General features: G+C 39.1%; 4 protein-coding genes across 6 annotated transcripts; 2 read left to right on the top strand and 2 right to left on the bottom strand.

The window, feature by feature from the left end:
* Positions 1-703: 703 nt before the first annotated feature.
* LOC130745386 (AT-hook motif nuclear-localized protein 15-like) lies at positions 704-1,501 on the bottom strand. Its single transcript, XM_057597599.1, has 2 exons — positions 1,013-1,501; positions 704-958 (listed from the first exon to the last, which is right to left on the bottom strand). Exons 1-2 carry the CDS (start codon positions 1,499-1,501, stop codon positions 704-706), a joined length of 744 nt encoding a protein of 247 aa, XP_057453582.1.
* A 27,728-nt stretch (positions 1,502-29,229) lies between these two features.
* LOC130748448 (uncharacterized calcium-binding protein At1g02270-like) lies at positions 29,230-34,053 on the bottom strand. 3 transcript variants are annotated; one of them, XM_057601677.1, is made up of 11 exons: positions 33,869-34,053; positions 33,453-33,639; positions 33,235-33,339; positions 32,961-33,066; positions 32,183-32,403; positions 32,010-32,086; positions 31,806-31,914; positions 31,592-31,717; positions 30,934-31,041; positions 30,743-30,850; positions 29,230-29,930 (listed from the first exon to the last, which is right to left on the bottom strand). In XM_057601677.1, exons 2-11 carry the CDS (start codon positions 33,606-33,608, stop codon positions 29,703-29,705), a joined length of 1,344 nt encoding a protein of 447 aa, XP_057457660.1. In that variant the 5' UTR covers positions 33,609-33,639; positions 33,869-34,053; the 3' UTR covers positions 29,230-29,702. The 3 variants fall into 3 exon arrangements, with proteins under 3 accessions (XP_057457660.1, XP_057457668.1, XP_057457652.1); XM_057601685.1 differs by having other exon boundaries at positions 29,230-29,927; positions 33,453-33,762; XM_057601669.1 differs by having other exon boundaries at positions 33,453-33,762.
* Positions 34,054-44,819: 10,766 nt separating this feature from the next.
* Positions 44,820-51,359, top strand: LOC130745414 (uncharacterized). Its single transcript, XM_057597646.1, has 6 exons — positions 44,820-45,004; positions 45,122-45,643; positions 45,727-46,531; positions 50,445-50,648; positions 50,830-50,893; positions 51,211-51,359. Exons 1-6 carry the CDS (start codon positions 44,820-44,822, stop codon positions 51,357-51,359), a joined length of 1,929 nt encoding a protein of 642 aa, XP_057453629.1.
* An 11,851-nt stretch (positions 51,360-63,210) lies between these two features.
* On the top strand, positions 63,211-64,543 carry LOC130748499 (60S ribosomal protein L9). The gene is made up of 3 exons (XM_057601732.1): positions 63,211-63,660; positions 64,065-64,187; positions 64,299-64,543. The coding sequence occupies exons 1-3, from the start codon at positions 63,289-63,291 to the stop codon at positions 64,380-64,382; spliced, it is 579 nt and encodes a 192-aa protein (XP_057457715.1). The 5' UTR covers positions 63,211-63,288; the 3' UTR covers positions 64,383-64,543.
* Positions 64,544-72,089: the final 7,546 nt, after the last annotated feature.

The following is a 72,089-nucleotide window of genomic DNA, read 5'->3' on the forward strand; positions in this document are numbered from 1 at the left end:
ATAGGCTACTGACGCATCTTGTTACTCTCGCCTTATTTTTTTCTCTGAATCTCATTCAACAAAAGTGTCACTCGTTTCACATTTCAAGTAGTAATCTTAGTTCTATTCAAATGTTGCATCAGCAGTCTTGGACTGTTATTCGTCTACATATTATAAGGGGGAACGCAGATGCAACAATTGATTTCTTAGCTAAGCTTGGACCCTCTTATGTGGCAAAGTTTCATATTGATCAAGAGGCTCCATTAAGAATTTTGTATATTCTGTTTCTTCAATATTCAGGTGTTTTGACACTTACGAGTTAATTTTATTTTATTATCCATATTGTACCAAAAAAAGACCTGCTTGTCTAAAAAAACATTTGTTCATATGTTAGTATAGAAGAGCAGTTTAATGTCATCCATGATTAATTTTTTAAGCATCCACTTATACTCATTAGCATAGAATCAAACATAAAATCTCATTTGATTTATATTAAGTTCATCACTGTTTGACATAAGACACACACACGTGATAAAAGAAACAAAGACAACAAAAAAAATGATGAAGACATGCAAGCTTAGATCTTAATTTAATTCTATAACTCAGTTTGAAAATATCTTACATGAAAAATCACATCAATTATTCATAATCTACTAGAAAACATTAAAATACTCAAAAAAACCACAAGCTGGAAACATTAAAACAACAGTTGAAGAAATTGATCTTAACACCCATATCGATATCTCCTAGTAACATTAGGGTGAGTAGAGTCGTTCAACTTCAAGACATTCACATCACCATGTGTAGGAGGTTGAGGGGGAAGCTGAGACTTTAGCGGGTTTGAACAGCCACCGACAACAACGACATAAGCAGACATGCCGAAATTGACACGTGCATTATTGTTTCCAACCCCCATGCTAATTGAGCCATTTGAATGGTGGTTGATAACTGTAGAGGAATGCTTACTTATTTCATCAACCTGAATGTTTCCATCAATGTATGGCGCCCTATGTTATTCAAGAATCTTGAATACTCCAACCGTGACCACAACAACACTTGAAGCTATGAGCTTCCCTGCAACAAACCCACCATAGGAGACACCTTGAACTATAGAGAAGTAAATCATGAAGTTATTTCGATATGGAAGGTCACTAGCGATGGTGGATGAGGAAGGGAAATGGGAATATATGTAGGTGCCATTGAGAGAAATTATTTCATAGACTCCGCGATTGGGAAAAACAAGGCCATTGTGGGTTTGAGGATGGAGAATAAGAATATCAGACACGACGCCCGAAGCTTCGAGGATGTTGGTTTGGCGGCTGTTGGCAAAGTTGACAATTGTTGCAATAACATCATTTCCATAAGGTATTTCGATAGTGATGGGCTTAAGGTGGTTTTCAGACTCTTTCTTCGTCACCATTAGTGACTTGGGCTTGTTCTTATAACCAAAGGGTCTTCCCCTTGGTCTCTGAAAGGCTTCTTGGGTGGAAGAGTCTGACAAACACCTTAAGCCCATCACCATTTAAATCCCTTCTGGAAATGATGTTATTACAACAATCATCAACTATACGCGTAGCCGCCAAGTCAACATCATTGTTTGCGGTGCTTCTAGCACCGTTTCTGACATTGATATTCTTTATCCTCTAACCCTGAATGGCCTTGTTTTTCCTTATCTTGGAGTCTATACAATAATTTATCTCAATGGAACCTACATGTATTCCAATTTCCCTTACTCCTCCACAACCGATAGTAACCCTCCCTATTGGAATAACTTCAGGATTTACTTCTATGGGACTCAAGGTGTCTCCTATGGTGGGATTGTTGCAGGGAAACTCATGGCTTCATGTGTTGTTGTGGTCTAAGTCGCAGCTATTAAGAATCTTGAATACCACAGACACCATACATTGATGGACACATTCAGGTTGATGAAGTAGGTGAGCATTCCTCTACTATCATCAAATGTCTCCATTAGCATGGGGGGGCAGAAACAAAATGCGCTTGTCAATTTCGGCATGTCCACTTATGCTGTTGTTGATGACAATTCAAACCCGTTGAATTTTGAGCTCTCTCATAAGCCTCCTACATGTAGTGATGTGAATGTCATGAAGTGGAACACTCCAATTACCTTGATGGCTACTAAGATATATTAATGTGGGTGTTAAGATGAATATCTTCAACTGTTGTTTCAATGTTTCTGGCTTGTGGTTTTTTTCTTGAGTATATTAATGATTTCTAGTAGATTCTGAATAATTAATGCGATTTTCGTAAAAAGATTTTCAAAGTAGTTTGAGAATTAAATTTGGATCTTAGCTTGCATGTCTTCATCATTTTTTGTCTTTGTTTCTTTTATTGTGCGTATGTGTCTTGTGTCAAAAAATGATGAACTTAATAAAAATCAAATGAGATTTTATATTTGATTCTATGAGAGTCAGTATAAGTGGATGCTTAAATAAAAATGAAAGATGACATAAAACTGCACTTCTGTGCTAACCTATCAAGAAGTGATATTTCTTAGACGAGTAGGGATTTTTATTGTACAATAAGGAAAAGAAAACAAAATTAACTCGTAAGAGTCAAAACACCTGAATAATCAGCAAAAGAATTAGGTGAAATTCTTACAAGAGTATCCCAATGAATGTTAAAACCAACCGTAGAAGAGGTTCCAAGCTTAGCTAAGAAATCAACCATAGTTGTTGAGTTTCCTTCCCACAGATTATGTTGAAGAACAACAATCCAAGACCACTGAAGCTACACCTGAATAACACTAAAAATACTACCATAAATGTGAAAAGGGTTGCACTTTTGTTGAATGAGATTAAGAGTTAACGAAGAAGGAGAGAGTAACAAGATGTGACGATAGCCCATATCCCAACAATCACGAAAACCACGCAAGATAGCAAGAAGCTCAACCTGCATTACATTAGAGAAGCCAAAGAAAGATTAAAAACCACCATCTAGCTTCCACAATCATCTCACAAAGCCCACCTTGAGCACTTGGACCTAGATTCCAAAGAGATCTCCCATTAAAGTTAAGAGACGACAAACCTGCCAGAGGATGCTGCAAAGAAACCCATTTTTCCACATTAGTCTAAGAGGAGGATGGAAATGAATTTCGCAGGAAAAATAGACTGGATGCAGACATTTGCTATACAATTATAAAATTAAAAGGGTTGTTTATTCAATTTTTGGTAAACAAATAAGATAACCCATTAGGAAATCTGAGGATTGGATTTACATCCTCGAGTTCTTTTTAGTGAAAACGTTCGTGTTTTGCAAAGTGTGTAAGAATGAATAGAGCGTTCAATTGGTAAAGAAAAAAGAGTAAATCACAAGGAAAACAAAGATCAAAATTCAAATCAAATGAAAACAAAATAAAATGAAAATGAAAATTGCGTAGAATTGAAAAGGTGCTTCACTTAGTGCGTACTCTTAGGCATTCCCCTGATTTTTTTATGTCACTTGAATAGGATGGATGTGCACCTTTTTAGGGAGTTGTTTCGAGTAGTGATTTGCGGACCCTTATTACATTGTACTTACTACTATTTATAGAGGAAATACTCAACTAATTCAAAACCGCTATGTTACAAGATCTTCACACGTGTCCTTCAATGTGAAAACAACTCAACAGTCGTTTCCTTGGATTATGTAATTGCTCATTTGATGTGTCTACCGTTTCTCCCACTAGAAATTTGCTCTGTCTTCACTAGATGATTGTGATTTTCACTAAGTTCTGGAATAACAAGACTTCATTTTTTGACTTGAAGCTTCGACCTGATCTGAAAACTTAGAAAATTTGTTGCTTAGAATCCAAAAATCCCATTTCATGGCCTTAACCTATGAAGTTCATCCATGAATTTATACCTTTTACCTAATCTTAGGCCTTGGTAAAATTTCAGGCTAATATATGCCCCCAAAATACCGTGCTTCGAAAATTTTTACATAAGCATGAAATTTTCAATTGAGTCATTGACTGAACTTTCATTTGAAGGAAACCTAAGACAAACCTTACTCTAAAGACATGTCACATCACGTTTCATTTGGTTTCTCTTCATTGGTGTTGCGTTCCTCCCACTTTCCCACATAGGCAATTATGGCTTCCATATTATGTTTGGGATTATATGCTAGGTGACCATGCGGTTATTGTTGATGAAGTCTAGGAAGGGAAAGCGTAGAGTCCGCAATTAATAGCAATAAGGAGTACCAGAATTTTGAGAAGGAAAACAGATAAACAGATTAAAAATCACCATTTCTTGGGGTATTCAAATATGTCCAGCAACCTCCATCTTCTCTTCAAAATCCAAATTTCATTACAACCATTGTGGCTGCCGCTCTGGTCACCGCGGGCTGCCCTTAGACCATCCTCCTTCGTGCCGAATAGTTGTCGTCAAGTCCCCTATGTGCCCAGTGTATGTACTGTACCACCACAACCGCGATTGCATTGGCCCCTCCTCAAACTGAACCTCCATGCAATAAGCTACCTCTGTCAAGCCTTGGAGTCGCGCGTCGCTCTCTCCGCCACTGGATCCACCATCGCTATCTCTCTCTCTCTCTCACACTTTTTCTCCTTCTATTTTTCCTCTTTTTCTATGTGAAAGGTGTTCCTTCCATAATTTCCCCCTTATTTTTTTTTTCTTCCATTTAGAGTCACAAATGGAATAGTTGGGGTTTCAAAGCCCAAAAATTAATCAAAGTTCTTCTTTTTAGGTTTGGATGAAACAAAAGAAACTATTAGAAGGATTTTGGGCTGGACCAAAATTTTGGGCCATTAGTCTAGGTTTTGTCATCTACGGTTAAGTAATATATCCATAATATTTCTTCACTCCCAAAATTGAATACTTTGTGTGAAAGTATAATCATAAAAGTACATTTTTTTGCAAAGTTTAGCAAGAATGGCAATGGAGTAGTATTTCTATTCTTTACCTTGACCACCTACTTGGTAGAATAAACAACATTTAAATACAAAATCAGAAGTCATGTAAAAATCTCCAAATTCCCAAAATCCTTTTTTCGGCTTCCTCAAGCCTTACATTTCAATTCTGGCTTCTTCATGCCTTACATTTTTAATACGACTTTTTCATGTCTCTCATATCCAATTCCATCTTTTTCAAGCTTCTCAAGTTAAACTTTGACTTCTTCAAGTCTTCCATTTAAGTTCTGACTTCTACAAGCCCTCTAGTCTTAAGTTATGGCTTCTTCAAGCCTTCCATTAAAACTTCGGCATCTCTAAGCCCTATAATCTCAACTTCTTCTTCAAGCCTTCCAAACCAAGCTTTCTCAAGTGGATACTAGTTAGTACTACGCAGTCTTGATGTCTCCTAAAAAAGAATACATAGGTCGGGAATCACTTCCCCTCAGGCACCCCAAATAAAACCTTCCTTAAGGTTCCCTCCCAAAATCATACTTTTTCAAGTCTTCAAAATCCAAAAAAATAAAATAAAATAAAAAACACAAAAACATCAGTCTCTTTCTAGTAAGAACAACGTGACTTTGAATTCTCCATTGCACTTGGAGGATACTTAGGAGCGAACATCAACAACGGTCAAGCCAAAATTGTAAATAATATTTTTCTTGATAAAAAATATAAAAATCAAATAATCATAAATAATACACATTTTCTTTTGGGGCAAAACAAATATTTAGAAAACTAACTGAATTTGTTGAATTAATTCTAGGTAACCATTTTTTAATCGGGTGATGTGGGGTGCTAGTACCTTCACCTCTCAAAATAGACTCTCGGATCTATATCTTTGGCTCAAGACATTTTCTTAGGCCTCATCCCACCGCGATCCCGGTTGCGAAAGTAGCGTTATGGTGCCTCGGACTTGGATATGACACCTCTGCTTGCTTTAGAATGTGTGATTCTTTGCTTAGAAAGCTTGCTTGAATGCAATTTGTACGATGTTTGTTCTAAATAGCCGAGTATTCAGGTGGATATCATGTGTCTAATTTGTGAAGGCATGATGAAACTATTTTGAATTGTGTGCAACATTGCCCATTTTCCACTCAAATTTGGCATGTTCTTCACTTTTGTTCTGCTCATTTCTACCCCGCGAGTTTTGTTAATTTTGTTCATGTTGTTCCTCGATCATGGGTTGCCTAAGTCCTAGTGGTTTCCTAGAATATCTTAAAGTAAAGGTCTTTTAATTTGATAGTTGTGTAGCAATAGTCTACGTCCATGCTATTTTTTATCCAAAATTCCTTTCCATCCTCCTCACGAGCTGATGTGGAAATATGAGTTTCTTGGCAACATTCTCCAGCAAGATTGATATCCCTTAACTTTATTGGGATCTCTCTTGGAAATCCAGGTCTAAGTTCTCAAGGCGGGCTTTGCGAGATGATTGTGGAAGGTGGATTGTTTGAAATGTAAAAAAATAGAGCATAAGAAAGGGGGTTTGAATTGTGCAGTTCTAAAAATTTGGTTATTTTAAAAGAATATTAGTTCTAGAAAAAATTTGCAATCGTTTAGTGCAACGGATAAAAGAGTGAAATAGTAAACGATAGAAACACAGCGATATATCCTGGTTTGCCCACAAACAATGGGGCTACGCCTAGTCCTTCACTTAACCAAGATTTCACTAACCAAGTACCAAGGACTTCTCCCACAAGTATTATACAGGACTTCTCCTAACAAGTATTCTAAGGACTTCTCCTTACAAGTATTGGATATGACTTCTCCTAACAATCTTTCCCAATATCATTTTTTTCTACAGAGATCTCTTCTTACAAGAGTGATAGTAGAGGCTTTCTAGCTCAGGAACTATAAAGAATTTGATGTGAGATTTGACTCTAAGGATATGCTTTATGTTCTAATTCTAGAGATAGTTGGTTAAGAGGATTTGACTCTTGGGTATGGTTCTCTACTTCTTGAAGGAGACGATGTCAAAATATTTGACTCTTAAACTTGTATTGATTTCTTGCTTCTTGTAGACTCTGATCGCTATAATAAGTTCAAAGGAGATTGGATAATTAGATTGGAAAAATCTTCAAGTCATGCTTATATACTTCTTGATCTTCTGTGAGAGAGATTATATCTGTTATTGCTTGTTGTTGGTCAATCCGCAAGTGTACGGAATTCACCCGGTTTTAATTTATCGAACCACAGGGAATTGGAATGTGAATTCAGTTTAAGCCTCGAGTTCACGGTAAGAAAGCGAGTAAAATTCAGTTTTAAGGTTGATTGTTTAGGTGACTAATTAACAAGCAATTGAAATATAAGTGCGTGAGAACAATGGTGAGCATGCCTTGGGTTCTTGCTTGACTAATTCAGTTCTAATCAACCTATTCTATCCACAAAACTCTGAGTCTCTCCTTGATGTTCTAGCCTAATCAATCATCTATCGATGCCTCGCATAGACAATCCTCTCAAGCCAAAAGATAGGCACAATTCCTTGATAACCTAAACATTTGCTAAAGGCATTAAGCATGCAATTCAGGCCAACAAACCCCAACCCTTCCTCTATTCCTAGTAGCAAGTATAGAAGAGGTAATCCCACAACAAGTCCCTAATCTATAACAAACTTTCGTTCTATTATAGAAAAGCATAAAGCTAGCACATGTTCTAACTTGAAACATAAAGCATGGATATGGGATTCAAGGGTTTACTCAGAAGATTCATGAATAGAAATAGGAATTGAGATTAAAACATCATAAGTCTTACAAAGAACCCAAAGCAAAAGGGATTTAGCCAAACATGACTATGAAATCCATACAAGAAGATAAAGATGAAACCTGAAACATAGGGCTTAGAGAAAGCTCCTCAAGCTCCATAACTCAAACCCTCTCTTCTAACTTATGAAAATATGATAAAATGAAAAAAGGTTCCAAGAGAAATGTCTAAAAACCAATTTATAGGCAAAACAGTCGAGTCTGGGCGCTCAGGCGCCAATTCAAAGCGCATGAGCGCCAATTCCAGCTCAAAATATGGCCCCTGGAAGGCAATTGGCGCCTAGGCGCCAATTCCTCTCTAGCATGAACTATACAGCGACCCAATTGGCGCTCAGGCGCTCAACACGAGCGCCTGAGTGCTCTCTACGTGCTAGAAAGGTTCTTGAACTTCTTCTTAACTCCTCTTTATGTCTCCCTTCAATTCTCCAAGCCTCTTGACCTTCTTTCTTCAGTAGTTTCAGACCTGATTACTTAAGAACAAAGCAAGGAAAAATATCTAGGAACTCCAAGAGATTATTAGCACAAAAGACCCTCAATTCAAGTAGAAAATATATGCAAGTCTTAAATTTACTTAAAATGCATGAAAGGTCCCTATAAAACTATGAAATTACCAAAACAAAGTAGAAACACAAATAAAGATAAAAATGCATGAGAATGCATGAAACATTACATGAGACTCAACAAAAAGACTCAAAACAAACTAAGAAATGACCCTAAAAACACTACTAAACTAGGATCATCACTTGTTCTTCACGAAGTTTCTAGCCGTTGGATCAAACGGTGCTTTACTGTACTTGTTGTCAGATGCATTAAATGCATGACACTGTTTGATGAAGACATTTTACCCAAAAGATATATTCTGTCAGCTGGTAGGTAGCATCGGTCCTAGCTTCTATCCGTTGATAAGCAAATATGGCAACATTGCACTTCAAGTTTGGTCATTGTTCTTTGTCAGTTCATGTGCTCTTCTATCAAGACTTCTTCTCTAAGTTTGTCTGAGATCTTTTTCTGATTCAAAGATGGCGCTCATTCTTCAGACATTGCAACTTGCTTTGATTGTTAATCTTCAGATGTTCCTTTGCTTCATACGATCTTCTTTCCTCAAACGGTCTTCTTCGTTTTCCTTTCATTGGTCATTTTGAGTAAGACGATAGACTTTGACCAGTAGAATGTAGCTTCTTCACAGGGTTTGAACTATCTTTTTATGTAAGTTGTTTGGCTTGGACAGAACAAAGTAGGTGTAGACGATGAGTCAAAGTGTTCCTAAAAAGTGAAACTTTTAGTGTTCCACTTATGCTCTTAAAACATGGTAAAAGTTAAGAGTAAACGTTTGAATAACAATCTCCCCCTTTTTGAAGATGACAATTTTAAAGAGAAAACAAAGATTCATCAAAGTTTTGAAAAACGATAGAATACTCGCCCTGAGTTTTGCAATAAGTGAACATAAAAATTTCACAAATAGAGCTTTTCTACCTCTTTTGATTAAAACAATTTTCCTTTAAATTAATTATTTCAAACACTTAGTTTTATCTTCTTTCCCCATTTGGCATTTTCAAAAAGATCGCACAGACGATAAAGATATCAAACAATGAAAGTCAGTGCAGACAAAAGTATTATAGACAAAAGCAGACATTTACTAATGTATGTAACCTATAAAGCATATATAAATAGAGAGTGGGATAGAGAGTAGTTGCTTCAACCAAGTTTCTTCAATATAAGCTCCAGAGTGCTAGTATTGGAGGATGTTGTTGATCTACATATGCCTTGTGTTCTTCAAGGGCTTGAGCAATTTGAGGTCCAACATCAATAGCAACAGTGTTGAGAGTTGGCTCAGCATCATCTTCTTCAACAATTTCTTCAATTCTCTATCCAGATGTGGCAGTCTCATCATTAGGTAGCTCTTCAAAATACATCACCACAGAATCACTGATCTCGGCTAGCTCTACCTCATAATCTTCCTTCTCCACTGGTTGGACGCCATATAGGATCATCTGGAAATTGTCAGGCATAGTCTCCATACTTGCTTCAATTGGCAGTGAGAACCTTGGGAATATGGCCTCCATTTGGTTCACATAGGAGCGGGACATCCTGTTAGACTATGCGATCAATTTCTCTCTCTCTTAAACCTTAGAACTACGTAGTCTTGATGTCTCCTCGTAGAGAATACGAAGGATGAAATTTAATTCCTAATAGACACTCTAAAATAAAAACTTTTAAGGTTCTATAGTAAATAATCTTTTTTCTTTCCTTTGCAAATATTTAAATCATAAAATATAAAAATAAATCTTCCCTTTGTTTGGTAAAATGAATATTTTGTTAAGTTATTGAATTTTTCACAATTAATCAAAGATAGTTAATTTTATCGATGTCGTGATCATACATTCTTTTCTTTTGTAAAACAGAAATTTTATTGAAACGATAAAATATGATAACAACCTTCTCATAAATAGGAAAATACATAGTCTTACACATGACCTAAATTGTATCCATTCGTCCACATCCTTGATTTGCAAGATAATCAGCAGAAGTATTACTTTCCCTCAAAATATGATTAACCCTCAAATAATAAACCAAAGACAAAATAATACATTCTGCACACATAACTGACCCTGAAATTAAGACATTGCCGCAAACCAGTTTTCTATTTATTTTGAGAGTTCCAACTTCCCTTAAAAATTTGTGGAAAATCCATATATATACACATATACATATTCTCATACATATTTTTCACCATGACTAATTTTTCAGAAAACCCCCTAGGAATATGATCTAGAGCTTTGCAAATGAAATGTCTTGAAGCAGAGGTGAATCAACGTTTTTTTCTTCTTCAGGTGAACCTTTTAATTTGATGGTCGTGTAGCAATAGACTGCATCTATGCTCTTTTTGCTACAGAGTTCCTTTGCATCCTCCTCGCAGGCTGGTGTGGAAAGGTGGGTTACTTGGGAACGTCCTTCGACAAGATTGTTAACTCTTAACATTGATGGGAGGTCTCTAGAAAATCCTAGTCCAAGTGCTCAAGGTGGCTTTGCAGGATGATTGTGGAAGGTAGATTCCTGGTTTTTTCTCTTTCTTTGGCTTCTCAAATGTGTTTCAGGTTGAGCTTCTAGCTATCTTGAGTGGTCTTCGTGTTTGTTCGGATATGGACTACCATCATATCTTGTTAGTCTCGCCTTCTTCGTTAGCTCTTAATCTCATTCAAGAAAAGTGCAACCCTTTTCACAATTATGCTAGTATTCTTAGTGTTGTTCAAATGTTGCTTCAACGGTATTGCATTGTTGTTATTCTACAAACTATGTGGGAGGGAAACTCAGCGGCAACGATTGATTTCTTAACTAATCTTGGATCATCTTTTACGGTTGGGCTTAACATTCATTAGGAGGCTCATTTAAGCATTTATCCTAATTATTTTGTTGATTATTCAGGTGTTTTGACACTTACGAGTTAGTTTTGTTTTGTTTGTTTTCCTTATTGCACTAAAAATATCAGTGCTTGTATGAAAAAATCAAGTGTTGATATTTTAGTATAGAAGTGCAGTTTAATGTCATCCATGGTTAATTTTTTAAGCATCCACTATACTCATTCGCATAGAATCAAACACAAAATCTCATTTGATTTATATTAAGTTCATCACTGTTTGACACAAGACACACACATGATAAAAGAAACAAGGGCAACAAAAAAACATGATGAAGACATGCAATATGAGATATAAATTTAATTCTAAGACCCACTTTGAAAACATCATACATGAAAAATCACATCAACTCATAATCAACTAGAAAACATTAAAATATACAAAAACCATAAGAAGGAAGCATTGAAATAGCAGTTGAAGAAATTGATCTTAACACTCACATCGATATCTCCTAGTAACCATTAGGGTGGGTGGTGGACTGGGCGAGCCCCTAAGGGGCCTACACCTACGGGTTACCCACCAAGTGGCGAGCGCCCAGCCTGGGAGTTGGGCCTCCTATCGCGAGGCCCAACCGGCCCAACAGAGGTAGTTACATGCTTTAACCCAGCTCCCCTACTATAAATAGGGAGCGGTTACCATTTGTAAGGGACTTTTTGGCTCATTTGATCAATACACACTTGAGATTCAGTTATTTTCTCTCTCTAAGAAGTTACACACTCTCTTTCTCTAGATACCCTTTCTCTTAGTGCAATCTCTCTACTATAGGTACTACACCTTATCTCAATGTTCATGGTAGGAACATTTGGCGCCGTCTGTGGGGAACTGTAAATTTTCTACTCCCATATCACGTGGATTGATTGCACAATGAAAAGAAGTTCTGATTTATGTTCGAATCTTTGTTCTCCGTCAAGTTTTTAGAATTTCAGTGTTTTCTAGGCGATTTTGGATGGAGACACGTCATTGATGACGTCGCGATTCACTGGAGCAGAGGCGTGTATCGCCTCCGAGTCTCGCTCGGGTGCAAGAACGAGCGGTTCAAGCACGTCGTGCGGAGGTTCAGCAGGAGCAATTGGCTCCATCGCCACCTGCTTCTCCTCCTCCACCTCCTCCTCCTCCACCTTCTCCAACTCCACCTGTGCCGACTCTGCCATCTCCTCCCTCGCAGCAAGGATCTCCGGCACAGTCACCAACTCTATCGGAAAATTTGGCTCCTTCGCCTCAACAGACCATTACTTAGAAAGACTGGCGGCGTATGATGCGGAGCGTCGATAACATCAGGCAACAGAACGAGTATCTCCAAGAACAACTCGAGTTCTTTCGCCACGAGCAGCAGGATGAAGGCGCACGCGAGGCAGAAGCGGTTGCTGAGTTAGAACCTTTCTCGGCTGAGGTACGAGAAGTTGCCATTCTAGATAACATGAAGAACCTGGTGCTGGAATCCTAAAGCGGCAGAACCGATCCGAAGGAACACCTTCTTTACTTCAATACAAAAATGGTGATCAGTGTTGCGTCGGATGCAGTCAAGTGTAGGATGTTTCCTCCAACCTTCAAGAGGACGCAGATGGCGTGGTTTACAACCTTGCCATCAAAATTCTTGATCAAGTTCTCGGCAAGTAAATTAAGACAGGTTATGATTGACGATCTCTAAAACCTGTGCCAGTTTGAAGTAGAAACGCTGAAACAGTACATGGCGCGTTATAGCGACACATCCGTGAAAATCGAGGACTCTAAGCTGCGCGCCTGTGCTTTGGCATTCAAGAATGGACTGTTACCTGGTTCGTTAAACAGCAAGCTGAGTAGGAAGGCAGCCAGGTTGATGGCGGATATACGAGCCCGAGCAAACACGTACATCCTGGACGAGGAAGATGACGCGTTCAAGCGGAAGCGTGCGAAGAAGGAAGGGGGCGGTTCTCGGGAGAAACAAGCGAGAAAGGAGAGGTGCGGTGAAGAGAAGGGTGAAGGCAGCAAACATAGGGAGAAGAAGGGAAATTCAGTGGCAAAGTTGGTTAAGGAGCAATTGTACCCACGGCGAGAGGCTCTAGATCGCCGCCGGCTGTGGCAGTCAGATGGATCTCGCCGGCTGGAAGAGGACATGGAGCTCAACGCACATTTGACGGATATCCTTCGAAAGGTGAAGGTCGCACACATGGTTGGAGAGTCTAACCAAACAGAACCCCCGCCGCGTAGCGGAATCGACACAAGTAGTGTGAGTACCACCGGTCGGTAGGACAAGACACTGATGATTGCTTCACCTTAAAGAGGGAAATAGAGAAGTTGATCAAATTAGGGCGGTTGGAGCAGTATGATCGAGGAGGCCGCCAACAGGGAGATCGCTAACAGGGTGATCGCTGACATGGTGATCGCCAGTAGGGAGACCGCCAGCAAGGAGATCGCCAACAAGGGAACCGCCAGCCGGTAGCGAAGAAGGATCAAAAGGAAACGTTGGCAACCGGAAGGGGAGGAGCTGAAGAAACCTTCATTAAGGAGATGGAATCGATGGTATGCACCATAAACACGATTGCATGTGGTTTCAGAGGTGGTGGCGTGTTGGTAAATTCGCAAGTGTACGAATCCACCCGGTTTTAATTATCGAACCACAGGGATTGTGAGTGACTAAATTCAGTTTAAGCTTTGAGTTTGAAGGTTGGTTTTATTGAGGCAAACATATGACAAAGTAGTAATAAGGAAAAAGAAAATATAAATTCAGAAATGAAACAGAGAATGAAAAGAAAGAGTGATTTACTTTGGGTTCTTGCTCAACTAATCTATTCAAGCACATCATTCTAAGCACATGTTCTCATGAATCTCTCCTTGATGTTATAGCCTAAGCAACTACCTATCGATGCCTCGCATAGATAATTCTTTCAAACCAAAAGATAAGCCAAATTCCTTGTGTACTTAAACATTCGTTTGAAGCATAAAGATTATAAAGTTCAGGCCAACAAACCCCAACCCTTCCTCTATTCCTAGTAGCAAGTATAGAAGAGGTAATCCCATAACAAGTCCCTAATCTATAACAAACTTCCGTTCTATTATAGAAAAGCATAAAGCTAGCACATGTTCTAACTTGAAACATAAAGCATGGATATAGGATTCAAGAAAAGAAGAAGAATATGTGGGAAAGAACTTAAGATTATAACTCAAATATAAAAAGTCTTACAAAGAAATTCAAAGCAAAAGAAGAGAGATTAGCCAAGCATGGCAAGAGCCATGCTAGGCTAAGAACCTGAATTACAAGCTTGGAAGCCCTCTCTCACTCTCCTAGATGATCCTCTACCTCTGAATTTTACAAAGTATCAAAATATCAAAAATTACAAAAGAAAATGACTAAAATCCTATTTGTAGGCAAAAATCCCGAGTATGGGCTGTTCCGGGCGCTCAGGCGCCAATTCAGAGCGCCAATTCCATCCTGAAAATGAGCCCCTGGAAGGTAATTGGCGCCTAGGCGCCAATTCCAACTTCTGGAACAGGGCAATTGGCGCCTAGGCGCCAATGGAGCATGCCTAGGCGCTCAGACTCGCTGGAAAACCTTTTGATCTTCATTTTAACTCCTCTTTACTCCTCTTTAAGCCTCTTTAAGCCTCCCTTCAATTCTCCAAACCTCTAGGCACTCCATCTTCAGCTGTTACAACCTGAGAACTTGATGACAAAGCTAGGAAAATATCTAGAAATTCAGAGGTTAGTTTTGCACAAAGGCTCCAAAACAAGTGGAAATTGCCTAAGACTCCTAAACTCTAATAAAATGCAATTAAAGCCCTTATAAAACTACAAAATTACTAAACTAATGCAAATGCACAAATAAAAGTAAAAATGCATGAGAATGCATGAAACACTACATGAGACACAAGAAAAATACTCAAAACCTACAAGGAAAAATCCTAAAAACATCATATAAACCCGGGTCATCACACCACTATACTCAACGACAGCTCGCCCTCGAGCGTCACTAAGATTAGCTTGCCCTCAAGCACAAAGAATTGCTCCCAACACACATGCCAAAAGAGGGATACATTTTCAGAAAACCGGGGGATCAAGTAAATGTAGTTAGTTCCAAGATAAAGATTCAACAATCAACTTCATGCAACTCTTAGATAAAGAAGAATTAGAGTCCACTTTGAGAAGCATTTAGAACTAACATCCTAGCATGAGACAATTGTTTAGTGCACTGAGCACAAAAGCAAGTTCATAGGTTCTGAGAATCATTCACTCAAGAGAAACTAAAGTTGACAATGCATTATTCAATGAGACTTCAAAAGGGTTGTAATGTAGGCTAGGTAAAGCACAAGGTAGGTGGTCCCTAAGGAAGACTAAGGCTGCACAAAATTTGAGTGTGGCCCAATTTGGAATTCCGGAGCTTTCAAGCTATTGATACTTAGCACTCAAGTCTCTTAACCCCTTTTTGTTTCATTTTTTTTTCTTTTTTTTTGGAACTCCACCACACCATGAAGTTCATTTTCTCTTTTGACTTTTTCAATTTTTTTTCTTTGGGGCAAGAGACAATTGCACTTTTTATAAACTAGCTCCATCAAGAGTTAAGAACCACAACTCCCCATTGAATCCTCCAAACAACCAGCCCATTAAACATAGATACCAAGGAAATCTCCATAAGGCAACTAGGGACAAAGATGTTATAAAACAATTTCTGAAGTACAAGAAAACCTACCAGTCTCAAGAATGCAAGTCTCCTAAAGCTACACTCAAGGACGCATGAAATGAAACACAGAACCAAGAAGTGCAAGTGAGTCAGGATCCTCCAGGGAAATTATATAGTGAAGGGTCAAAGATGGACCCTTGTGGACTCACATCAACTCTATCCTCAAGACAACACTTAGAAGACCGAAGTCTCTCCCTCTCTTTCCCAAACATACAATCACTCCCCAAAAGAAAGCACAAAGTATCCACTAAAAATCATTTTCAAAACCAGCATCATGTGAGAGAGCAAGACTTGGGAACATGTCATTTGAGTATAAGGAATAAAGACCAAGGTATAAAAGACTCTATATAACAATGCATGATAAAATTGGATAAACAAAATCTATAAAAGAAAAATATGCAAAAATGCATGGACTAAAACTCAGGGTAAGAAAAGAACCTCCTTCAAAGTGATTGAGTGCCTCCAAGTGTGTATCCTTTTTATTTCCTGAAACACTAAACATAAAACGTAAAACAGCAAAAGAAGATCCTAAGTATCAACTTATCAACTCATGACCAATGAATCTAATTAAAATTAAATTCACTAGCTGATTCACTCTAGGTCAGGTTCATGGAATTCCAAACCTCAAATCATGTTATAATTGATCAAGTCACAACAAGCACTAAGAACAAGAACGAATCAGTTAAATTGATACATAGGAACAAAACAGAAAAAAAAACATGGGTTGTCTCCCATTCAGCCCTAAGTTATAGTCTTAGGTAGACTAAACTTCAAACTCGTAACTCAAACCAAAAATCACAAACAATCCCCGGCAACGGCGCCAAAAACTTGTTGGTAAATCCGCAAGTGTACGAATCCACCCGGTTTTAATTATCGAACCACAAAGACTGTGAGTGACTAAATTCAGTTTAAGCTTTAAGTTTGAAGGTTGGTTTTATTGAGGCAAACATATGACAAAGTAGTAATAAGGAAAAAGAAAATATAAATTCAGAAATGAAACAGAGAATGAAAAGAAAGAGTGATTTACTTTGGGTTCTTGCTCAACTAATCTATTCAAGCACATCATTCTAAGCACATGTTCTCATGAATCTCTCCTTGATGTTATAGCCTAAGCAACTACCTATCGATGCCTCGCATAGATAATTCTTTCAAACCAAAAGATAAGCCCAATTCCTTGTGTATTTAAACATTCGTTTGAAGCATAAAGATTATAAAGTTCAGGCTAACAAACCCCAACCCTTCCTCTATTCCTAGTAGCAAGTATAGAAGAGGTAATCCCATAACAAGTCCCTAATCTATAACAAACTTCCGTTCTATTATAGAAAAGCATAAAGCTAGCACATGTTCTAACTTGAAACATAAAGCATGGATATGGGATTCAAGGAAAGAAGAAGAACATGTGGGAAAGAACTTAAGATTATAACTCAAATATAAAAAGTCTTACAAAAAAATCCAAAGCAAAAGAAGAGAGATTAGCCAAGCTAAGAACCTGAATTACAAGCTTGGAAGCCCTCTCTCACTCTCCTAGATGATCCTCTACCTCTGAATTTTACAAAGTATCAAAATATCAAAAATTACAAAAGAAAATGACTAAAATCCTATTTATAGGCAAAAATCCCGAGTATGGGTTGTTCCGGGCGCTCAGGCGCCAATTCAGAGCGCCTGAGCGCCAATTCCATCCTGAAAATGAGCCCCTGGAAGGTAATTGGCGCCTAGGCGCCAATTCAGAGCGCCTAGGCGCCAATTCCAACTTCTGGAACAGGGCAATTGGCGCCTAGGCGCCAATGGAGCATGCCTAGGCGCTCAGACTCGCTGGAAAACCTTTTGATCTTCATTTTAACTCCTCTTTACTCCTCTTTAAGCCTCTTTAAGCCTCCCTTCAATTCTCCAAACCTCTAGACAGTCCATCTTCAGCTGTTACAACCTGAGAACTTGTTGACAAAGCTAGGAAAATATCTAGAAATTCAGAGGTTAGTTTTGCACAAAGGCTCCAAAACAAGTGGAAATTGCCTAAGACTCCTAAACTCTAATAAAATGCAACTAAAGCCCTTATAAAACTACAAAATTACTAAACTAATGCAAATGCACAAATAAAAGTAAAAATGCATGAGAATGCATGAAACACTACATGAGACACAAGAAAAATACTCAAAACCTACAAGGAAAAATCCTAAAAACATCATATAAACCCGGGTCATCATGGCGCCATCCAAGCGGCGAGGAAGCGGCACGTGAAAGCAGTAAGTTCAATTCAGGAAATCCCTTTTGGCTTCCACCACCCAGACATAGTGGTATCGACGTCAGATTTGAGAGCATCAAGACACACAAGGATGATCTGATTGTTGTCATGGTGAGGATCAACAGCTTTAACGTCAGGCGAGTTCTACTGGACCAGGGCAGCTCAGCGGACATCATCTACGGCGACACATTCGACAAGCTGGGGCTGACGGACCAAGACTTGACTCCTTACACAGGAACCTTGGTAGGCTTTTCAGGAGAGCAGGTTTGGGTAAGGGGTTACCTAGACCTTGATACGATCTTTGGCATTGATGAGAATGCGAAGGTGCTGCGAGTAAGGTACTTGGTATTGCAAGTAATGGCTTCTTATAATGTGATCATTGTACGAAACACATTGAACCGCCTGTGTGCGGTAATCTCCACGACACACTTGGCGGTCAAATATCCGCTAAACAGCGGAAAGGTCGGAAGGATCACGGTCGACCAAAGGCGAGGTAGAGAGTGTTACACCAATTGACTAAGCCTGTATGGGAAGAAGGGCGCTGCTGCTAGGCACAAGTATTATGAAATCGAGGTTCGCCAGCCATGGCAGGATCTCCCTAACTCAAGGAGAACGGGAAAAGACGGTCAGTTTACTGACTCAAACGTCGAGCACTAGTGGGCGAATATAATCTCTGATTTTGAGGAATGAAATTCAGCAGGGGAGTTTTGGCGATCGGAGCCAGGCTTACCGTTCAACAAGAAAAGCGTTTGGAAAGACTGTTGAGTGACAATTTAGACCTTTTTGACTGGAGTGAGTGCGACCCAACTAAGTGGGGATTACCCATGGTCAAACCACCAACACCGCAAGGAGCTCGCCCGAAGGACAAAGGAAAAGGGAAGGTGAAGCAGCAGGAATCAGAAAAAGCTGCAGCTAAGGTCATGAAGGCGAGAGGGAGATTCGGGCCTCAAAAGGCGAGCTTGCGGCAGACGGGAGGAGTCAAGAAGGTTCATAACAAGTGAGGCGGAGGATGGACAAAGGTGAGCAACGCGTCTAGGCGAGGTGAAGGATGGAAGACGAGCTCTTCGGGAACGAAGGATGTGGTTCTGGGAGAGTTGCTATAGTCGGAGCACTGGGAAGGCGATACCGGCATACGGCGAGCGGGAAGTCTAGGAAACAGGGACGAAAAATAAAGACACACTCTTTTTCTCCATCTCGGGAGTTTTTTACGAGGCGTCCAACAAAAATCTAAAATACAAAATTTGTATTTGCAAAAAATATATATGACAGGGTATTCTCGACAATATTCCTATGATTGACTCAACCAATCGATGAAACTGAATTACGGCGGTTACACGGTGGGAAAAATTCTCTGAAGGTGGCGATTCCATTTACGACCTTTGAAGTCCGGGAATCACTCCGGAAAAGCCGGCGCAATCGTCGTTATCCGTTGGGGATGTGTGGGATAAGCTTCTTATCCAAAAAGCCTCCTCGAAATAAGGGTGAGCATTTCTAACTAGGCAAAGCCTTGGGGACCCCAAATGGCCATTGGGACCTGAGCACCAAAGTCCTGGCGGGCAAAGCCCTTGACCAAACACGCTTGGCGAGGCAGCACCTTTTTTCTTTAGGAAGGAAGGTGTGATTTAAGCCTCAGTTGAAATATACTGAGCAAAAAGACCTAGTTAAACCCTCACACAATTCAATATCGTTAAACGTAATTCAGGAATTAAGTGGAAAAGCATATGAAATAGCGTAGGAATAACTTAACAGGCAATAAATAAAACGCATGTTCCATTATAGTAAAGGCCCTAAGGGGGCGGACAAAAAATAGAAATTATTACAAAAGGGGTAAGTAATATTGTAATTAAACATTAAACATCATTATTGACATCGTCTTCATTCCCAGCGTTCAGAAAATCAATGTCGCCAACTCCGGGAGGATCCTCGGGGCCAACCAAGCCAGTAGGGGTGATCACCTTGAACAACCCCATTGGACGCAGATCCAGGTCGCCAAAGAGATAGAGGACCTGGGCTTTGGCAAGGAAAAACCCATATTCATGCTGCATGGCGACGGTGAGGGCGGCATCGCTCCTTAGCTTCTCCTCGAGAGCAGCGGCGTCGACCTTTGCTTGAGCCTCCATCGCCACCAAGTCCGCTTTTGCCTGTTTCTTCATATCGGCGAGAACCTCATCCTTCTTAGACAATTCGTTGCGCAGGATTTCAAGCTCTGAGTTCTGGGCAGCAATGTTCTGATCCTTCGCAGCCAAAGCGTCATCCTTGGTAGCGATCTTCCGCAACACTTCTTGTTTCATCTCCTCCAGCGCCCGCTCAAGTTTGAGAATCTGTTTTTCCCTGAACTCCAAGCTGACTTTAGCCCGGTTGGACTCTTGTGCCAATTTTTCCTCATGAGCGGACTTACGTAATTGAGGAAGCAAAAACCTCGCTGACCCCTCAATATCTGGGTCGCCAGACTCCCCCCTGTCTTTCTATATGCCTTGTTACTTCTACTTTTTAGTCGCACTTTACTGATTTTCCTTTCTTCTTATTTCTGAACATAAAATATGAGATTCACCAGCGCTGATCTCCTGGCTGCTTTCGAGAAAAAGAAGGTCGCCCTCTTTCCCCCGCCATTCAACATGGAGGGTGATAAAAAAAAAAAAAGCACACACACCAAGATTCCGGCGATGATGTCCATCAACCGCCACTTAAGAAGAAGAACCCTCTAACCATCGTCGCTGACCAGGGCGGGCCTGGTCAACAAACTGCTCCAATGGCCAACGCCATCGCCTCGTCCTCCCAGCGAGTGGAGGTGGCGGCCCAAACTGCTCAAAGACCCACAACTGATGATTCCTCAAGCAAGACTGGGGCCTCGCCGCTCCCACTCCACCTGTTAGTCAAACTCCAGGGCCCTCAGCCAGCCAAACACCGCTCTCGCCTCCTGTCATGAACAAAATCCACCTCCCACAACCGAGAAAACGGGGATCCCGCTCACCCTTTCCCTTTCTCAGGCCAGCATCGAGAGGTTGGAGCAGGTGGTCTCGAGGCAAGGCTTGGACAGAGTCGCTGAGGGCGCCATGGCGACCTTACTCCATGCTTTTCACCGTTACGAATCTGCCGCCACGGGCGCAGATGTTTTGCGGCAAAAAGTAAGTCGACTCTAAGCCACAAACTCCAAGTGCACCAAGAAAAGCGAAATGTTGGAGGTCCAGTTGGCGACCCAGAAGACCGCGTTCGAGGAGAAACTGGCGCAGGAAACTAATCGGGCCAAGGTTAGCTTCGAGTTCCGAGAAAAGAAAATTTTGGAGTTGGAGAATGCCCTGGGGGAGCTCAAACAGGATATGCAATCAGAGGTCGACACGAAGGATGAGGCCCTAATCTCCAAAGATCAGATCATTTTTGCCAAGGACACAGAACTTAACACTCTGCATGACGAACTGGTGAGGAGAGACGAAGCCCTCGCCATGATGAAGGCCCAAACCAAAACTAACGCCGAGACCCTTGAGAAGAGGCTGAGGCGCGAGGCCGTCGTGGCTGCCGCCGAAGAACAGTAGTGGCTTCTTCCTTGCCAAGGCCCAAGTTAAGTTTCTCCATAAGCAGCTGGATCTTCGCCCGATGGGGGCGTTTAAAGCTGTCACCCACGCTGGCTTAGTCGGCCCCAACGACCCTCCGGGCTTTACTGCTGAGCGATTCCTGGACTCTGAAGAAGAAGACGAAGAAGAAGAAAGAAGAAGAAGAAGAAGAAGATGTTAATGATACCATCAACGAATGATTGTAATTATGTTTACCTTGGCTTGTACTTTTGACCGCCCTTTGGGGGTTGCTATTAATGAATATGGTCGTTGTTTGGACTTCATTTGTTTGACGTTTTTTCGCCATTTTGTATGTTTTCAATTTAAATCTGAATTACGTTAAACGACATTGAAAGTGTGTAGGGTTTAACTAGGACTTTTTGCTCGGTTTATTTGAACCAAGGCTTTGTTCACACACTTTTCCCGTAAGAGCAGGTGTGACCTCGCCAACTCTACTCGGCGAGGACTTACAGTGGCTCAGGTCCCAATGGCCATTTGGGTTGCCCAAGGCTTGGCATAGTTAAGTATGCTCACCCTTATACAGGGAGGTTTTTGGATAAGAAGCTTATCCCACACGTCACCAACAGGTAGAAGCGATTGCACCGGACGTTCCGAAGCGATCCCCAAACATCAAGGTTGTGTTGGGATCGCCACCTTCAGGGAAGTTTTCCCATCGTGCAACCGCTACAATTCAGTCATTTCGCAGGAGTATTGCTGAGAATATCCTTTTGTATTTGATTGTAGAAAGTATTTTTACATATTTTTTAGGGATGCCTCATTAAAAAAAACTCTCATGGTGGAGAAAAAGAATACATCTGTATTTTTCGTCCTAATTTTTGTTTCAAGCTCGCCCTGCTGAAGCCAAGTCTTCGCTCATCTCGCCACGCCAATGGCCGCCCTACTGATTCTTCAAACCTTTGTCGCCTGAAGTGCTCGCCACCTATCCTGCCTCCGCCGAAAACCAAACCTCTCGCCCAGACCTCCTGTGGTGAAATTGGTTTTCACCAAGCTTGATTTTGCCCTTAAGTTGTCGAACCGCCTTGGGGGGCTTGAAACTTGTCGCCCTTATCTTCACATATTTACTCTGGCAACCACCCTGCTGAACAGCTTTCCCATTCCTTTTGTTTCTGCCGCGATGATTCTGGGAGACCGCCGCCGGCTTCCCAAACTTTTCCTGGCCGCCATTGCTCTGAAAATACTTCGAAGGAACCGTCGTCGACTGCACTGTTTTCCCCTTTTCATTACCTCTGAGGCGACTCCTCCAGGGAATTGGCTCTTTAAACTTGGCTGGTTCTCACTTCGCGTCTTTTTCACTCCAATCGAAGAGGTCCAAATTATCTCCCAGCAAATTCTCCAAACGACCCTCTTGCTCTTCTGTTAGTCGAGGCCCAACCGACAGAACTCCCCTTGCAAACTTAAACATTTCAAGATCCCAAATCTTGCTCGCCCCACGCTCCTCAGTATAAGAGTCAGTGAATTGCCCATCCTTTCCTGTCCCTCTTTCAGCTTTTTCTTCATATCGGTTCGTTATGCGCCTGCTGTTCCTCGTGCTAGCCAACTGTCCCTGTCTACTTGTTCTGTCCTGGTCCTGCTCTTGTAAGCCTCTCTGCTCCTGATCGCCCTCTAAAAGCTCAATTTCATGGCACCTGTGACCTGCGACAGCTCCCTTCTTGTCGTACAGACTCAAACAGTTGTTGTAACATTCTCTTTCCGTCGCTGATCAACTGATATCTTTCCCACCTTGCCACTGTTTAGCGGGTACTTCAACGCCCGGTGAGCTGTTGAGATTACTGCACATAGGCGATTCAGTGTGTTCCGACCAATGATGACGTTGTACGACGCTACCACCTACAAAACCAAATACCTTACTCGCAGAACCTTTGCGTTCTCATCAATACCAAAAATTGTGTCCAGATCCAGGTAGCCACGCACCCACACTTGTTCCCCCGAGAATCCCACCAAGCTTCCTGTGTATGGCGTCAAGTCCTGATCTGTCAGCCCCAGTTTGTCAAACGCGTCGTCGTAGATTATATTCGCTGAACTACCCTGATCCAGGAGTACTCACCTTACGTTGAAACTATTGATTCTTACCATGACCACTATGGGATCCTCCTTGTGGGTCTTGATCCCTTCAAAATCAGCTGACGACACCACTATATCCGGATGCTGAAAACCAAACAGAATCTCTTATACTGAACTTACCGCTTTGATGTGCCTTCACCTCACCGCCTGAGAGTCACCTACGCCACCGAAGCCTCCGGCGATTGTATTGATGGTTCCAACTGGCGGCTCTAGCTCCTTTTTAAAGGTTTCCTCAGCCCCTTTCTTCCCAGTCGCCAATGTCTCCTTCTGATCTCTCGCCGGGGTCGAGCGACGGTTGTCCTGTCGGCACTCCTCTCACTGCGGTCCTCTTGCTGGCGGTCACCCTGCCATCGATCGCCTCGATCATATTGTTGTGAGCGTCCCACCTTGATCAGCCTTTCAATTTCTTTCTTCAAAGTGAAGTCGTCATCAGTGTCATGGCCCGCCGAGCGCTGGTACTCGCACCATTTAGTCTTGTCTACCGCCACTCGTGGCGGGCATTCCTCCTGCTCGACTTCCGCAATTGCATGTGTTACTTTCACCTCGCGAAGCAAGTCTGTCAAATGTGCACTCAGGTCCTTGTTTGCTTCCTATCGCTGACGTGATCCTTGTTGCAGCCAAGGCCGACGCCGCTCAAAACTCTCTTTCTTTGGATAAAGCTGCTCCTTAGCGTATTTCTCCGACAACTTACCTTTCTTCTCCCTTCTCCTTCTGCTTTCACCTTTTTCCCGGCCTTGCCCGTCCTTTTACAGTTGTTCCACTTGTCCGCCATCGTTCTCCTTCTTCGCGCGCTTTCTTTTGAACGCGTCATCCTCCTCGTCCAAAATGTAGGTGTTCGCCCGCGCACGAATCTCTGCCATTGAATGAGCTGGCTTCCTGCTTAGCTTGTTGTTCAACATTCCAAGCAACAATCCATTCTTGAAAGCTCTCGCACAAGCGTGAGGTTCCAACTCTTCGATCTTGTCAGACGCTGCACTATACCTCGCCACATACTGCTTCAGAATTTCTCTGTCCAACTGGCGAACGTTGTATAGGTCATCAATCATTATTTGCTTCGAGGAGAAATCACGGAAGTTTGTGATAGATCCACGAGGCGGAGTCGTGAACCACACCATCGATGTGCCTTTGAATGTCGATGGAAACATTCTGCACTTCACCGCATCTGAAGTCGCGCTTATCACCATCTTCGTGTTGAAATATAGAAGGTGATCCTTCGAATCCGTCTCTCCGCTGTAAGATTCCAGGACGAGATTCTTCATGTTGTCCGGAATTGCGACCTCCCTCACCGCCATTGAGAAAGGCTCGAATTCCGCTACGGCCTCCACCTCTCGCACTCCCTCGTCCTGCTGCTCATGGCGGAAGTAGTCAAGCTGCTATTGTAAATAATCATTCTGTTGCCTAATGTTGTCGACGTTGCGTATCAAACGCCGCCAATCTCTATGAGTAATTGACCTCTGAGGCTGCGGTGATCCGTTTTCTGCAAGGACCGGGGAGTTCTCCAGAGTTCCTCCCTGCGAAGGTGAGGATGGCGGAGTAGGCAAAAGAGGCGTTGGAGAAGGAGGAGGAGGAGGTGGTGGAGGTGGAGGAGGATTCAATTGCTCAGGTTGTTCACGATGAACCTCCTCACGACGCGGTCTCCCCCTCACACGATGCGGTGGTGAACCGCGCCTCTGCTCCTGCGTCTCACTGCGTCGACGACGAGTTTCCATCGGAAATCAACCGTAAACTAGAAAATCAATCCGAAAACAACTAAAAATCGAGGAATTTAACATAATTCCGAACTTCTCTCGATCATAAAAGTAATCCACGTAGTCTGGGAATCGAAATTCACCGATCCCCACAGACGGCGCCAAATGTTCCTGCCAAGAACATAGAGATAAGGTATAGTACCTAGAGTGAAGGTGATAAGCGCATAATTGATGCACTTTACGTGTGTCTTTCTAAGCTTCATTATATACATTTTTTGTGCTTAATTGTTATGACTTAGCCATGTTTTCACCATTAGTGCTTATTTGGATTATTCATGGAAAAGAGCTTAATTCTACACTTTTAGTTTCTATGACTGTTTTGCTAGAACAGATTGAATATGGAGCTAGAAATATTGAAATAAGGCCCATAATATGTCGTTGGAAAGCTAACTCGAAGCCCTACAACTTTTATGTTCAGCACAATTGAAGAACAAGCCTCTAACTTGGTCAGAATGTCCTTACAAAGTTGCTGTCGCTAATCCTGCGAGTCTGGAACAGTCTGCACTAAAATGATCATATCTTGGGCTACAGAACTCCGAATCAGGATCCGATTGAAGGCCCGCGAAGCTGACTTAAAGAGCTATAACTCTCGTGTTTACCTCAATTGAAGATTCAGACTTATTGTGGGACCCGCGAATGCTTGATTGTTCAGCAGCTTACTCCTTTATGTGGGGCCCGATTTTGTGAAGATTTAGAAAAGATTTAGATAACAAAGATTGTTACTTGATGAACAAGTTTATTTATTAGTATAAATAAGTGAGTTTAGGCTTTTGTTAGACCTCACCACCTCACCACCTCACCACCACCTCACCATTACACCCTCACCTCCTCCACCTTCTCCTAATATCTCTCTCCATCTTTTCTACTATGAGTTGCTAGACTCCATAGTTAGTCTTAGAATTTTTAATATTCTTGGGTTTGCAAACTTGAGGTTCTATTCTTAATGCAAATTTCTTCTTTATTAATTCTCTTCATCTCTATTTCTGATCTAGGGTTTGCTTAATTCTGTAGTTTTAGAAGTAAGAGTTGATGCATGTTCGCTTAATTCATGTTAGTTCGTAACTGTTTCTTAATCGCTTAGTTTAGGAAACTGTGAATTGATTTTCGCTTAGTTAATCAACTCTCACGAATTAGGGAAACAATAAGGAAGAATTAATCTTTTGTAATCAATGAAGGTTTGTTGCACTTGAATGTTATAATCCGAGGACTAACACTTTCTTTTATCTGATTAAATCTATTTTAATTTCTGTTTGCTTACTTTACAATCAAATCAACCAAACTCCCTTTTAGGTTTTTTGTTTTACTCTAATATCAATTAATAATTTATCAAGTCCTTGTGATAACGATCTTGGTGTTAACACCTTGTACTGCATTCAAAGCAGAATACTTTGGCACGCACCCGCGACAGTGCGTTCGTCAGAAGGGATTGCAACTAGAGAGTGAATCTAGAGAGGGAAATGTGTAACTGCCTAGAGAGAGTGTGTAACCGCTTAGAGAGAGAAAATAACTGAATTCAGAGTTTGTTATTGAGTAAATGAGCCAAGAGTCTCTTACATGTGGTAACCGTTCCCTATTTATAGACTAGGGGTTGGGCCTTGCGAGTTTAACTACTCCTATTGGGCCAGTTGGGCCTCGCGGGAGAGGCCCAACTCTGATGACGAGTGTGATCGCCACGAGGTAGGCTACCCTGGGCGAGGCCCTCTAGGGGCTCGCCCTGTCCAGTATGGAAAGTGATTCACGATATAATGAGAAATTTACCTCACATCTATCGAGTGAGAGAGTAATTGGGAAACCAAAAAAGGTTTATGCTATGTGAGGGCCTCGTCCTGTCCAGCATGGAAAGTGATTCACGATATAATGAGAAATTTACCTCACATCTATCGAGTGAGAGAGTAATTGGGAAACCAAAAAAGGTCTATCCTATGTGATAAAATCATAAAAACGGCAGGTCAAAAGTGAGTTAAGATGCAAGGAACGATATAAATTCATTAGTATTCAGGATTCATTTGTTTTAGATTGAACCCATAACCTACCTAAAAAATAAACAATAAGCATCAGGACTCATTTGTTTTAGATGGAAACAGCAGTCTTATTCAGAAAGAGATATGTTGTGTATTAAAGTGCATCAGAAATTGTTATTTTCCAGTTTGCATTCTTAAAATTATGAACCAAACGTGGAGTCTATCCTGGCAGGCAGGAAACAAGGAAGGACAGTGACACTGTAAGGCAATTTAACTCAAATTCTTTAGGATTTCTTTTCATTCAGAGTAATATTAAAGGAAATAACAGCTTTATTCTTTTTTCAGGATTGGAATAGAGCCTCAAAAATATGTAATGCTTCAGAGTCACTTCCTTTTCAAATCCTTTGCAATTTCCGAGGAAAAGGGGTGATGAGAGAAAAAGCTCTTGTGCTTGTCTTAGTAAAAGTTAAAGGGTATGAGAGAATTAAACTTTAATAATACTCTCAAATAAAGGTAACCAAAGCATGGAGAGTAGAATTGACACAAAGGCTGAAGCTTATCACAAATATGTGGCTGAAAGATAATGTCATAGTGGTTGAGTTCTTTTTGCTCAACAGAGTCAACAATCAACACTTGGCTTGATAACTTGATCGCTCCCTTCATATTCCATTTGAAACTTGTTTAGATGCTGGTTATGTAGGAGTTTTGTGTTTTTTGGTCAGAAAATCCATTCATTGATGAAGGAGGCCCGATCTATGTTACAAATAACTACAAGTGAAAGATAAAAAGGCGTTCTACATTAGTTCATCTTTGGGCTTTGTCCATTACCAAAATTTATCATCAAGTCATCAACACCTAAACAAGTAACAAGATGTTTTACTTCTATTCGCTCAGAAGCCAATTAGCTTCTCTGGTGTTTGGGGTTTTTAGAGATTTTTAATGACTTCTTAGAGTTTTACATCATGTTTAATTGCTGGTTTGTAGTGTGCATGTTTGTTCTTCATTTTCTTATGTATGTGTGCATTGTTATAGCACTCTTAGAAATTTATTCTCGCATGTTGTAAGTGTCGTTTGGCAACCCTTTGGGTTTTAATTCCATACATTTTGACCAAAAAAATAAAAATAAACAAACAAGGAAAGGCTCACTTGACAAAAAAAAAATAGAAGTAATAGGGAATGGCTGCAATACTTGCTCACCCTATAGAAAACACCTGAAAAATCTTAATAAGCTTCATAATACTTCCACAAACTTATACTTAACATATGCTCAGTTATTTGCACAATCTGAAAATGTTGAGGTTTAGTCATGGTTGTTAGTCCAAAACAGTCTAGAGATAGTTGTCAAAACGCAATATTGGATTAGAGGGGAAAACTATTGGGGCACCCTACATCTAAACTCATCATCCTGCAGCGTGTAACTTCCTAAAATACCCCTTCTAAGTTTCAAGAAAATAAATTTTGGAACTCGATTATTTGTACTCCGTTTAGAAGTTTTGATTCAGGTAGTATAATAAACATTTGGACCTTCTTGAATCTTATTTTCAGAACTTGACAAAAAGAATTCTTTCATCTTCATATGCTCATCGTTTCATTTTGTTCATGTACATGCATAGCTTACTGAATCTAATTTCAGGAACAATAAAATTTATGAAATTATATTCTAGTCTTAAGTGTTACTGAATCTAAACTCCCAAATCTTCATACTTTAGGGATTCAGAAGTATTATTGAAACAAAAAACCGGAAAGTTTTTAAAAATATACCTGGAATTAGTTGCAGGTAACATGTAGGGATAATAACTTAGTTTGTAATTCTTGTATGAATTTTTTTCTGGGTTTGATTTCAAAATTCAGAATACAGTATAATATTTTGTTGCAGCAATGGTGGATTATGCTTTGATCACATAACTATTTTCTGTGGAGTTCCAATCCAACACCCCTGAGTTCCAAAGAGAAACTAGTTTATCAAAGCTATGTACAATTTGAGTTAGTCACAACTCTATCAAGAGCAAAATATGTTACAAGTGTGTCTGAACTCTTCTCTACTTCAAGAATAGCTCTAGCTAGAGGGTGCATCTTACCAAGCTACAAAAAGGTTGATGCCTATGACCTATAAATAAAAAACAACTATACAGAGCAGAAAAAATGGGGAAAACAAATTACTTGATGATAGTGTTGCTCACTGCATAAATATTAACTTCATTTTGCTTGTGCTAGCTATGCCTTATCGAGAGTGTGAGGCCAATGATAACGCAGTGATCACAACACAGTTGGTTAAAACCTTATCCAGAAAAGAACTCCAAGTTCCTTTTCCTCACTCGGTTCCACTGCTTCACCCATTCCTAACTGTGTGGCATGTTATGTACAGAAATCTTAATTCTAAATCCTAAGCTAGAGTGCTCCACAAGCATTGTTAGCAAATCAACTGGGAGCATGGCATTCTTATTGGTGAGAACACTACAGTGAGTCGCGCGTGATCCGATAGGGAGTAGTCTTCAGGCCATCTACCTTTCTCCACCTCCGGAGGGAACAACACCGCATTTTTTACACTGAAACCAATTGTTTGTTCCTGAACATCATAATGTTCCGCGTTCTTGTTGTCATCTCTCTGATCTGAAACTGCTGAATTCCAGATTTGCTGCTGCAACGGCATGATATCAAAACCTTGATTTAGCCAATAAACTCGGAATAAAGCAGAAAATTAAAAAATTTGAATTTCATAGCCCACTATAAAACAGAAATAGGCAAGCTTATCTCACTAGGTGATGTTACCTACATGCATCTAACTAAGCTAATGTACAAACCAAAAATAAAAAAGGAACTTCAGCATCCACTCAACACAAAAGAGTTTTACTAATTTGCTGGACTTAATGACATTTTCTTCTTTAATATACCTATACGGGTTAATTGTACTTGTTGGATCTCTCACTACTGACAAAATGTTCTATGAACCTGACCTGATAGAACTCCTTAATTTGTATGTTTATGTACACAGAAACTAAGATACAGATTATCATATAGGCAAATTACATATAACATGCTGTCAGTGCATTACTATAAACCCCTTTGTTTGTGAGTTTTTACGAGGGGGCGGGGGAGAGCAAGAGAAAGGGAAGGGGGTAAGCTCTTCCCTTATTTGGAAGTTCCAAATTCCCCAAAACCCCCCAATTTGGGGGAACAACAAGATTGTTTTGGAGGGTTTTTAGAAATAGCCCCAAGGCCCAAACCCTTCCCCCCATTTTAAAATCTCCCAAACAAGGGGAGGGCTTCTCATAAGTCTCCCCCTTCCATTCCCTCCCCTCCCCTCCAAAAATCAACTCACAAACACACCCTTAGATTTCAGGCTCACACTCAACCTCTAGTCATTGGTTGCATAAATATGATTTTTTACTGGAAAAAGTCTTTTCTTGTATGATATTTCTATAAGATATCATGTCATGTGAAATACTTTACCAGAAATTCTTTGTAATCAAGAACACCATTTCCATCTATGTCTGCTTGGACCCACAAGTCTTTAATCTCTTGCTCACATAACCCATGGCAATGACCTGTTAAATTGAGCTGCACAGAATGAAAATAACTTATAACCACTTGGATTTCTCAGACAAGCACATGCATTAACTGAACTTTTAGAGTGTCCATACCTCTCGAAGTGCTTCACAGAAACCAGCATAAGTAATACAATCTTCATTATCGCCCTTTAGAAAAGCAAATGCATCACTCTCTGTCAGTGAAGCTCTCCGCAATAGATACTGAAAATGGAAAAAAATTTTGTTAAGGAAAATTCAGCTCCGCAAATGAATAGAATAATGCTGGTTTTCACTTGGTAAACTTTCACCTTTTCTGAATTCATATTAGTGGTAGGCTAAAATAAAACACTAGACAAATAGTAATAATGTCAATATACGAGAACAAGAAATATTAACAAAACCCATAAATAATCTCCTCCCTGACATAATAAGTGTAAGCAATACTGATTCCTCACTCGTAAACTATATCTAATTGCGGTCTTCCACAAGATTATACAAATACTGCACTTGAAACTATCTTCTAGTGATACGTTTATCGAATACATCAATCAGGTGTATCAAAGTTTTAGGAGACAACTTGAATCAGGATCCTTGTCCAACATTGAAGTGTTTGCCTTATTAACTTCAGAGTTATTTCCCTATTGCTATAAGGAAAGTAATGTTGAATATATATGAAACATATTTGGTTTGAAGGTATACATGACTCCCTGCAAAGATGGTAAAACTAATATGCTTAATAAACTGAGTCTGGGTCCAAATGTTACATGATTACCTTGAACATGCCAAACACTGCTTCACTCCAACTTGCTTTGAGCAGTTTTCGATACTTGTCCGGATTCAGAAGCCAAATAAAATCAACAGCACATATATTTCCCCGATGATTGCGGTGACTAACCCACTGCATTGAAATGATGTTAAATAAATCTGAGTGATTGGCATATTGTCAAGCATAATTTTTTTGAAGGCAATGGTAAATAACTAAATACCTTGTCAGCTTCTGCATCAGTGTACTGATGTGCAGTATCATAAGATGATACAAAACCCTGAGACCTCAGGAACTTGTAAACATGTCCACGTTTGCTTCCATTCCAGTCACTGAGAAATAAAAACTTGTAAATAAAACACAATTCAAGAGTTTTAGATAAAAACAAAAAACAAAAAAAGTGCGTGGAAGTACATTTGGAATTTACCCGCATAGCATGATTGGCATTGGCTTGAGTTGGAAATCATTCTGATACGACTCTACATATTGAAGAATCTTGTAGACCTAAAGAAAATAAAATTTTAAGGTGTGTCAGTCTAATGAGACACCAAATCTAATAATTGGCAAGTGTTTGGATGTGACATTTAAATGCTTAGATACCTGGTTCAGTCGTACAAGGGCTAGAGTAGAATCATGGGGAAATAGCAGGTGAGTGTTAACAATCAGAATTTCCTGCCTAATTTCACTGCTTCGCCACTGTGAAAATGGAAAAGCCAGTTCAACATGTAACAGCTGAGCTACACGATCACCACAGTCATTGAAATGCAGCTCCTTATAATTAAGAATATTGAAGTATTCCTTTTGCACAGCTATCAGAAGACCTGTAGAAACACTACATGTAAGAATTTGTATTTTGTGCATAAATCTTCAAGAAGAAATTTCAGAGCAAAACTATGCATATGTAGAACAGGGCTTCTCCTGCCAAAAGTGAGTACAAGTGCAGAGTTACTACAACTTACATCCAATGAGTAGATTTTAACAGCTGTATATGTTTATGTAATATGTATTTTATTAAAATTTCAACCATTACTATTTCACTATTTACCCTCTAAAGTGAATCTCTCACAAACCAAACCCTCTAAAGTGTCCGACTAGCATCTAACTGACTGAAACTTCCGTTCACAAGAGTTCTATTCGCAAGAAAATTTAAAACAGAAGATATTTTTCCTCAATGTTGTTCCCTTCCCGCAGTAAATATTTCCTAAACTTGCCATGTGGTGTTCCTGTTTGCCAATTTCAATAAATCAGTTCATCACATTGCAAATCCTCACAGTACCATGAAAAAAATTGGTAATTACCAATTGACATTTATTTGCAATACTAAAGTGATGAAAATCCAAAGGGATATTTTCCAATTGAGAGAGAATATTGTGCATACCATCCCCACGGTTGTTGGTCCTTCCAAGCTTGAAACTAACATAGCCAGCATCGCCAAGCCTCTTCTCATACAAATTAACAAGCTCTTCGTTTCCAACCCAAAACTCCTGCGCAAACCCAACACATATTAGCCTCTGGCCCATTATAGAATCTCACATGCCACTCCAATCAATTTCAATTTTCAAGCACAAACAAAATAGAGGGAACAAATGCAAAGAGTTATGACAAAATATGTCATGAAGCTGATAACCATGAAAAGAAACCAACACACAAACCTGAAGACAGATAATAGAAGATCTCTCATTCAACAACCAATCCAAAATCCTATGATTCCTGGCCATCCAATACGCTTTACAATCGCTCTCGCGGCAACTAGGGTCCTGTTTTAATCAACAAAACACAAAAAGCACAAAACTTGAGACTACCCTTTTGAAAAACACACCTCACTATGCAAAAATAGAAGGTTAAAAATGATTAAAACAAAAAAACAAACCTCATGGTCAATTCGCTTGTAAATAGGAGCAAGAATATTAAAAGTAGTGCAGGTAATGCAAGGTTGTTGCTGGTTATCATTAATGGAAGAAGCAATTGCAAAACTGCCAATCCTTGAAATCCTTCCCATCCTCTTAGCCCACCTTGCCGTTCCCATTCTACGTCCAAACCCACCAATGCTAATGCCTCTATAAATATCAATGATGGTGATGATGAAGACAACAATAAAAGAAGAATAATAATAATAATAATAATGGTATATTATTATTATTCGCGTGATCCCGCATAAAAGCAATGAATGAATGAATACCCTGTTGAAGAAAAAGCAAGTTTTATTTAAATCTTTCTATAGAAACAGTTGTAGTGGGTTCTTGATTCTATCATCACAATCACAATGTGTTTGAAAATTTAACTTACTTTGTGGAAAGTAACAGCAATTTTGATGAATTAGAATTGAAATGCAAAGTGGGTGAAAGAAAGGGTTTGAAGGAAGGAGGAAGAATGAAGAATGAACGTGTTGGAGGGAACGTTGTTGAATGATGATGAGATGAGACAGAGAGACACAACGAACGCCGATAATAGCAAACGTTGTTTCCCTTTGGGAATTGGGGTTTGAGTTTCAAACACGTCTTTTTGTTTCGTTTGGTTTTGTTTTTATCGTATAAATAAATTAAAAATGAAAATATAAAATTAGGTTTTTTAACTGCCCAACGGAATGGAATATACATGTCATGCGATTAATTCGGCATGAACCAATTTGATATTTTGACCACCTTCTTCTATGTTTATTATGGATTAATTAACAAACTTTCAGAGTTTTACACTTTGTTTGGTAGGATAGAGAGAGATAGAAAAGAGAGAGTAAAGAAGAGAAAAGTTGAGTAGAGAGAAAGAATGAGCCAATGAGGTGGATAATATAAAATAAAAAACTAAAAAATTTAATTTTTAGAAAAAGACTATGATGTCTAGCAAAAGAAAAAAAAATTACAACTTTCAATGGCCTTGGAGAGAGAGAGAAGACAAGGACATAATAGGAAACAAAAAAGTAAACATCATCCACATGTTATCTCTTCTCAAATTAGAGAGAGAAAAAAAAAAGAGTGGGCCCGCGTTTAAAAGCTCTCTCTTCACTAGAGATGTAGCTACCAAATAAGGGTGGTTTGAGCATCTCTTCTCTATCTCTCTCTCCTATCTCTCTCTTGTCAAACTCTCTTCAAACAAACATAGTGTTACAGAGTGCGTTAGTTTCGATTTTGTTATAAAAAAAAATTAATGTCATTATATTTTTAAAGATGTTTGTTTCACTTTCTAAAAAATATTATTTGAAAAAAATTTGAAGTTGGATTATTTGGTATAATTAACTATTTTAATTTTTGGTTACAAATGAGGGGAAAGGCCCCAACACAAGAATGAAAAACTAAGAGCGAGCCAGCGACGAGTTAGAGGAAACTTTCCCTTCCCTGTCATGCTCCAACAAACTATGGCATTCACCAACAGGGTGATCTAGAGTATGGGTATCATGTTAAATTATTTTAATAATTAATGTGGCCCATGTAACTTATAGAACTAATTTTATGAAAAGATCCTCAATGTGATGGTCATTAGGATATTAAAGCAATTAAAATTAGTTGGGGGTTTCAAAATTCAATTTTGAATTCCCTCTCCTCTTCCTTCAGAAAATTAAAAGATAGTGGGTGGTTACAATAACCAACCTACAATAAAGGGTTTACAGAGCAGTTCTCAAAGTAACGTATTCTGCTTCTCTTCTCATCCATCAGAGAAGGACTGAAAGTGGAAGGCAAAGAGGAGAGAAAAGGATTCAGAGAGCTTAAGGATTTCTTCATGGATTCTGGCATGAATCAAGGTTAGTTATCTCCTCCCTTTAAAGTTAGTGAGAATCATATGAATTAAAGATCCTGGCTTAGGTTTTCTGTAAGTTGAAAACCCTAGAGTAGATAAAATTTGCTTACATATCATTGTACCAAACGCAAGCTGACGCGCAGTTCGGGCTAAGTAGTCAGCTAGAGAATTGCCTTCCCTTAGGATGTGGCTGAAAACCATGTCTCCCTGAGCATCCATGAGATGTTTTATACTGAGAAAATTTATTATGCTAGAGATAAGATAAAAAAAAAATGATGTATTTAGTGTAACTAAATTTAAGTCAACTTATCTTTTTCTTTTTCTTTTTTTGAACGAACGAACATATATTTTTCTTTAAAATTCTAAAAATAATCTATGTTTTAGCTCGTTAAAACTTCTTATCCAACTAATATTTTCTAGTTACAAGAATACATCTTCTAATTAGAAAATACTATATTCGCTGTGATATTCCTTGCTTATATTAAACTAATCTCAATTGTTGTAAATACACTTTGCATAAGTTGCATTGAAAGTGTTGCTGCCTATGGTATTAGATTCTTTTTTTTTTATATACAAGTATTAGATTCTTTTAAGTGACCTAACAAAAAAATGTATATTTTTATTTTCGTTTAATAAATAAATAATATATAAATATACTTATCACTTTAAAATAAAAACGAAAATTGTAATTTAAAAAAATTAAAAACGAAAATTAATTTTTTTTAAATTTTATTTCATATATTTGTATCTATTAAATTTGAATTTGTATCTTCTCATGTGAAAATTCTCTCATATCAAGAATTTTGTGTTTATCTTTCCCATCATAAACTTTTAAACCTCTGCTGCTTTTACATTGATGCTTATCCTCTTTAATTTTACTAAGTGTTTAGTTCAAAATTAATAGAGTAAAATACATTCACCCCCTCAAGGTTTGTGAGAATAACACTTAACTCCATTCTTATCCAAAATATACACTTCACCCCAATAATAATCTCATAATTACACTTAGCTCAATTCTTCTCTGAAATCTTCACTCCACCCCACCCCTTTAACACCATCCAAAAGATGCTAACGAAATATTTTTTTAACTCAAATTAATTAATTAAAATATAAATGATAAATTAATTACATTATCCTCTAACCAAATAATAATTGTACTATAATTTTGTAAATATTCTAAATATTTATAAAATATTTTAAATACCTCCAAATAAAAAATAATAATTAAACTTGATGTTTATTATGGTCAAAATATTTCTCTCTCTAATATAACTTAAATTTAAATATGGAGTATTTCAGTCAAAATATTTATTAAATGATGAGTTCTTAATACCTGTGTATAACCTTAAACAACTTATATTTTAGAACTTAAAATGTCATGTGCTTAAGTGCTCATACAACCTAATAACTAAGGTAATCACATATCGTCATAACACAATTATATTTTGAAAGTTTAGTAAACTTATTGACAAAACTTTTTAGTAAACTTAGTGGTAAAGTTTTTGAGTTTTGATGGTTCTGACATTGAGTTAAGTTTTGCTAAATTTTTGATGGAAAATGTTGTTGCCTTGAAGAGGATGATTTCAAACTTAGCTGGAAGCTACGTAACTCAGATCCGGAAGAACCGGAAGAAGTAAAACAGAAGTTGTTCTTGTTTAAGAAATGTTCTAGTTCTATGAATTTGGAATTACACCAAGAAGGCCAGAACATGCTTTATTGTAAATCATTTGTGCTGCCCTCTAAATAACTAGGATTTGTTTACTTGAATGAGCAATGATTATCTCGTGCTACTTTTTTTTTTTTAAAAAGTATATTTATTATTTAGTTAGAAGATAATGTAATGTATTTATATTTAAATTAATTAATTTTGAGTTAAAAGAATATTCCGTTAGCATCTTTTGGATGGTGTTAAAGGAGGTGGGGTAGAGTGTAGAATTTAGAGAAGAATTGAGTTAAGTGTAATTGTGAGATTATTATTGGGGTGGAGTGCATATTTTGGATAAGAATGGAGCTAAGTGTTATTCTCACAAATCTTGAGGGGGGTGAGTGTATTTTACTCAAATTAATAAATTAAACTAATCACATTCTCGAGCCACAAAATTAGTACAAAGTGGAATTATACAATTTAGGGTATAAAGAAATTAATTGTTGAAAACTCTTAGATTTGGATTAGGTCTAACTCTACTTCAAAAGTTCGCAAAGTTATTTCAGTCTTACTTTAGTCGATATGGGAGTTGTCAACCTACTCTCTCACATTCATAGTTGGACATTTAAAGCGTGAGTTTTGTAGAAATAAATATATGTAGATGGACTATATATGAACGGTCTTCAATAAACAATTTAGGATAGATTGGGATACATCTTAAAATTTGAGTTAATTAAATCTAACTACACCAAAAACTAACTTAGATGTGGGGATTATTTTCCCATTATTCCCATTACATATATAATTATGGCTATCTTGACCATGACTTCTAAAAAAAATACATATATATAGATATTTATTATATTAAAGCTTATTTTTGTATTTAGTACTTTTCTTCTAAATTTGTTAACGAGATAGTTAAAAACAGTAATCAGTGATGCAGTAATGGCGCGCGATTGGTGAGGGGAGGCCAAATTGTGAATACAAGAGAACAAAGTATCTCGAGAATAGATAGTGGTGGTGTGGGCGCAATAAACTTGTGAGAACCTTTTCGCCGAAAGTTCATAAACATAACGGGGAAAAGCAATGAAATCAACGAATCAGCTTCTGTTTTCGTAAGGACCAACCATTGGTTAATGATGGCTATTGACCGTAGATTCGTCATTCATAGAATTGAAATTATGAAAGACTATTGAACAACTTGGGTTAAGGTTCAAAATACAACCAATGAATAATTAATAAGATGGAGGAGAACAGATAGATAGTTAAATTTTTTAAGATTTAATTTAAAGTTTGATTTTTAAGCGGTACGTACGTAGAAACATATGTTAAAATTAAAAAGATCTATTTATTTCTTATTTAATGTGATTTTAAAGTCTTATATATATAATAAGGTTCATAGTTACCAAATGTGGGGAGGAAAATATATTATAATCAAAGAATGGGTCATACGAGACTTGAGACTTGAGACTTCTTGTCAAAGTATTACCTTCTTCTTGTTGTCAAGGTCTTAATTTCATATTCTTGATCTTGTCCTAATCTAGAAGTATTCTTTAATTTTTCCTTTACACTATTTCGTGGGTAAAGGGGATTGGAGGGGAGGGGAGGGGAGGATAAGGAAGTGATTTTTTACAACTTATCCATGTTTGTTTTAAAATGTAGGAGGGGTGGAAAAATACTATAGGATAACATTTTCACTTCTATCATAGTACTCTTCTTTTAATTTTGAAAAATGAAATAAGGTTAAAAATGAAAGTTTTTACTAGTTATAAAACTCGGACCGGACCGGCCGGTTCGACCGGTTGAACCGGGAACCGGACCCCTTACCGGTCCGAGCCATTAATCAGATCGTTCAAGCAATCAAACCGGTATAAACCGGTTTGGACCGGCCGGTTCAGCAAATAAACCGGTGACTCGGCCGGTTTTTTGATGGACCGGTCAGACTTTTTTTCTTTCTTTCTGATTTTGCCTTTTTTTTGTCAAAATTGTTTTTAATGGTCAAACTGTAATTAATTTACATTTAATGTTAATTATTTGGTCAAATGATATTCAATTGAGAGTTATTTAAAAAAATTGCCATGACTAGGACTTGAACACAGGACCTAAAGGAGGAAAACTAATCCAAATTTTCACTACACCACCTTGCTTCTTGTTAGGAAGAATGCATATTATTTTATATATATGATATACTAAGGTTATATTTTAAATTATTATAATTTTTTAATATAAACCGAGTCAAACAATCAAACCAATGACCTAGTGGTTGAACCATTAACTCATTGACCCAGTGTCTCGACCGAGTCGATCACCGGTCCGAGTCTGATAACAATGATTTAATTAATGGTATAGATAACTAATCATGTAAGGGTAAGTGATATAATTTGAACGGAAGAAGGAAAGAGTAGTAAGTCTAATGGGAGGAGTCATGGTTGCCATTGTTGTTAGATGTGTGGTGTTAGAATTTGGGGTTGATGAAGAAGGAGAAATTAAAACTGATTTGAAAATTTTTGCAAAATTGACGTAAAAAATCCTCATGCACAACCTATCTCAAACTATAATTACCATATGGGTCGGTGAGTGGCCAAAATATAAGTCACATATGCGTTATGTGTCCTTATTTTAAAAAAAATAAAGGTTTAATTGCAACTTTGGTCCCTGACGTTTACCAATGCCACGATTTTAGTCCCCTACCTAATTTAATTACATGGATGGTCTCCGACGTTGTAAGCCGTGTGCAACGTTAGTCCTACCGTTTATTTCTTAATGGAGGAGGTTTACGTGGACGTCCAGTTGGAGAGAGAAAGGAGATATGAGGAGAGAGGGAAGCACGTGAGTATCACGTGACCCTTATCTGAACCCATTATACCCAAACCCCTGACCTCCCTGGAACGAAGAAGGTAACGCGATTTAGATCCCTAGGGTTTCAAATTTGGGTATAATGAGTTCATATAAGGTTCACGTGAGTTCATGTGACACTCACGTGCTTCCCTCTCTCCTCAGATCTCCTTTTTCTCTCCAACTAGACGTCCACGTAAGCCTCCTCCATTAAGAAATAAACGGTAGGACTAACGTTGCACATGGCCTACAACGTCGGGGACCATCCATGTAATTAAATTAGGTGGGGGACCAAAATCGTGGCATTGGTAAACGTCGGGGACCAAAGTTGTAATTAAGCCAAAAATAAAATAAAGGACCAATTTAGATTCACCTTTATATTTGAAGGACTGAAAGTATATTTAACCTTTTTTTATTGATTTTTTTTTTATAGGCAAGGAGAAATATATTGAATAGAAGTACAAGGGTTACTTCAACCCAATACAAAAATAGAGAGATGAGAAGAATAAGAAAAAGCTAAAAATTACAATATCACTTACCCAAAACAAAGCTAACCCACCTAGTACCACCACGGAAATAGGCAAAATAAAATAAGCCTCATTAAAACCTTGTAAGGATTAAACCCCCTTCGGAAAACCTTGCAAGGAAAAAGAGTGCAAATTTTATAAAGCCAAGAGAATTTCCAAGGAGATATACATAATGAACTAAATAGTCCCCCCCTTCACAACCAAATACCAATCCTCCAATAATGCCATTTACAGAATATGTATTACCATCCCACCCACTCTTTAATGAAGAGGCCAACCCAACGCAAGTAATGCAGGGAAACCACCAATAATTTAGATATCTGCTCCAACATCACAGTTGAGAAGTGCACTCCCACGGGTCGTGAACCCATTCAAACATCGAGTAAGAGAATTTGGCAATGGTAGATTTCAACCACAACCATGATTTAAAATGAATCAGATCAACAATTTCTTCCACCTCCCCCACTCCCCCTTGGAAAGCCACCTTATTCCTAATTTGCCAAATAGCAGTCACAGTTGCAATCCATATTACTGTCCTGACTTTCGCAGAACTGGAACAAGATACCCCTAGCATGCCAAATTGGATGAAAAGATCCTGCACGTTGTTTGGCAAAGCAGTGGAAATCCCCCACCAACCTAAGACCCTCATCCAAACCTTCCAAGAGAATTTACAGCCAAGGAACAAATGTTGGCAAGATTCCCCATGACCATCACATAAATAGCAATCTAGACCAACTCCCACAGGAAGAGCCCTCCGTTTTCCCAACTCATCCTTCGTTTGAATCCTCTGTAATACTAGGGTGTTCGCGAGTTTTTTTTTCTATTACAAAGGATTTTTCTGTTACAAAGGAAAGGAAAAAGAAAAACACAAAGCTTAAACTAAAATATCAGCACACAAGGCATAGCAAGAATGTTGGATGGTGGTAATCTCCAAGACACGGCGTGGAGATCCATCCCACAACGCTTGCCGAGCTAAGGCATCTGCAGCATTATTCCTATCCCTCGAGTTTAGAGTTACTGTCACATTCCAATCTCATGAGAGGAGCTCCTAAGTTATGTGAAATCGTGTCCCTTTCCCGGAAGCTAAAGATATCACCATTTTGTTGCATGATGTCTATAGCCGCTTTGCAGTCCGATTCATAGGAAACATGTCTATGTCCAAGCTCCCACGCATGGTGTAGACCTGCTTCCATTGCCAAAAGCTCTGCAAGAAACACATAACCCACACTAATGTCCGACGACATCCTAGAAACCCATCCACCATTCATGTCCTGGAGAATTACCCATAGCCCATGCAATGCCCAATGGGGTTCTAGCTTCCATCAACCTCTAGCTGTATCACTCTTGCGTCTGAAGCCACACTTGTTGCCGCGAAGGAGCTCACGTTGTATGTTGCTGGCTCGCGAGTTTGCGAGTTTAGTTGGGGTTTTATATTTATATTTTTAAAATGTATTATCTATAGCTTTTTTCTATTTTATCTTAAATCATTTTGATTTTAACATCTTAATCATCAACTGGCTTTAAGTTTATTTATCATCCAAACTTTATTATAATATTTTAGTTAAAAGACTTATAAGTTACACAAAGTTATAAATATAAAATATCAATATTATCAAAAGTGATATATTTTGGGTACGTCGGAAAATAAAAGTGATATATTTAACACTTAGAATTTAATTGATTTGATTATTGCATAAAATTATTAGGCATTGAACTACTACTATTTTTACCAGAGTTAACATGCATAAAATTAAGTTTGATGCATAAAAAAATTATGCTAATATACATGGGAAAAAATAACTTCTTTTTTTTTGTTGATTATTCAGAAATTATTTTTAACTTTTTTTATTAATATATATTTAACATTTTTCATCTCTGATATTTACGAGGTGATATATAGTTTTTCTTTTATAAGAATATATGTAGTTTTTTTTTAACTTAAGAATATATGTAGTTAGTCCAAATTGATATATGTTTTTTTCATAAGCATATTATTATACTTTTGTTCATATTTTTTGCACAAAAAGAAAAATATGATGATGTTTGTGATATAATACTTATCCAATCCGTGCCACCATTCGGAGTAGAACCTGCGACCTGTGCGTGAAAAAAGAATGTGTTTCCAAGTATTTACAAAAATGTCACCGCATACAAGCTGTTTTCATTTTCCATAATTTCAATAAGAAACGGTGAAAACAGTGAAAACGAGATTTTCATGTTTTCATATTTGGGCTCACTTTGGAAAAATTTTCCGTGAAAACATTTTAAAAAACTCAAGCAAACATATTTTCTTTATTATTTCCCGTTTTCAATGAAAATGAAAACAGAAAATTGGCAAACCAAACAGGCCCTTATTTATTTTGTATATACCATCATGATAACTCAAATCAAACCAAACTTTAATCGGGTCGGTTTGGTTTGGTTTGGATTTATTAAATTCTTCACAAAACTGAATTAAATGAAAATTCACATTTCATTTTACTATGAACCTGAACCAATACAGCTTGTGAATTGAGCACAATTGTTTCTTTTAAGAAAATGAGTTGTCTATATGACCCATATAGGAGGCTCAGTCTAGATCGAATATATAGCCACTAAAACGATGGTGGCTTCAGCATCACTCTTTCTCTTTCTCATTCATATATATTATTTGTGGCTTATCATGACCTATACGCCTCGATCACTCATAAGCAAGTGATACAAGGTTATCAAGCCGTCCAACTATATATCAAATAAAGAAGTGATTTGGTTGATTACTTGATTATGACATTAAATGGATCTATTTTGCCTAACAATTTTGGCCCTGCAAACTCCAAAGAAATGGAATATTCAGCATGAAAAGATATAAGCCATACATTAATCCTTTATTCCTAAATCAAAAATATTCGATAGAGGAATGCCATATAGTGGCTCTGACCATTTCATGGGCTTGTAGAAAAATAGAAAACGACTGTAGTGAAGCAGAGTAGTGTAGACCACAACCTTTTATCACAAGTGAGCCGTTGATAGTTTTTCCAAATTTAAAATACCATCTGCAGATTCTCCCACTATCTACTATGATAATATTGGAGTGACTGATGCGAATCATAATATATACATTCCACTTCCATGAAGCACACCTGCTATCGATTGTCACTTTGTATGTGTTGGTCTATACGCTATAAGTAAATTTCATGGACAAGTATATATTCTGGTAGAGTGGTAGTGGTAGGATTCTTAGTATTAAAAGGTTTGTTCAGTTTTATGTCCCAATGCATTGTCATTCTATTTAACAAATTGCTTCAATGCGGTCTCTTAATTGAGTTTAGGGAATTATTATTTAGATCCCACCCCTATTTAGACCCCCAAAAATCTGAGAAATGTCAAAAATACCCTTAATGAAAATAAAAAAATTTGAAAAATACCCCTCCCTCCATCCTTACCTTCTTCCTAATGCTTTGCTGAAACCCCCCCCCCCCACCTCACCCCCCTCTCACCACATTCTCTTTCTTCCAAACTCACTCTCAACTTCCAAACCCACTCTCAACTTCCCACATTGTTGCCGGCCACCGCCTCCACCACCCACGCCACCGCCGTCGTCGTCCTCACCCAGCACCATCATCAACGTCGCCACCGTCGTCATCGTTCTCACCCGACGTCTCCTCCCTCGTTGCTGTCATCATCTGTGAAGGTACTGCACTCTAATCCCGATCTAGATCTATCGCACTCTCATTAAGCGTGAGCACCGTACTCTTTGTGTGTGTCAGGTTCGCCTCCTGAGAGTGCGACAGAGACGCACACTGAGAGTGCGTTTATCTGTTATAATTATCCCGACGCATTGTTAAACCGCGTCGCTGTCGCACTTATAAGGTGCGTTTGTGACGCGCTTTCAACGTGCGATTAATACAGTCCTAGCCTGTAACAGAAACAGTAAACAATTTGCATTTTTTATTTTGCATTTCAGGATGAGTCTCCCTGAGTCATATGAAGTGGACATGCCACAAGAAAGACAATTAGTCAATGTAGAAGATAGACATGATGTGCCAATTGCAGTTGACTACACAGAACACTTTACCACATACAGGATATTTTCATAACCAATGAGAGAGTTTATTTCAAATAAGTTGAATTTATATGTGATGCATATATGTGTTAATATTTTGTAGGTTTTTGCTACTCGGGAGGAGCTTTTGGATTGGGCTAAGAATGTAGGAAAGCAACTAGACTTTGTGATCATTATTAGAAGGTTTGATTATGGGAGCAAGGGTCATGGGAGTAAAGGCAGACAGTTGACTATTTTGGTCTGCGAGATGAGCGGCAAGTACAAACCATACAAGTCTGTGTTGGTGCGGAAGGGGACAGGAACCAAGAAATGTGATTTTCCGTTCAAGCTCATGGCGAGATACACATAGAAGATGGTTTGTGGAGGTTGATTGTCGTACGTGGCGACCACAACCATCAGCCAGCTGAGACTCTGGTTGGCCATGCTTATGTCGGTCGCCTTACAAGTCAAGAAAAGGATATGGTTGGTAAAATGGTTGACAATAGAGTGAAGCCAGGTAACATGTTGTTGGCATTGAAGGATGCCAACCCTCAGAATGTGACTACCATATGGCAAGTGTACAATGAGCGGATGGCACACATTAGGGCCAAGAGGGGACAATTGTCAGAGATGCATCACTTGATGAGGTTGTTGGAGGAAGACAGGTACACGCACTGGTCCAAAACTTAAGAGGGTTCCACGGTGATCCGATCCTTATTCTGGGCCCATGCAGTTTCCATCCAACTATTCAACCAATTTCCTACTGTTGTCTTGCTTGATAGCACGTACAAGACCAACAAGTATATGATACCATTGTTGGAGATGGTTGGCATGACATCAGTTGGATTCACATACACAATCGGTTTTGGCTACATGTGCAATGAACGTGAACCTGAAGTTATATGGGCACTTGAAAAACTAAGGGAGTTGCTACTTAGAGAAGATGACATGCCTAAAGTCATGGTTACTGACAAAGACACTACTTTGATGAACGCAGTTACAACCACATTCCCTACATCAGCTCACATGCTATGCCAATTCCATACTAAGTGTGTGAAGGCAAAGTGCAAGCTCACTATCCAAGACAAGGAGATGTGGGATAATGTCGGGGACGCATGGAATAGAATCATGTATTCCGAGTCAGCGGAGGAGTTTAATGCAGGCATGGACTTCTTACGTTCACTTGTTGGGGAGCACTCTAACCTCATGAATTATTTTAAGGAAGTTTGGTTGTCGTTTAAGCACAAGTTTGTGAAGTATGCGATTGACCGTTACATGCACATGGGTAAGACAACTACTAACAGGTACATTCTTAGACACTGACATTTCAATAAGTTTGCTACATTCATTAAGTATATATTAATGTTCACGTTATAACTTTGCACAGGGTTGAAGGTGCACACGCAAAACTGAAAGCGTGCATCAAAGATAGCAAGAGTGACATGTGTGCGGCTTGGGCAGCTATACATAGGTGCACACTTCTCCAGCATACAAGGATTAATGCTGCTTTTCAGGCAAGTATCTTCATTAGAGAGCATACGTTTAAGGACACGTTGCACGACAACCTGCGTGGTGTAGTCTCAAGATATGCCCTCATGTTGATCGCAAAGGAGAAAGCGCGCGTTGGAAAATGCGGTTGCACTCTCAGGAGGACACATGGCCTGCCTTGTTCATGTCGCCTTGGTATGATGACCGCTATTCCATTGACAACAGTAGACCAACATTGGAGGATGCTTACATCAACATCTGCACCTGATGAATCCCAACCTGTTTTGGGATTGAGCATTGTGACAGAGTTAGAGGTCATTGCAAAGATGTTTGAAGAAGCTAATGTTTCGAGAAGACAAACTATCAAAGAGAGGCTTCGGGAGATTGCATACCCAGATCAGACTTCTATGTGTCCTCCTCCAAACAAGTTGCCTACAAGGGGTCGGCCCAATGAACCTAAGGGTTCTACCAGACGCATTCCTTGTTCTTGGGAGAATGTTGATGCATTACAAGGGTCAAAGCAAGCTAGCAACTCATTAGCTCCACAAGGCAAGGGGCGTAAGACCCGGTCAGCAAAATGGAAGAGCATTCCTTCGAAGCAATCTGCACCTAAGAAGAGAAGCAAGAGGATAGCAAGCAAGTCAACTCAGCTCCTGCCACAGCACCCGAAAGGCAAAGTTTACTCGGCCAACTACATCCATGATGTAAGACCCAAGATTTTAAGCTTAGGATCAGTGGAAGAGATTTCCATTTACGATTAGGGTTGATGTATTGTGAAGGGAAACCTGAACTAGAGTTTACCAAATGAAATAAATTTATGAAGGAGAAAGTTCAGGAAAAGTCAAAGGATTACATCATGATCGATAAAAGTTATAGTACGATCGTTATACGCTTAACCTAGGTCAGAAACCCTAGTATATAGCTAATTTTCACTTTTAGGCACGATGGAAGTTAATTCCAAAAATCTTCAGAGAAATGTTAGAACTTCTCTTTTTCCATATATCACAATCGTTTCGAGGCGAAACTCTAGGATCTACGAACGTCCGATTCCAATCATCGGAAGTTTGCCGAAACCGAATCCCTGGTATTTCAAAACCCCAGAATTTCTCGACGATGTAGACTTTTTCTATTCAGAGCTTCAAATGGATATTCTACACGCGTACACCCATTTCTCTTGATGATTTCAATCTTTCTTCCGAAGGAAGTTTTCTATTCCGACATTCGATGCAAAAAGCAACTTATCGGGTAAAATAGTTTTATACCGACTATGCATTAGTTGCCAAAGATACAAGGAGACCTCTTTATAGTTTTGGAATTCTTTTGCCAAAACATATCTATTAATTCACGGAGAATGACGCCGGAAAAATCAGATTCGCGAAACTTTCATTTTCCCGCGAATTTCCAACCTTTATATATAGCAAAGAAAGGAAGAAAAACTCAAATTTTCCTCCATTTTCTTCATCAAGGCCGCGAGTTCTACAAGGGAGGGAGAAGAGAAGATTTTCTTCATCGTTTGCTTGATCGTCGATCAATCAGTTGCTACTTCAAGGCTTCGAGGTATAGTCGCTAATCCTTACCTCTGATCGTTTTTTCCATAGCTTTTCTGTAGAGTTTTCTGAGCGGATAGTTCATGGGTTTTTGCAAAACTATCCTGAATCTTTCATTTCTGATTCTAAACCTCTTCTTTATGTGCCCAAGATCACTTCTGCCGGATTAGATTTTCCGTTATGTCGCCGGAATTCCGCCGGAATCAATCTTAGCCTAAAATACCCATTTTTGGAGTTTTTGGAGTAAAGCTTCAACCTTTAGGCTGAAAACTATCGCCTTAGCTTAGTGCTAGTAGGATTAGTTGTCATAAACGCCGTTGGTGACGTCCCTGCAAAATTTGGTTTTTGGGATTTCAGTTTTGAAATTTCTAAGTTAAAAATCATGACCAAAATACCCCTGCGACAGTTTTTGATCCGATAATTTTTTCGAGTTCAGAATACCCTTAGTTACGGCTTATGAAAGCATAGGAACCAAGTTTGATCGAAGAAAAATCGAGCCCCATAATTGCACAAAGTGGCCGAACCTATTAAAGGGGGAGGAGGAAATTTCCTTTTCCGAAAACTTGTCTTTTCGCGCTAGATTATCGTACCTTAGAGTATAGATTACTTCGAGTAACCTTAGTAAGTATCGATAGCTTAGTTTTCGATAGATTCTGATAGTATTTCTGTGGTTTTGCTCTAAAGGTGATTTTGAGGAATTCCCAGAGGAGCAAGCCTTTGATTGTGAACAAGTGTTAGGAGATCGTCCTGGAGAATCTACAGGTGAGGGCTTCTCACTGAATCTCTAGTTAATGCTTAGGGTCGATGTTTTCGACATTGTTTACTGTTTATGCACTGGATTGTGTGTGATTGGAAAATGTTTTCTGAGGCTTCGGCTGACAATGTAGATGATGCATCTACTGAATGTTTTTGATGAGTGAGTTACATGCTAAGTGCTAATTGGGTAATTTAGGATGTGTGGTGCATGCCTTATATGCTAAGTGCTATGTGGTTATTGCTTAAGATATTGACCTATGACATGTTGATTGATTATGATAAGTTAATTCTGCTTTTGCACTATAATCTGAAATTCTAAATCGTGAGAATAGCGGGCAGGTCATGCCGATTTTTATTTGAGAGTTTTGAGAAAGTTTGATAGGACGAATGAGATTCGGGCCTTGTTATGATGTGTATGGATCGAGACATTCTCTGGAGTCATTTGGGGATTAGGAGATCCCGAGAACTTATAGGAATTTCGATAAGACTAAAAAGGATATTATTTTGAAAAGAAAACTCATAAGACATTAAACAACCTCTAAATCTTTAAATAAAGATAATAAACTCGAAAGGAAGCTTCGGATGCAAACCTTAGTTTTTGGAAAACGAGAAGTGTCGTCGGATCCAAGTGTTGAGGAGTTTGGTAAGTTCTGAGTATGTTGGTACTCCTTCGCTCGTTGAGCAGTTTGTTAGCCATCCAAGGGATGAGCCGAGAAGCTTCACTGAGGCGTGAGACCTTGTGAATGCGGGATACTCCACTGAGGCGTGAGACCTTGTGGAAAGCATGGAACTCCACTGAGGCGTGAGACCTTGTGAGAGCATGAAACTTCACTGAAGCGTGAGACTTCGTGAGAGCATTGATGACCAGAAGAGTCATCGTGAGTGGTTGCACTCATTTTATGATTATTGTATTTTGTCGCAGAATCGACTTTACCTTAGGGTAAGCTTTTAGAGACATTAATTTAGCTAGAACACGTGGCGACGTGTCGAGTGAGGTCGGAGACGTTGTTTGGCTAATCACTGCATTGCATGCACTCATTAAGTGGTTTAAACACGGCGAGATACCGGACCACGGCGGATTCCAAAATTGGTTATAAGACCAGGATTTCCGCGTAAGAGCGCTGCTAGGTGACTCTTAGTAGCAGACCGAAATGGCAGGCCTTCGGGTTTTATGCTGATCTGACTACATGATGATGTTGGAGTAAGAGGCATCACGGGCCGAAATGGTCCCACCGTGGCTGGTGTTAGGGCTGATCCGATGATGTCCATCCGTTCCGGATTGCATATTGGTTGACTGGGTTAACCTGCATATCATTTCAAGCGACATGCATACTGACTTAGTTGATGAGTGTGTTTGATACTTGTTAGTTCTACTTGATGCATGTTAACTGTGTTTTACTGTCGTTATATTCTTTGTGGAATAATGCAACCCTAGGATGTTATCCCTAGTTATAAGCCTAAGTGGCTAATCTTTTAATGGTATCTATTGGTGGTATTATTTATATAATTCTTTGGAGTTGACCCTCGCGTCTTCTGTGTGTGCTTTGGCGGACAAACGCCCTTTGTCAGATTCCTTTGGCGGGCTGATTCATGATGGTTCATCCTTCGGGAGGAACTAGGGTTGAGATGCAGGAACTGGAGCGTATCGCGGTTGTGAGAGGAGGACGGATGGTGTATGTAGACTAGGTCGTTCTGGATTTCGAATTCGGACGACGATCATGCTAGCATGTAGGATTGAGTGTTAGTGTGAGCTCCTCGAGATGGGATTAGTGTAGGAGTAGAGTCCTAGCTCTGAACATCATTTGTTCCTTTGGGAACAGGGTAGTTTCCCACCTATAGCTTTTTGTGTGGTTTCTTTACGGGAATCACAGGGAGTTGGTTGGACTTAGGAGGTCTTGCTTCAGGCCGATGGGCCAGCTTATTCTCAGTTTTGAGGGATGGTGTTGCGGACACTTGACCTTTCTTGTGGATTGTACCTTTTGCCTTCGGGCGTTACACTTTTCTTTCCGTCACTGGAGGTTTACTCGTGACGAGGTTACTACTACAGCGGGGGCTGTTTATATATTGTATATTAGTTCTGATTATTGTTATTGTTGGGTTTTATTTAATTCAGTCTTGTCTTAGTTATTATCAAAAAAAAAATATTCACGTTTTTCCGCATTAAGTTTATTTTTGGTTACTAAAGTGACGCCACCGAAATCGGGGTGTTACACATGAAGTGCCCGAATTCCTCCGTGAATATGTCATTGACATTCACAATGTTGAAGATGATGGCAATTGTGGATATAGATGTATTTCTTCCTTGATGGGTAAGGGAGAACAAAATTGGCGTCAAGTCCGAGAAGACATGATAAAGGAGCTTACATTACCGCAAGGTGTTTATCATGGTATGTATGGCACCGACGCACATTACGAAAAAGTACTACAAGCCTTGCATCTTGCTCCAATTGAGTTTGCAACGGAGGAGGAGTGGTTATGCGTGCTGGATATGGGCCACATTGTTGCTACAATGTACCAGGTTGTGTTCGTGACCTTGTCGAATCGGGGGGGCACCTACTTCTCTCTCACCGGTCCAGTGCGACATCCGTCAAAGCACCAGATTTTATGTTTACTCCTTGTCAACAACAACCATTGGGTGAAGGTATTGATCAATATTACATTTAGTATGAATTTACCTAACATTACATGAACTTTATCAGATACTTAACAATATAATTGATCATTTTGTTGGTGCTTATTTCAACTGGCTTTCATTTGCCAACGGTTAATCCACACTGGATGTATCATTGTACTGTTGAAGCTCGTGGTTGGCTGCTACCATACCTGGATCGCATGGCCCTATACAACAAACTCTCCCGAGAGGCAAATGTAGACATACATAAGGTCGATGGAATCATAAATCTCGCTGAAGATTAGTTTCGTGATGTTGTAGTAGTCCATTTGCAAATTTTCATATTAGTTGTAATGTATCAATGACAGATTATAATGTAAGATTTAACTTGAATTTTATTAATGTAACATTGTAATGTATCAATGACAGATGTAATATAATCTTAGTTTCTGTTTCTGTTGTGTTAAAGTTTCTGTTTCTGTTTCTGTCAAGTTTCTGCAAAACCTCGCACTATGGAACTGCGTGACCAACGCACTCTCAGTGTGCGATGGCAACGCCTTTAAAAAGAGCGACTCATATCACGCACTTTGTAACGGCGTGACTAACGCACTTCACTAAGGGTGTTTCTGTGTCTTTCCTATGTATAGTCAGACACTGAGACATCAACTCTGACACTAATTAATCGCACCTTCAACATGCGTGTGCAACGCATGTTCACGGAGCGTCTACGTCGCTCCGTAGGTAGGTGCAATAGAAACGCACTACAAGGGTGCGTTCGAAAGGAGTAATTTCGGGTTTTTCCTTCGGTCTAAATAGGGGTGGGGGGTCTGAATAACAATTCCCTTGAGTTTATATAGTCATCGAGAAGTGAGTTCAAATTTTCACTATATATATAGTGTGTGTGTTAGCATTCCGTACCAACATGAACCCAACAATATATATCTCACAATAAAATGAATGAATATCCCTTTCAACCATTAATTGTCATTTTCTACCATCACTCCATGAAATCACTCTTGTTTAAAGAATCATATATATACAATACCTTGCAAAAGTGTCTTGATAGACTCAAAATCAATACTTTTTAGGGTTAACTAAGATTTTGGTCTTTGCATAATATGTGAAGTTTGAATATCGTCCCCATCAAAGTAAAATATGAATATAATTCTTAATGTTTGAAATATAACCCAGTTTTGGTTCTTACCGGAAAAATATAATTCAGTGTGACTGTGTCAAGTATACGTCAGTGCTAATGTGACACAAAACGTGTTTTAATGAGGGACCAAAATTATTTTTTATAAGGGAATTGTTATTCAGACCCCCACCACAGCTATTCAGACCCTGATAAATTTGTAAAATCCAAAAAAGCCCTTTATAAATTTTTTTCGCTCGCACTTTGAAAATCTATCACTATAGCACTTTCAAAGTGCGATAGTCACACACTTTCAAAGTGTGAGCACAACACAAATATTTCTTTCTTTTCCCTGTTTAATTTTCGGAAGGAATTTTGGATTGTCACTTATTAGTTAAGGTAATAGGATCATTCTAAGCTCAAATATGCAGTTAGAATCTTCAAATTCCTACACCTTCTAGTAGTCTCACGATTTTTAAAAATCATCTAATATTAGTTATGTACAAACTTGCAGCAAAACGCACTTTAAAAGTTCGTTTACTTCGCACGTTAACAGTGCGTTAACTACGCACTTCTAAAGTGTGTGCATAACGCACTTCTAAAGTGCGTTTATTTGTAGGAAAAAAATAAAAAATGACAGAAACAACTCTCTAAAGTTTGATATTTTCAAAAACGACAGAAGATGGAGGTTGTGGTGGTGGTAGTGGTGGCAGCGGCGGTGGTGGCAGTGGGTGGTGGTGGGTGATGGGGGTGGAAGAAAGAGGAAAGAGGTAAGCAGAGAGGAGAGAGAAAGAATGTGAAGTGAGTGAGGATTTTTTAATATTTTTTTCATTAAGGGTATTTATAACTTTTCATACATTAGTGAGGGGTTTGAATAGCTGTGGGGAGGTCTGAATAACAATTTCCTTTTTATAAAATGAAAGACCTAATATATATCTCTTGATTAAAAAATAAAAAATATTATAAAAAGTAATTAATCTAAAATTCTTAATAAAAAATTATTAATGTCTAATCCCTTATCTTCCTTCTTTGACCTTCATAAGAAAATCAAAGAATTCAACAAATGTTCATATTTCAAACCTAAAAAATCAAAACACGAATAATCAAACGCATCCCCACTATGATTTATCATCCAAAGCAAAATCCTCCATAAATCATCATCCTCTTCCACCTTCACAAATCACCATCCCCTATGATAGCAATTCCGCAAGTGTACGGATTGCCCGAAGTAATATAAAGATATCGAACCACAGAGATAGTTGTTTATCAAATTGTTCAAGGACTTTAGTGTTCAGAATTGTAAAAGGAAAAAGCAAAATATATTTGAAGATTGGTTGTGTGAATAACACTTGTGAGAAAAAGCTAGAATTATAATTCAGAAAAGAAGTACCCTGGGCAAAGCTCCACTTAGTCCAATTATGTTTCTCAAATCAAGTTCTTATATGAAATTCAGAATCCTTATCCATGGTGATGTAGCCTCTACCTCTACTTATTAATTCCTTAATCAAGTAAATCATTCAATTTCATTTGCCAAACCTAATGCCTTAGTGCCTAGTCAATTCAATTGAAGAATGAAGTTTATAAGTTCAGGCCAACACAATAAGTTTCTAGCCTTATACCTAAGTGATAGAAAACAAATCAATCTCATCCCAAGTCCCTTAATCCTTACCAACTTCGGTTGTGCAAGAAGAAAGCAAAACACTTGTGTGCACTCAAGAGAATATTGATTCATAGAAAAGATACATGGAAAATAAACTTTATTTATATAAGAAAATAAGAAGATCAAACCATAATCAGAACTAAGGTTCACTTCACCCAAAGTACAAAGAGAAATTAGCCAAGTATGGCTAGAGAATTCATAATGTAAATCAAAAGAACAAAAACCTGAAACAAGAGAGTCAAGAAGCCTCCCACAAGCTCCAAGAAAATATAACTTAAGTTTTGTACAGAAAAGTACAAGATACCTAAAAGAAATCACAAAATCCTAATTTATAGACTTTTCAGCGGCCCACCACGCATGTGCGTGGCCTCCTCCACGCACATGCGTGGATGATCTGTCAAAAATCAGCTTCCAGGTCTGCTTACCACGCATGTGCGTGGCCAAAACGGCGCACATGTGTGGCCTTCACGTTCCTTCATTTTTTTCATCAGAACCACCACGCATGTGCGTGGCCTGAGGGGCGCACATGCGTGGGCTTCAACAAATCCTCCCCTTCGTTCACAGAATAGCCACGCATGTGCGTGGCACAGGTGGCGCACATGCGTGGCTCATCAGATTCTTCTCCGAATTTTGTAACTCCTTCTTCAACTATCATCATGGCTCATTACTTGGTCTTCAATCAACTTCATTAGCCATCAAAAACACCTGAAACCTTCAAGGAATCTTAACAAACCATCATTCCACCAATGTAACTCATGGATCCACTCATTTAATCATAATAATTCAGAAATCATCCATTCAATTCATCAAATAAAACTCCTCATATGCAATCAACTCTCATTCTCTCAAGATTTCCGCTCAAATCTGAACATAAGAATTAACCTCAAACTAAAACTAATAAAAAGACCAAATAAATAAATTAAAAATACCTAAACTAATGCAAATGCAATTATGAACTATAAATGGACTCAACTTGACTCAACACTCAATGAAGGACTCAAAAAGAAGAATAAAGAGGCAAAAAGGACTCGATAAACATAGAATAAACCTCGGGTCATCACACCACTATACTCAACGGCAGCTTGTCCTCAAGCGTAAACTCAAACTAGCTTGTCCTCAAGCATAGAATAAATCACCCCTTCTTCACCTGCTTAAGCTTTTCAAAACAAGATACTTCACACAACAAGAGAAAGGTCAAATGCATACAACTAAAGATGAAAAGTCAGCAAGAGTAAGCAAGACTTCCAAGCAAGAGCTCATCAACTTCCTCACATATCAAACACTTTCCTCACATTTTGGTGCTCTAACATACAAGCACAAAACTTCAGCCCTGGTAATCAATCAAATCAAAGTTAGTTACTAAGTAGCAAGAATCAGATAGAGACTGAAAATGGTTGTAACTTTGGCTAGGGTAAAGGTAGGGAAACCAAGAAGAGGGATAGCACAAGAGGCTCTCAAGACATTTTGGGGTGAGTGACTTCTTTATTCAATACAACCTGAGCAGAATGCTAAGACTTTGAGACTCCTTCCTTCTTTTCATATTTCTTTTCCTTTTATTTTTTTTTCAATTATCAAGGCACTTGCCCTTCTTTTGACAGTTTAGCTAGCTTTTTTTTCTTTTTTTTTTCTTTGTTAGGAAGGAATCCTTTTATAATTTTACCTGCTCAAACAAAACCATAAGACACTCACCAACAACACAATTTACCATAGTTTGGGGACCAAGGAAAATTATTCAATTATAAGGCTTAACTTGGGCAACTAGGGGAAAAAGTGCAATTTCAACAAAACTCTGAGGCTAGAAAGAATTTCCTACCAAGTCTCTTCAACAATTCAAGCACTAAGCAACAACCAATATGCATTTCAAAACAGAGCTAAATGTGTGCAAACATGTTAGGAATAAACTTTGAGACACTCAGCACTCAACAAAAACAATAGGGTGTTGAAGCGAAATACCCTTTCTTATGAACTCAAGCAAGTAAGATCAAGCTACCTCACCTTCCAATCACAATAGTATGTACAAAGACCACAAGATAAAAACATGGAAGAATCATCAACTTTCAATAAGAAGCAGCTAAGTCAAGGGTGAAACCACTTAAGCAAGTTCAGCATAGCAGCAAGAAACCCAAGGATATTCATACTGACTCGAAGGTAAAAAGCAAAACATGCAAAAGACTCGATGCACTAACTACCTAAAAAGAAAATGTTTTTTTTATAGAGGAACACAAAAAACTAAGGCCAACTCAAATTCAAGAAAAGCAAACCTGGACTTGGGTTGTCTCCCAAGAAGCTCAATTTTAAAGTCTTTGATAGACTTCCCTCCTTTTCAGCTAAGAAGGATTAGAATCACACTTTCTCAAACTTTTGCATGAGCAAGGTAGGAATTTTGCACCAAACTTTTCCACAAGGTCTTCCCAAGTAACAATACTTCCTTGAGGTTGAGATTGAAACCAAACCTTAGCTTCATCCTTCAAGGAGTATGGGAACAACCTCAGCCTAAAGGCATCATCGGACACATCTTTTATCCTTACCGTGCTACTGAACTGATGAAACCGCACCATATGAGCATGAAAAATCTCTGTGGCTGAACCTCCATATTGGTGCTCGCCTATAAGCTTTATGAGAGTTGGGTTCATCTCATAGTTGTCCTTTTTTACTTCTGAGGCCGCCTTTCCTGAAATCTTAGCAAACTCTTCACAAACAGATTCATCAATCACTTCACAGCTAAACACATCCTCACAGTTAGGATGCTTCAATGTTCTAAAAACAGAAAACTTTACCTTTTCATCACCAACTTTCAAGGACAAAAGACCCTTGGCAACATTGATTTTTGCATTACCGGTTGCCAAGAAAGGTCTCCCCAAAATTAGAGGAACTCTAGAGTCTTCTTCAATGTCCAGAATCACAAAATCAACAGGAAAGATAAATTTATCCACCCTTACCAAAACATCTTCAGCAATCCCATATGGGTGCTTAATGGACCTGTCCGCCAATTGCAAAGACATCAAGGGAGGAGTGGCCTCACCCATATTCAACTTTTTAAACATGGAGAGCAGCATCAAATTGATGCTAGCCCCCAAGTCACATAAGGCCTTAGCCCCAGGCAAACCTTCAATGTCAACAGGAATTATAAAACTCCTAGGATCTTTCAACTTTTGGGGGAGTTTTCTCTGGACAATTGCACTACACTCCTCTGTCATCATAATTGTTTCATTCACCTCACTCAATCTCTTCCTCCCAGATACAATATCCTTCATGAACTTTGCATAGGTTGGCATTTGCTCTAAGGCTTCAGAAAAAGGAATATTGATTTGCAACTTTTTAAAAATTTCTAAGAACTTTGAAAATTGTTTTTCTAGATTTTTCTTCCCTAAAGCCTTAGGAAATGGTACCTTGCAAGTTATTTTCTCAGGAAAAGAATCCTTACTCTCTTTGTTTTTTTACAGTTTCCTCACTTTTTGTTCCCTCTTTTTCTTTCTCAACCACTTTCTCAAGTTCATCACCCTTCTTTTCAACTAACTCCTCAATTTTATTCAAAGTTTTGCCACTCCTAAGAGTGACAGCAGAACAATTTTCAGATTTGGAGTCCTTAGGATTAATGAGAGTGTCACTGGGGAACGTACCTGGGAACCTTTCAGCAATGACCTTGGCAATTTGGCCAACTTGAGTCTCCAAATTTTTTATGGAGGACTCATGATTCTTGAAGCTGGTTCTAGTTTCATTCATGAAACGTCTCATTCATGAAACTCTGATTAGTAAGAGCCAAATCAGTGACAATCTCCTCCAAACTCTTCTTACCATTCCCCTGATTTTGAGGTGGTGGAGGCCTTTGATTCAGCTGGTATTGCCTCTGATTTGGAAATTGCTTTGAACCACCAACATCTCCTGAGTTGTTTTGGTCCCTCCAAGAGAAGTTAAGATGATTTCTCCAACCTGGATTATAAGTGTTAGAGTAGGCATCATTTTGATAATTCCCCATGGCCTTCACCTCTTCATCAAATTCAGCATCCTCAGCATTCCTTTGCCCACCTTCGAGCCTCTTCACCATGACATCCACCTTTTGTGCAAGCTTTTTGTTGGATGCAAGAACTGCATCAAGAGTCTCAACCTCATAAACTCCCTTTCGGTTCTGCCTATCATTGTTTGAATGTGCAGCTCTAGCAGCCAATTTGTTTATGATGTCAAGTGCTGGTTGGGTTGCTAGAGCATCAAAGGCTCCGCTTGCAGTTGTGTCCAACTTGTTTCTAGTGTAGTCATTGAGAGCTGCATAGAACTTCTCCACTTGGTCAACAGTGAAGATGTTGTGGCCAGGGCATTTCATCAGAAGTTTTGAATCTCTCCCATGTCTCATAGAGATTCTCGGAGTCCAGCTGGATGAAGGAATTGATCTCTTGCTTCAACTTCCTTATGCGGTTGTAGGGAAAGAACTTAGCCGTAAATTTTTCAGCTAAATCATCCCAAGAAGTAATACTCCTCAATGGTTGTGTTCTCAACCATTCTTCAGCAATGTCCCTGAGAGAAAAAGGAAACAACATTAACCTGATAGTGTCCAGGTTGACATTCCTTCTCAGTGTGGAGCAATGTCTGGTAAAGCGCTCCAAGTGTCCATGAACATCCTCATTTGCACTCCCACCGAATTGATGTTGACTGACCAAAGTGATGAAGGGTGGTGGGATTTGGAAGTCTGGAGGAGCATCTTGAGGTACAACAATGCTCCCCTCAAAGTTGTAGTCCACACTAGGTGCAATGATGTCCCTCAAGGACCTTTGAGCCTCCTGCTCTGCTTGAAGTTGCCTATCTCTTTCAGTTTGGGCAGCAACTTGAGCAGTGATCTCAGCACGAAGCCTTGCTTCCATCTCAGCTGGTGTTTCTTCAGCGGCCATGTTAATAGCCTGAGTGCGTCTCCTCTGTTGTGCAAGTCCGCAATGGAAAGTACGGTCAATCTCTGGATCAAATAGTAATGACTTAGGATCGACTGAACCTCGCATAAACTAACAAACAATTAATAGCACCTATTCACTCAGCAGAGATTCAAGCAAGTCAGTAACAAAGATTCTAAACAAAAACAATCCAAGAATGTTTGATAAAACTCAACTATCCCCGGCAACGGTGCCAATAACTTGATAGCAATTCCGCAAGTGTACGGATTGCCCGAAGTAATATAAAGATATCGAACCACAGAGATAGTTGTTTATCAAATTGTTCAAGGACTTCAGTGTTCAGAATTGTAAAAGGAAAAAGCAAAATATATTTGAAGATTGGTTGTGTGAATAACACTTGTGAGAAAAAGCTAGAATTATAATTCAGAAAAGAAGTACCCTGGGCAAAGCTCCACTTAGTCCAATTATGTTTCTCAAATCAAGTTCTTATATGAAATTCAGAATCCTTATCCATGGTGATGTAACCTCTACCTCTACTTGTTAATTCCTTAATCAAGTAAATCATTCAATTTCATTTGCCAAACCTAATGCCTTAGTGCCTAGTCAACTCAATTGAAGAACGAAGTTTATAAGTTCAGGCCAACACAATAAGTTTCTACCCTTATACCTAAGTGATAGCAAACAAATCAATCTCATCCCAAGTCCCTTAATCCTTACCAACTTCGGTTGTGCAAGAAGAAAGCAAAACACTTGTGTGCACTCAAGAGAATATTGATTCATAGAAAAGATACATGGAAAATAAACTTTATTTATATAAGAAAATAAGAAGATCAAACCATAATCAGAACTAAGGTTTACTTCACCCAAAGTACAAAGAGAAATTAGCCAAGCATGGCTAGAGAATTCATAATGTAAATCAAAAGAACAAAAACCTGAAACAAGAGAGCCAAGAAGCCTCCCACAAGCTCCAAGAAAATATAACTTAAGTTTTGTTCAGAAAAGTACCAAGATACCTAAAAGAAATCACAAAATCCTAATTTATAGATTTTCCAGCGGCCCACCACGCATGTGCGTGGCCTCCTCCACGCACATGCGTGGATGATCTGTCAAAAATCAGCTCCCAGGTCTGCTTACCACGCATGTGAGTGGCCAAAACGGCGCACATGCGTGGCCTTCACGTTCCTTCATTTTTTTCATCAGAACCACCACGCATGTGCGTGGCCTGAGGGGCGCACATGCGTGGGCTTCAGCAAATCCTCCCCTTCGTTCACAGAAAAGCCACGCATGTGCGTGGCACAGGTGGCACACATGCGTGGCTCATCAGATTCTTCTCCGAATTTGGTAACTCCTTCTTCAACTATCATCATGGCTCATTACTTGGTCTTCAATCAACTTCATTAGCCATCAAAAACACCTGAAACCTTCAAGGAATCTTAACAAACCATCATTCCACCAATGTAACTCATGGATCAACTCATTTAATCATAATAATTCAGAAATCGTCCATTCAATTCATCAAATAAAACTCCTAATATGCAATCAACTCTCATTCTCTCAAGATTTTAGCTCAAATCTGAACATAAGAATTAACCTCAAACTAAAACTAATAAAAAGACCAAATAAATAAATTAAAAATACCTAAACTAATGCAAATGCAATTATGAACTATAAAGGGACTCAACTTGACTCAACACTCAATGAAGAACTCAAAAAGAAGAATAAAGAGGCAAAAAGGACTCGATAAACATAGAATAAACCTCGGGTCATCACCCTACCCCCTTCATCAAATCCATCAGACCCACCTTCATTATCCCTCCCTCGTCAAAGCAACTATCATCTTCTATCTCCTTCACAAACATAAAATCATCATACTAAATAAAAGTTAAAGCTTTCTCAAAAGTTGTATCAGCAACTTTAAAATAAAAGTAAAATAGAAACCCTAAAGCAGAAATAAAAGGCCAAGCCTCTTTCTTCTTACCCTAAAGAAGAAATAGAAGGTCAAGCCTCTTTCTTCTTCTTTCTAAGAATGATGATAGGGCCACCTCCACAACAATATTCATGGCTTCCGACCCCCAAGCTCTCGACAAAACTGCACATTCAGTGAAGTGAGGCCACGATCTCTCCTCCCCGTCAACGGTGGCACAAGGTCACCTCTCCCATATTTCTCTGTAGGATGAGCCAACACCATAGCCATCGCCCCCTTGTGCTGCAGCAGACGACAAAAGAATTGCTTCCTCTCGAGAGTTTCAGAGAAGGAGAACGATTTTGAGAGAGAAAGTGGTCAAGAGAGAGAGATTTTCTGAATTTCATGTTTTCACGTTTTCTTTCCTCCCACGTTTTTGAGTTTGATTTTTTTGATTTAGGTTTGGAGGGGTTTGATTTTTTAATTTGATATCCTAGATTTGTTACTCCCCCGTGGAAGACCAGCACGCCATTTCCTCCCAGGTCTCAAGTTTTAACTGTTCATTTTTGAGTTTGTCTCTCTTAGTTTGCCGCGAATCATAATATAAGTTTTGTTCAATAGTGGAATGTTCTTGCTTTTGGGTTTGTTGTTAATGTTTATGGTGAAGTACATTGTTGATTTTTTTTCCTGGAAAATAGTGAAGAATATGAAGGATGAAGATTTTGGAAAGAAGATGGTGAATTTTGTTTTTTGAACGTAAGATGATGAATTAAAGATTAGCAATTATAGATTAATAATTAGATATCTAAATTTGGTCTCTCTTATATTTGAAAATTTTAGTTTTAGTCTCTCAATGACAAGGGAGAAGGTCCAAGGATTTAGGAAATTTAGCAGATGAAAAAAAACAAAAAAAAGTTCTACCAAATAATTATTTAAAATATTTTATCATGGGTTTACTTAAAAAAAAAGTAACTAATTAAGACATATATAAAAGCTATGAGGGAGGTACGCGGATAAATCTCCGGCGGGTGCAATTTATCTTTCCAATGTACCAAAACAAAAGAGATATATAAAATACATATATATTAAATATGAACTTACAAGAGAGGAATCACAAACGAAGGTGGAACTCTCTAGATGCGGAACAAAGAACCTTCCGCATGATAAATCAATTTATACCTACGTAAATTTGCAATAATATTTAAAATAGATGTGCTCTTAACTATATATATTTTTTGAAAGTGTCTGCATTGAATTAAACTTCGACTAGCACTAAGGCCAAAACATCCACAGTTACTTAAGGAAAAACACGTGGAGGAACCTCCTCTATTCACACTAAACTGGCAAAAGAGAAGACCATGATAGCCATGAAATATGCAATCGAGTTGCCCTTATGACGCGCAAAAGTAAGGTTCACAAAATCAAAAGAACGACAAAGTAAAATACACTCCCCAAAATTGAAGCAAATAGGAACCACCATCGGGAGGCTTGCTCTGCCCCTGCAACAATTGGAGACAGTCCACTTCGAAGCCAACCGAACATAAGCCAAACTAAGAAGCCAAAGAAATCGCCCACAGGAACGCTAAGTCCTCTGCCAACATCGGGTAGGGAGCCGCAAGCACAAGCCCCTCATGATCGCGTACTACCATACCAACACTTACAGTCATTTGTGACCTAAAGGATGCATCAAAATTAAGTTTCACAACACCCTCCTCAAGTCGCTGCCAAGAGACACGCATCACCATACCGGGCCGCAGCTGCTCTGACACTGCGGCATGGACTTGGTGCAGCGCTGCTGCTCGCTGCAAATTAAGTTGCTTTACAAGATAACCTTCTGCCATGAAAAACCAACTTATTTTGCTACTCCCACAAAGCATAAGAGGCTGATTGTCACTGGGCAATGGCATCTAAATTCGTCAGCTGCAAAAAATGCTGCAGAAACACTGGAACAAAAGAAAAACTATCCAACTGCAAACCAGAAACCTCTACTCACTGGACATTAAAGCCACACATGATCAATGGTTTCGTTCTGCAAGCCACACAAGGGACATGTCGGATCAACATCAAGACCTCAGAGATATAGGGCATCATGAACTGGAAGGAGCTGAGAACACACGAAGCCAACCCCTTACACCGCGGAAGATCCAGACTCCTCTAAAAATTGTTCCAAATCTTCGATGGTAGAGATGATCCTGAAGATGATGAGGAAGCCGAAGCAGTAGCCATAATACTCTTAATAAAAGCATAATCAAGCTTTGAAGAATAGTGACCATCAATCGATCTTGGCCAAAACATGGCATCGTCCCCACCATGAAGATGAAGAGTGATAGATAGAATTTGGGCAACAATATCGGGACAAAAAATAAACTCAATTGAATCTTTATTCCAAACTCCAGCACCCACCATAAGATCACCAACATTTCGGATCCCCAACTCCTGCATAAGATCCTCACAATAAATAATCGGGCACCCATGAGCTAGCTAACTATCGCAACGCACTTCCACTTTATGCCCTTTACCAATCCTCCATCAGCCAGTGCCCACCATGCTCAAAGACCCCACCAGGGCTCCAAATAATAATCAAATAAAAAGGCCATCTTGACATGCTACCAGGCTTTTGACACACTGGTGTTTTAATTTTATTTTTTTGAAATGATTCTATTTCTTTTTAAGTATAAGTAACTGTGGCTTTTTTTTTTTGAAATGAACTGTGGTTTTCTTTGTTTGGTTAATATGTTTTTTTTTTGTTTAAAGTTGCTGTTTTTCTAACTAATCATAAAAACCAGTGAGATATAGGCTGAGCCCAAGTCTCAATTATATTATATTTCAACCCTAAAACCCAACCCGACCCGCCCAATCGGAAAACACACACCATTCCTATATATCAATCAGTCTAGGGTTTTTGAGTATCGCATTCTGCTGCACACACACTCACAGAGCGAGCGGAAGAGAGAGAAACCTCCACCGTTGCAGAAATGAAGACGATCCTCTCATCAGAGACCATGGACATCCCCGACGGCGTGAGCATCAAGGTTCACGCCAAGGTGATCGAGGTTGAAGGCCCACGCGGCAAGCTCGTCCGTGACTTCAAGCATCTCAACCTCGATTTCCAGCTCATCACCGATGAGAACGGCAAGAAGAAGCTCAAGATCGAGGCCTGGTTCGCCACCCGCAAGACCTCCGCCGCCATCCGCACCGCACTCAGCCATGTTGACAACCTCATCACCGGTGTCACCAAGGGGTACCGCTACAAGATGAGGTTCGTCTATGCCCATTTTCCTATCAATGCTAGCATCACCAATGACAACAAAGCCATCGAGATCCGAAACTTTCTCGGCGAGAAGAAGGTACTTTGCTTTCTCACTGAATTCAACCCTAGGTTCAAATCCATTGATGATTTCTGTTAAGATTGTTATATACTATGATAGATAATAATGTTTATTTTCAGTGATCTTAATTTCTTGTTTGGTTGTTTTTTTAACTGGTTAATTGCTGATGATTTATATTTTTGATTAACTTGAACTATGTATTGGTGTCAATAATGTGTGATTTTAATTAATTTAATTTTGCATTTGTTTGTGTGTTTAATTGGTTAAGTGAAGTGTGGTTTTTTTTCTTGTTGATTAACTTGAACTATGTGATTTTAATTAATTTAATTTTGCTTTTGTTTGTGTTTTTAACTGGTTAAGTGAAGTGTGATTTTTACTTGTTGATTAACTTGAACTATGGATGTGGTTATTGTGTGATTTAGGTCAGGAAAGTGGATATGCTTGATGGAGTTTCCATTCTGCGATCTGAGAAGGTGAAGGATGAGTTGGTTTTGGATGGAAATGACATTGAGCTTGTTTCTAGGTCATGTGCCCTTATCAACCAGGTACATTTTTATCTCATTCTATGGATAGATGCCAATGCCTGACCTTGTTATTGTTCAATTTTGGTCTTGGTTGGATTTTGATTTCATGTTATTTTGTTGTTTTTGTTGCAGAAATGCCATGTCAAGAACAAGGATATCAGGAAGTTTCTTGATGGTATTTATGTTAGTGAGAAGGGAACTGTAGTTGAAGAGTAGATGGTGAAACTCAAAACAGGCATAATACTGTTTTTTAGTTTGATTCAAGCTTCTCTTTTGTTTACATTTTTATGTGATGAGTACTTGGAAACAGCTTTTATTAGCTTCTTGAGATTGGATATTACAGTTTTGTGTTATGGAAGTTATCTGTTTTGGGATGATCTTGTTTGAAATTATTACTTCTATATGCATTGCTGCCTCTTTGTGATTTCTTCATCAATACTTACTCTGCTCACATATCATGTGTCTTGTGATGAATGGTTAACAGAAAGAACAGGATGTGGGCTGTATTTAGTGTGGTTAGTGTTACTCTGCTCACGTATCATGTGTCTTGTGATGAATGGTTAACAGAAAGATCAGGATGTGGACTGTATTTAGTGTGGTTAATGTGCAATCACACTGTCATTTTGTTGAATTGATTTTGGGGGCTTTCACAGGATTTTTAAATATCTAGTATATGCATTTCTTAAATAAAGATTCGATAACACTACAACTTAGGCTTTAGTTGAGATTATAATTAAAACTATTCATATGATTGTTCTCCTATAAAGTGCACCTTGCTTTTAGAGGGTTAATGCAGGCTTATAGCATTTTATTACAAATGCAATGGTTGAGATTATAATTAATTGCATGCACACATATCACAAACTATGAAGTTAAGAATTGTTGACTTTGCACTCTCCCCTGCATGTTGGAAATGCCAAATCTAGTAACATATTGGAAATTCCAACCAATTTTATCCTTCTAGTTTTAGTTGAATTCAATTCAGTATCCAATCAACATTGTCATCATTTTTCAGGATCATTAAACATATAAATACTTTAGCCTCTAATTTGTTTGCCTTACTTTCTAGCCCTGATGAGGCAATATATATGAAGCTAGTGGCATTCAGTTATGTGACAATGCACTTTACCGTTACTGATTCTGTCATTGACATTAGCTCCCTTACTGTCAAATGTTAAACATGTTTGACATGATTCATATTCCTAGTTAAACTTGAGGTCCAGGCCCTAATATGTGTGAGAGCGAGTTGAAACAATTATTTATTTGTTCAGTTTGACTGCTAGATGCGCTAAAACATCAGTCACCAATAAATTAAATTTCATGTACCCAAATCTGTTCAATTGAGGTGAATTAATTTTCATGTACCCAAATCTGTTTGATCGAAGTGGCTTGTAACTGAGTTTATAAACTGCTAAACTGATTACGTGGTTTAATACCCCCAGCTGGTGCAAGCTCCATAATCACTTAGATGAAAGTCAAAATGTAGTCTTTGGGATAGGATTGGTTTGAATTGTGTGCAAACAACCAATTTGGATACACTGTTGCTCGTTTGAGGCAGTCTCATATGAGCAATGTTCACGAGTCACGACATCAACCATGGCAATGTGGAGATGTCAAGATCTTGTAGTTGTACTCTTGGCCCATTTTGCCTTGAGATCAAGGCCTTATTCCCATTGAGGAGTGCTAGTAGTTGGAATTTTAAGATTTATATTTTTTGTATTTCCCACATAAATTTCAACTAGATCAAGTTGGGTACATCTTCACATTGGGGTTGAACCTTCTTTGCCTTTTGTTCCTGTTGAAGACCTCAGCGGTGAGCCTGTCAAATTTAATAGTAGTGCTTAGACGCCAATTTGGTGTTTGAGAAGTGTCGATGTTGTAATAGACTCTGACGGCTTGCCAAGTGAGTTCGGAGGAGGGGAGTTGGGATTGAAGGTAATGGATGGGAATGAGAAAGGGGCGTCTCTTTGAGTAGGAAAGAAGACGTACAGAGTAAATGAGGTTTTGTTGGATGAGATGTAGATTTTGTTGGATGAGATGTAGATTAAAATGCTACGTGGGATGCCATGAAGGCAACACTTGATGATGTGTCAAACGTCCACATAAACCTCTCTTAGTTGAGTCACGTTTTTCGTAACGGAGGTTGATGAGAGGACGAAAATCACTTCATATCTTAGCACTTAATGACTAAAACCAACAAAATGGAAATGTAGGGGCTATGACCAAAAAGAAAGCTTGAGGTTTTTTTTTTTTTTGATAAGCCAATTTTGCATTAAAAGGGAGTACAAGGGGTACTCAAACCCTTAATACACACAAAGAAAACAAGGAAAAAAAAGGAGAAATACAAACATGAAACCCAAACCAACAACCCCAAGCTGTACAGAAACAGCAAGGAACCCCTCAACAGATCACGAAAGCCAAAATGAATGAATGCCAGCAAAACCAGATACGACTAGCCTAGGTAACCAGCAACCAGACATAGCAATGGAAGAACAAGAAATGGAAGGAGTGAGGTGAGTTTGTTACAACTTACAAACAGTTAGCGCAAGATATGCAAGAACAAGTCAACAAGTTACGTGGCTTGTTTTAAGTAATACTCTCGAGCTCATATCTGCAGTTTTGGGTGAAAGTTAAACCATATTATTAACCTTATTTGTTTCATCATAGAAACACAAAGAAAAGAAATGACTAGCATTTGGAAAACCAGAACCGCACTGCGTTCTATTACCCACTCCTTAGCATCATCCACCACTCGCCACACCCCTTTGTTTCCCTCTCGAATCTCTCCCACCAGCTACATTTCCGCCAGGCGTGATCCCATCTCCGGTGGGTTGATTGTGAGAATTTAGGAATTTTTTTCATTTATTGATTGATTAAATTTGAAAATGGAAAAACTAACTATACATATCGCACGTTAGTGTATTGATTTGGGCTTCTGATTGGACCTTGTGTATCTAGTCTATGGGCTTATTGTGAGAAGGCCCAAGTTCCATATTATGTAGTTCTGCCTGTTAGGATTGTTGTTAGTTAATCAGCCAAGAGTGTTGTATTAATATGTGAAAAGTATACTGAATGAGATTAGAGTGGTTAATCAGCAAAACAGACAGTTGTTAGTTTGTTAGAATCGTTTTCACTCTCACAATTGGTATCAGAGCTCCGTAAGGGGCCTGAACCAGAAACAGCAGTTTCATCAAGAACGGGAAGAAGACGACGATCATCAGAGGAGGCGAGCGATCGTTGCTTCAAAGCGAACAAAGCGAGAGGTGATTGCAACTAGAAGAAGCAAAGGGGATTTGCAATCGGAAAGGAGAAAATCGGCCATGGCAGATCGAGAAAATTTGAGTTTTCTTCAACCATCAGTACCCAAATTTGATGGGTACTACGACCATTGGGCCATGCTTATGGAAAACCTGCTCAGATCAAAGGAGTACTGGAATCTGATTGAAGATGGAGTCACCCCTCTTCCTCAAAATCCAACCCCAGAACAAGCCAAGGCACACGAAGAATCCAAGTTGAAGGATCTCAAGGCCAAGAATTACCTATTCCAAGCCATTGAGTGGAGCATCATGGACACGATTTTATGCAGAGATACAACAAAGGATATTTGGGAATCCATGAAATTGAAGTGTCTTGGGTCCAACAAGGTGAAAAGGGCTCAACTTCAGACTCTAAGGCGCAAATTCGAGGTTCTTGGAATGAAGGAAGGAGAAGCAGTCAACGACTACTTCGCAAGAACCATGGTAATTGCCAACAAGATGAAGATTCATGGTGAGGCAGTTACAGAAACAATGATAGTGGAGAAAATCTCGAGGTCTATGGCCGAAAGATTCAACTATGTTGTTTGTTCCATTGAGGAATCAAACAATGTGAGTACCCTCACGGTTGATCAACTGCAGAGCAGTCTCTTGGTTCACGAACAAAGAATGAAGGGGTACAAAGAAGATGAACAAGCTCTGAAGGTTTCAAACTCTGATTCTGGGTCCAATGCTGGCAGATTCAGAGGACGAGGCAGAGGAGGAAGGACTGGGAGAAGTGGTCGAGGCAGAGGAAGAGGTTCCTTCAACAAGGAAACTGTGGAATGCTATAAGTGTCACAAGTTGGGTCACTTCCAATACGAATGTCCAAAGTAGGAAGAAAGTGCAAACTATGCAGAGATGAATGATGATGAAGAGGAATTATTACTCATGGCACACTCAGAAGTGAAGGGAGAATCTGCAGAGAAGAAGGAGGAATTACTACTCATGACACACTCAGAATTGAAGGGAGAATCTGCAGCAAAGAAGGTATGGTTCTTAGATTCTGGTTGTAGCACTCACATGTGTGGTGTTAGGGAATGGTTCTCTGAATTAGATGAGGGGTTCTCTACAACTGTGAAACTAGGAGATGACTCCAAGATGCTTGTAAAGGGAAAAGGGGATATAAAGTTTCAGATTGGTGGGTTGAATCAGATTGTTACTGGAGTATACTTCATACCAGAGTTGAAGAACAATTTGTTGAGTGTTGGACAGTTACAAGAGAAAGGGTTGAAATTGGTGTTTCAAAGAAATTGGTGCAGAACTATCATCCTGAGAAAGGTCTCATCATGCAGTCCAAGATGTCTTCCAACAAAATGTTTGCAATTTTGGTAAATGTTCTTTCTCCCTCCTGTTACAAAGCAACTAGTGATGACATAACCAATCTATGGCATAGAAGATATGGTCATTTAGGGTTGAATGGTCTTAGAATTTTGGCTCAGAAGTCCATGGTTAAGGGACTGCCTATGCTGGAGCCTTCAGGGAATGTGTGTGGAGATTGCCTCAAGGGAAAGCAACACATGGATCCATTCCCATAGAAGAGCACTTGGAGGGCCCAAAGGAGACTTCAACTGATTCATTCTGATATTTGTGGTCCCATTCAACCAGAGTCCAATAGCAAAAATAGGTACTTCATCACTTTTATTGATGACTTTTGCAGAAAAACATGGGTATATTTTCTGTTTGAGAAATCTTCTGCATTAGACACATTTAAGAGATTCAAAGTTATTGTAGAAAAGGAGTCAGGTGAAATGATTGAATGTCTAAGAACTGATAGGGGAGGGGAATTCACCTCAACTGACTTTGATCAGTTCTGTGGTCAGAATGGGATTAAAAGACAATTAACTGCCTCTTACACCCCACAACAGAATGGAGTAGCAGAGAGGAAAAACAGAACTCTTATGAACATGGTTAGATGTATGTTAGCTGAAAAAGAAGTGCCAAAAGAGTTCTGGCCAGAGGCAGTAAATTGGGCTGTGTATGTACAAAATAGAAGTCCTACAGTAGCCTTAAAGGATATGACTCCAGAGGAAGGATGGAAAGGGGTAAAGCCCTCAGTTCATTTCTTCAGGGTGTTTGGATGCACTGGATATGTACATATTCCTAAGAATCAAAGGAACAAGCTTGACAATAGAAGCACCAAGTGTGTCCTGCTTGGAGTAAGTGAGGAGTCAAAAGCATATAGACTCCTTGATCCTCTTACCAAGAATATTATTACAAGCAGAGATATAGTGTTCGATGAGTCAGAAAAACAGAACCTCAGCTGAGTTCTGCACAACCTCCACACCAAGGAAGTAACTCATTTTTCCAAGATCACTCATGTCAAATTCTCCTTTCATAGACTTTTTGAAAGCCTCAAACATTGTCACACTATTTCCAGTGAATATGAGATCATCAACATAAAGGCTAACGATCAGAATCATACCATCCTTATCACATTTGACAAAGAGTGTGTGCTCAGATGGACATTTGACAAAGCTTTCCCTTTGAAAGTAAGACTCTATCTTGTTGTACCAAGCTCTAGGAGCTTGTCTTAGCCCATAAAGATCCTTCTTGAGCTTATAAACCTTAGCTTCCTCACCCTTCTTCTGATATCCCAATGGTTGATCAACATAGACTGTCTCACTCAATTCACCATGAAGAAAAGCACTCTTAACATCAAGTTGATACACTTCCCATCTTCTTATAGCAGCAAGAGCTAAAATTGCTCTAATTGTATCCCACCTAGCCACAGGAGCAAAGACTTCAGTAAAATCAATCCCCTGCTTCTGAACATACCCCTTTGCCACAAGTCTTGCCTTGTGTTTCTCAACCTCCCCTTTTTCATTATACTTAGTCTTGAAGACCCACTTAACTCCAATGCTTCTAGCTTCAGCAGGTAAGGTAACAAGTTCCCGAGTATTGTTTTTCTCAATAGACTCCATTTCCTTATCCATAGCTCTTCTCCATTTTATATCTCTTACTGCTTCTTGAAAAGACATAGGATCTTGTGAGGGAGTAAAAACAGAGAAACTAAAGTCCTCAGTGTCTAGCTCATCACCTGTAACAAACTCCTTCATCCAGTTAGGTTGACTTGTGTTTCTTTTTCCCCTCTCATCCCTTGCCACTGAACTTTCTGACCTCTCAGTGACATTTGGTTCCCCATCTAACTCTCTATCATCAGATGCTGGAGAAGTTAAGGGGTCTGCTCGATTCTGCTGATCTTGGTGAATGACATTATCATGAGTGGTTCCCCTATCCTCGTCTCCAAGGTCAACCACATCTACCTCTTTCTCTGTTCCGTTATTCCAGTTCCATTTTCTGACTCATCGAACACTACATCTCTGCTTGTAATAATCTTCTTGGTAAGAGGATCAAGGAGTCTATATGCTTTTGACTCCTCACTTACTCCAAGCAGGACACACTTGGTGCTTCTATTGTCAAGCTTCTTCCTTTGATTCTTAGGAATATGTACATATCCAGTGCATCCAAACACCCTGAAGAAATGAACTGAGGGCTTTACCCCTTTCCATCCTTCCTCTGGAGTCATATCCTTTAAGGCTACTGTAGGACTTCTATTTTGTACATACACAGCCCAATTTACTGCCTATGGCCAGAACTCTTTTGGCACTTCTTTTTCAGCTAACATACATCTAACCATGTTCATAAGAGTTCTGTTTTTCCTCTCTTCTACTCCATTCTGTTGTGGGGCTCTTTATGGGCTAAGACAGGCTCCTAGAGCTTGGTAAAGCAAGATAGAGTCTTACTTTCAGAGGGAAAGCTTTGTCAAATGTCCACCTGAGCACACACTCTTTGTCAAATGTGATAAGTGAAGGTGTGAAAAACGACTAGAAGGGGGGGGGGGTTGAATAGCGTTTTCAATATAAAAACTTTCCCCTTAAGATTTAAAGTAAATCTTTTCGGTTTCTCTAAGATCGATGGTGCAGCGGATAAAGATAGAGAGAAGAGAAAAGCACACAAGTATTTTATCCTGGTTCACTTGATAAATCCCTCAAGCTAATCCAGTCCACCCGTTAAGGTGATTTCTTCCTTCTTAGAATGAAGGCAATCCACTAATCAGATAATTGTTACAACTGCACTTGAAACCTACAAGTGACTAACAATACACTGACTTAGCTATCACTAAGATTCACTCTCTTAGTCTTCTCTAGGATCCGATCAACCTTGATCTCCTAAAGGAATCACCACTAAGATTCACTCTCTTAGTCTTCTTAAGGATACTGACCTACCCGGTCCCTTAAGGAAAATCAAACAACTGTTTGAGGTTGGTGTTTACAAAGGTTTGCTTCTAAATAAGCTGAGTGTAAACCAAATAAGAATAGATGAAGAAAGTAGAGGCTTGAATCTTTTCTTGTATTGCAGCTCTTTGTTTTCTCTCGCTCTTGCTTTCTTCTTTTCTTCAGCCTTTTATAGTCCAAGGTGCAAAGGATATTTCTGTTGAGAGAATATGACCGTTGGAGGGCATTTCTGGAACTTCCAGAACCTGCAGTGGCTGAACTTTGGTAGGTAGGCATTTCAGAATAGTACACTGCTCTTGTACTTCTCGATAGAGACATTTGCCTTTAACCATTGACTTCTGATCAGAGTTATGCTTCGTGTTGGAACTTGTGAAGCTTGGTGATCAGAGTCA

This window comes from Lotus japonicus, chromosome 1 (assembly GCF_012489685.1).
Source record: "Lotus japonicus ecotype B-129 chromosome 1, LjGifu_v1.2".
In the NCBI taxonomy this organism is placed as follows: domain Eukaryota; kingdom Viridiplantae; phylum Streptophyta; class Magnoliopsida; order Fabales; family Fabaceae; genus Lotus; species Lotus japonicus.

Coding starts and splice junctions, on each gene's coding strand:
- LOC130745414 (XM_057597646.1), top strand. CDS start 44,820: ATGGTTGGTAAAATGGTTGACAATAGAGTGAAGCCAGGTAACATGTTG. Junction 46,532..50,444: donor CGGCCAACTACATCCATGAT/GTAAGACCCAAG, acceptor TTGATGGGTAAG/GGAGAACAAAATTGGCGTCA. Junction 50,894..51,210: donor CTGGCTTTCATTTGCCAACG/GTTAATCCACAC, acceptor GTTGTGTTAAAG/TTTCTGTTTCTGTTTCTGTC.
- LOC130748499 (XM_057601732.1), top strand. CDS start 63,289: ATGAAGACGATCCTCTCATCAGAGACCATGGACATCCCCGACGGCGTG. Junction 63,661..64,064: donor ACTTTCTCGGCGAGAAGAAG/GTACTTTGCTTT, acceptor TGTGTGATTTAG/GTCAGGAAAGTGGATATGCT. Junction 64,188..64,298: donor CATGTGCCCTTATCAACCAG/GTACATTTTTAT, acceptor TTTTTGTTGCAG/AAATGCCATGTCAAGAACAA.
- LOC130745386 (XM_057597599.1), bottom strand. CDS start 1,501: ATGGTGATGGGCTTAAGGTGTTTGTCAGACTCTTCCACCCAAGAAGCC. Junction 959..1,012: donor TTGTTGTGGTCACGGTTGGA/GTATTCAAGATT, acceptor GGAAACATTCAG/GTTGATGAAATAAGTAAGCA.
- LOC130748448 (XM_057601677.1), bottom strand. CDS start 33,608: ATGGGAACGGCAAGGTGGGCTAAGAGGATGGGAAGGATTTCAAGGATT. Junction 33,340..33,452: donor ACAAGCGAATTGACCATGAG/GTTTGTTTTTTT, acceptor TGATTAAAACAG/GACCCTAGTTGCCGCGAGAG. Junction 31,042..31,591: donor CAGTGTTTGGCATGTTCAAG/GTAATCATGTAA, acceptor TTCCATTTTCAG/TATCTATTGCGGAGAGCTTC.